The 66,142-nt window shown below is 37.2% G+C and overlaps 1 protein-coding gene across 1 annotated transcript; it reads left to right on the plus strand.

The window, feature by feature from the left end:
* Nucleotides 1-21,840: 21,840 nt before the first annotated feature.
* On the plus strand, nt 21,841-58,309 carry GRXCR1 (glutaredoxin and cysteine rich domain containing 1). The gene is made up of 4 exons (XM_085577840.1): nt 21,841-22,522; nt 48,501-48,740; nt 56,044-56,109; nt 58,011-58,309. The coding sequence occupies exons 1-4, from the start codon at nt 22,076-22,078 to the stop codon at nt 58,188-58,190; spliced, it is 933 nt and encodes a 310-aa protein (XP_085433966.1). The 5' UTR covers nt 21,841-22,075; the 3' UTR covers nt 58,191-58,309.
* Nucleotides 58,310-66,142: the final 7,833 nt, after the last annotated feature.

A 66,142-nucleotide genomic window follows, 5' to 3' on the forward strand; every position in this document is an offset into this window, starting at 1 on the left:
TGTGTTCAAAATCAACTGTATTATTATGCTGTAAATTTGACTGCAGAAGGAATGAAGCAATTTCTCATGTGTATCACTTTTTCCTGTGTGTGTATTTCTTTTTCCTGATTGCAAGAATCCTAAAATATTCCTTTAATCTCTGGAGGACTTCAAAGATTAAGGTAAAGAAATCATGCATGATGTGCTTGAAAACTTGGCTAAGTAAAAGTAGCATTAAGTTATTTATTTTTTACAGTGGTGTTGATGTATTTGCCATACTGGGATTTACAATAAATAGCCTGCTTCTGCAATTTTAATTAAATATGACTGGCTTAAAATGTGAAAGTGGTAAACAGGAATTACAAATTGTTGTTTGCCTGAGGATGGGATTTAGAAGTTGTCACTTAGAGACACTTTTTAAACTTTAGATTGGCTGTTTCAATACATAGAATATGAATTAAACCCAGAAAAGATACTCAGTCACTTGTGGACTCATGGAGCTGAATAAATACTGAAGGACACATAGTAAAAAAAAAAAAAAAAAAAAAAAGCATGACAACCTCAGCAGCCTATAAAGGTCTTGCTTATAAAACCAGAGGTGGCCTCTGTACACCAGTTTCCATTATGCCAGCTCTGTCAGTGGAACATTGACTATCATATTAACATTGTCAGAGAGCTTTGCATTAGAAATGATTCACAAACCTTGTGGTAATGGAGATTGTTTGCAAGAAGTGGGGGTCCATCTTACTGTTAAAACAAGGAGGAGACTGTGCCATGGGTGACTTGCTGCTCAGCACTGTGCCTTTAGTTCATCTGTTAAGCACCTTATTTTTGTAACTGTGGATACAGAGAAGTTTTTATTATATATATTGTCTGCCATACCTTCCTCTGTGTCTCTTTGAGCACAGAGCTATAGTCCTGTGTGGGTCTCAGTCTCATATCCTGTGAGAAAGATCTCAGTTTAATATCCTGTGTTCCACATTGAGCTATGCCCAGGCATTGCAGATGACTGATAGCTTCAGAGATGTGCGAATATATTTGAAACTAAAAAACCTGTGTCCAAGTTGGTGTTTGTGTACAACTACAGATGGCAAAGACGCTCAAGGAAAGAAAGGTGCAATATTTCTTGCAATCTCATGTCTGAGAGCTGTGTGGTACGATTTATCATTTATTCCACCTGCCATATAAGTATTTTTTCTTCTGTATCAAAGACAGATACAATTATGATTTGCTTTCTTAGAGTTGGAAGGACTCCTCATAATGACCAACATCATGCTTGTATTACATGTCTGAGCAAGTAGGCACTTGCATGCTGTTGAGGTGTTTAGTTTCTGCTTCAAATAAACAGCTACGGTTCCGTCAATTCATAGGAGTGAAAAAAAATAATGTGGGCTGTTCAGTATCTTCTATGCCAGTGGCTACTGGAATGCTGTGAAAGTACAAAATAGGTGGATGCACTGTTGGAAAAATGTTGCCATAAAGTCTGAGAATTCTGTTTACAAGTTTGCTCGTTTTGGTTTTTTTTTCTTTTTATGTTTGTTTTTTTGTTTTGCCTTTCTTCCCTTTTTAAAGTTCTGGTTTCTTGGTAGGTATCTACTCAAATTCCTATATTTATAATTGTTGTTATCGTAAGATTTTAAAACCTCATAAAAAATAGGGACTTTTTTCAGGAAATACTGCTATGGTTGCATGATCTTTTTTTTGCTTGTTTGCTTTTGGTTTTGGGCAAACAGTTAATTTTCTAATGTTTTTTCTTCACGATGTTGTGAATTTAAATTTTTTGAATGATCCTTAATATTGTTGCTTCATTTTAAAAATTAATTTTTACATTTGCTGCTATTGCCTTTTCTAATGATGATTTTTCTCTAAGGAGTACAGTATGTAAGTATATTTTTTCCATTTTACTCACTGTGGATGTAACAGTGAAAACCTGCTCTTATTATCTTATATCCCAAGCATACTAAGACCTGGATTCTTAATTGAATTCTAAATATCTAAGCTACTGCAAATGATTCTGTCTCTTGTGGCTTTATATGGCATCTCACTGTATATATTTAGAGAATCTCAACAGATTTCCTTTGTGGGGTTATTCCATATACACCTTTCTGTTATTATTAATAAGATTTAAATTCTCTTTCTCAGAAAAAAAAACCCCAAACCAAACAAAAAAAAACAACCTACCAAACAAAAAAAAAGTAAAATCTGAAACCACAAAAATTCACAAGTCCAGTGCAAAAACTTTAACAGCATTTTACCTCCTGAATTTTTAAGCCAGATGGTCTTATTGCTCAGCATTTATCAAAGAAATAATGACCCAGTCACTGCTTCTCCATGCATTTTCTTGCCCTTAATGTTGTCAGAATCCTTTGTGTACTCTGGTTCTCTTTTTTGTGCATGTGTGAGCACTTGAGTTCAAGAAGAACTTTACCTATTTGTATATGAATATTCAGTCCTTGAGTTACTATGAATTCTATGCAGATATTTATAATTTCTTGTATTATTGTTCTACATGTAATCACAACTATATTTGTTACTCTGATTTTGCCATCAGATACCCCCTAAACAGTTCAGGGGCATCTGGTCCCAGAATAAGGCATAAAATGCCAACTTTATAAATCTGAAAGGTTCAATTATATGTGGTAGATGTAATGAGAGTCCACAGATTGTAAAGGTCTCTAAAATAAGCTTTCTGTATCTATTATATTTGGCTCAGAACTTTCTAGATAATATTTCCTCTTCAGTTTTCTTAATAGAGAAAGTCAATAATTTTCTGTATGTAGCCCATCTTTCTTCTTCTTTTTCTTATTCTTCCTATTGTACTTATTGCTTCACTTCTGTTTTTCAAATAGTGCTGCAGTCAGAATGAGTCATTGGCCAAGGACAACTACTGCAAGAGCAAATAAGGAGAACAAAACCAAGAAAAAAAAATTCAAATTTTTTCCTAGCAGAGACACAAATCTTTAATAATGTTTTCATTGATTACACTTTCTTGCTCAGCATTTACCCTAACAGAAAAAATTATTACAGTCTGTAATGCAGGACTGAAGCACTGATGAACGGTTTACTGCATCTATGAGCTACTTAATTAGAAGCAATTATTCACAGACTTTCCCGATGAAAGACCTCATTATTACAATAATCATATCATGTAGGTTGTCAGTGTTTTCTGAAATACCTTGCCTAATGGGGCTGTGGAAATTCCTTGTGATTTTAGTCTAGGAAAAACAAAGATTAGAATGAAGCCCTGAAATGTGGTCTGGAAGAATTTCTCCATTGCTCTGCATTAAGGCAGTGTAGCAGATTGCACAGCCCAGTGCACAGCCCAGAACAACCCCTCACATGGGGTGAGGACATGCTGCTGCCCAAGGAGGCTGTGACAGATCCTCTGCTCCTAGGGAGGCTGTGGCAGGACCTCAGGAAGCAGAATGCAGGACTGAGACGTGGGAGAAATGGAGCAGGTAAGTGACAGCTCTGCAGACCTCTGCAGACTGCCTGGGGTGTCAGGCTGAAACTTTTCAGGAAGGTAGAGAATGTCAAGTGTTGCTAAATGTCATGAACTCATGATGGCAGATGTTAACTTGTGGGAGGCAGGAGGAAGACAGCAAGGGAAGCAGGCTCTTTGAGGGAGCTGGAGAGCCACGGCTGTCTCATGGAGTGGAAGAGTCCTCACAGTGAAAGCCATGAAAATTCCTGGTGCTGCACACTTTCCTTGCACATCCAGATGTGATGTTGAGTTTGTTAGAGCACCACTATCTCAATCAGCCCAGAACATTTTTCCTTTTTGATGTTACAACTTCTGAGGCACGAAAAGGAGCATCTATCCATCTATTATTAGAAATGAAGCTAAGTGATTCTGTGGATTAACTAAAATCATGGAGAAAGATCTCAACCTGTCTAAGCAGTAAATGATCTGAACTGTTTTCTGCATTGAGATTGATGATGGCTGTCAAGTCAAGCTGCTGAAGTATCTCACTTAGACTTATTATTAGGGGTGAAATCCATTGACTGCTCAGGCTGGGTTTCATCTGGAACTAATGTTAAGTCTCCGGCATGTATCCATAAATGTCTTGTAAGGACAAAGCCCCAGCTGGCTGTGGTGGTGATTGCTAGATTGCTGCTTATAAGCTTAGTGCTACTGGGGATGTGAAGGTAAGAGTTACTGTCACATGAAAATGCATGTCACAGAAATGTGGGGATGGAGGAAGAAAAGGAGAGACTTGGGAAAGAAAGGGAAAGGAGGGGAAATGGATCAATCACCTTCCCTTGTTCTGGAAACAGCATACAATTCTTTGTGCAGTTAGCATTGTTCATCTAATGAAAAATATTTTAAAAATTTCAGTTTTCTGTGAATTTAGTATAAAATAGCAGTGCCTAGAATAGCACGCCATTATTAATTCTGAAATTGTTTCAAAGCCCCCCTTTTCCTCCCACTCCACACATTACATAGACACAGTTACTGTTATTTTTATGCATAATTCCCAGCATATCTGAAAATGAACAATGAAGTACGTTCATATAATAGAATCAGGAAAAAAAATTACATACAGGATTGAATTCTGCTTCAGTTACACAGGTCTAGAGCATGTCCCTTTTAGCTCTGGGTTGAAACTGGCTCAACTGACAGTAATAACAGTCCTTTAGCTTTTTCAGTATTTGAAAATACTGAAGGGAAATAAATGAACAAATTTCCATTGACTTGATTGCATGAAATATTGCGCAATCATCTGCTTTCCACAGGAGTAGACGTAAGGCTATAGAATTTTTTTCCAAGCCTGCCACCATGTAAGTGAGAAGCAGCGGATTTTGCCCGAGGTGGTGCTGCGTGTGCCCTGCTGATATGGAGCTGGTGGCAGGTGTGGAGCTGGAGCCGTGCGCGCTCCCTGGGATGCGAACCCTGGTGCGGTGCCTGAGTAGGTGTTATGACCTGTCTCTTAGGGAAGGGTTGGCTGCCAGAGAAAGGGAAGAAACTGCACAGTCACTCCCACGTTTCTTTCTGTGAGCTGGAATGGAGCTGAGTTCAGCAGAATATGATCTTGTGGGATTTTGTTCTCCCTAGGTATTTGGGAATGGTCGTCTGAGGCAGAGCTAATAACCAGTCAAAACAACTCTTAGCTTCACACAGAGAAAGTATTTGTGCTTATGCCTGTGATTGAAATTGATTTCACTTACCATGAGTCAAATATGAGTCATGATGAATAGAAACATAATTCACAATTGTCTTGTGATTATTTGCTCTTTCTGAAAGTCCCGTGTATATGCTTGGCAACTTTTTTCCCTAGTGTATCAATATATTTTAACCTACTATATTTAAGAGTATATATTTATACTTTTGAATCACTTTTTTTTGTTTTGTTTTTACTGCATGCTATATTATCTTCAGTACCTTTGTTCTACAGCTACTCATAACTCCCCATTTATACTGCCATAAAACAAGCTAGGTCTGTTGTGAGGGATCAAGGTACAGTTTTGGCCTAAGCTAGAATGGGGCTGAATGTTGTAATAATAAGATTATAAAATATTTCAGTTACCACTTTGGATACAAGTGTATTTACTCGCATTGGGTTTCACTGTGTACATTCCTTCTTGAGGAACTGGAAAATCAACACAGTCATATCTGTGTTAGGAAAGTGGGTCAAAGCCAACATGACCAACAGGCCTGGGGGGATTAAGAGAACAAACATGTTGTTTTGTGCCTGTGTTTTACGTAATCATAGAATTCATAGTATGTTAAGAAGTTGGACAGGAGCTTAAAAAACATCCAGTCCCAACCCCATCTGCCACTATGGACAGGGCCACCTCCCAGTAGACCAGGTAGCTCAAGGACTTATCCAACATGTCCTTGACCGCGGCCAGAGCTGGAATGTCCACAGCCTCCCTGGGCACTCTGTTCTAGTGCTTCATCATCAGTAAAGAATTTCCTCTTTAACCTGAATTTCCCTTCTTTCAAATTGCACCTATTACTCCTTGTCCTATTACTGTGAAATGAAATGAATACAATTGCCACTAAGGAGACATCTGTGTTAACAACCCAAATGCATGACAGTGGCACTTAGTTAACTCTCAGTAAGTAACATTCAGTTGGATAAATTCCACTTTTTTCCCTTAGAAATTTCCTTTATTAAGGAACTTAGTTTTTATTGGCAAATATCTGATGTTAAAATGTGTCAGACTAGTTAAATTGAGTCTAAACACAATATTTCCAAATTTTGTATTGTTCTAGGACTGGAGGATCACTGCTGTTTATTCACAGTGTGATAATGTAATGGTAATAAAGCCAGTCTCGGAATGAGGTGACTGTAAATTTTTTTAAAAATCATAGATCAGTGTTCATTGTTTGGGGTCATGTGATCATTTCTTGTCACATCCTCTTTATATCATAGGCCATTATATTACTACCATTTTCTGGACTAAGCCCAGTAATTTGGGTGTTCCTGAAAAGTATTCAACTTGATTTTAGGACAGTAATATGAGCTTGGCTTCAGTTTCCCATATTTCATGGTGTCTGAATGGAGCTAGGCACAGAATTGTCATGTCTAAATACCATGACACTGTGCCTGGTTAGAGATCCCTGGGCTAATTTTGAGCAAGCTGGCCCATACTCACTCTGTAGGGCAGCTTTATGCTGCAGTATGAGCACAGGTTCTTGAAGCAATTGAGGAAGAGATGACACATAGAGCAAATAACCCTTGTCTTTCAGCTGGGCACGTTTGCACTGTGCTGCTGCAGTTGTATGACTTCCCACTGCTAGCTTGGCAAACAAATACTGGCTAATGCCATGGCCAGGGCTGCAGCATGGCCACATTTTTCTGCTGGAGTATTTTCTCCATGAATAATTTCTTTCACTCTTGCTTGCATTGGAAACAAGCATGCAATTTATAAAAGCATGCACCTGAACTTTGTTAACCGTACTCTAAAACCAGGTTTATTGCTGCTGGATCCACTAACCTGTATTCTTTCCCTAATCTAGATGAATTTCTGAATCTCGTGTTACTCAGAGATATTTTTCAGATTCACTACTTTTCTGATTCATATGTTTTGGCCAAATAGGTTGTATTCATTGTTTCTAAATATAAAATACTACATTTTGCAAAGTTGAACTGTGATTTTGAGGTTTGGCTTTCACACAAACCCTGTCATGCCGCCTTGCCCATTTGTTAGTCCTTTCTTGATCTTTTTAATATGCACCTTTTTGATACTGTGTAATACTGATTTCTAGTCATATTTTGTCATGTTGCAGTACATCAAATGCCTTATAGAGCTGTGTGGATTACATCTGCTTAATTATTTTTAATCATCAAAGCTCAGGCTCTTAAGAAATGCAATTAGATTTGTTTGACAAAGCTGATGTATTTCCCATATACCATGACTGATTCCTGCAATTCTTAATCAATTAAATCATGTACCATTTCCTCCTTGAATTTATCTAGAAGTGATGTCATGCAAAAATATGCTCTTTTTGAATCCTTTTATTTTTCTGTTTTGCAAATACTTCTTACCATGACACCCATAATGGTCAGGACGTTTGTACACAGCAGCCAGGCAGTTGAAAATGCATTAATTAGTATATTATAGCAGTGATACTTGTTATTTATTATGCCATCATCAGAAAACACAATTAAGTTATTGTAGAGTTGCTATGGTTTCCAAAGGAAGACAGTGTAGACTAATTACCTCAAGATGCCAGATGGTGCTGAATAATTCCTGAGCAAATGCCTCATCACCTCTGCCTCTCCATGTTTGTATAGTAAACAAAACATGAATAAAATGAAGGCCGAGAATGCAGTGATTTCCCTTTATAGGTCTCCACAGGTTTGTGTTTGCCCTGAGCATATTTACATTCTTCAGACTATATTGTTTAAATTTCTCCCATCTGTGCAAATATCCTAATGAATGAACTGCAAAAAAAATAAACAAAAAACAACCATGTAAGAAAACTGCTGCTGGAAATCTTGACTCAAAATGTTCCATCTGCACAATACCTGCAATTTCAGCATTATCTGTCATGTCTATCCCAAGAATAGCTCAGGTAGAAAGATACTTTATCCTGTCCACAGGGCAAGTAAGCTCTCAGACACACTTTAAGCACTGTCTATACCCAGGGTTTCCATTTTGCCTAAAAACTTTGCAGATCATGAGGACATCCAGCACTGCAGCAATGCAGTGAACATCATTTGGACTGCAAGCCTGTAGGGTGCTCCACATATCAGTGTACATGCAATCATTGGGAATCAAAAGCATTACAAAGCTTAAGGGCATTGGCATTTGAGGCCACTCAGTCTCACAGTCAAGATTTTTTGTAGATCTGTGCCTGATCTCATGACAGCTTTATTTTATCATTCAGTGATCACAGTTTAATTTGGTATCTGCAAAACCTTTCATTATACAACCCGAGAGTCAGATAACTAGTTGAGCTCCAGGTGTGCACATGTAGTAAGTATCAAACTATAACTTTGCCATCAAGGGATGCAAAAAAATATAAGGCCACAAAGAAAGATCTTTGGGATAGTGTGCCAGAGTGTGTCAGAGAGACACATGCTGTAGTCCAAAATTTCTGGCTTTCTGTAATGTCAGTGTGTATAACCTGAACATCGGGTCAATACAATAAATAGGTTAGGCTTTGGGCAAAGGATGTGTGCCCTACTTCTGTTACCAGTATCATAGGATTGCAAATACATGGCCATAAGAAATGGCCTTTTAATTTAGTATATTTGGTTATATTTCAGAGTTTAAATTCAGATTTAAATTCAGAGTTTAAATTCAGTGTGGTTGGTCGAGGAAAACAGTCATAGAAAAACATAACAGCATTCAGAGTTTACCTATACAGAGACTGCTTAGGCTTTTCCAGATACTTCCAGTTATCTGATATTTCAGTTCTACAAAGCTTCATGGGTCTTGGTTTTCTCTGAGCTGATCCAAGCTCTTGGGACTCTGTGTTCTTTTAGCTGCTCTGCATGGTTTCAGTGATTCCTGCTATGGGGACTCTCATGAGCACAGCTAACAGAGACAGCTGCAAATGTGGCAGTTCTGCTTAGGGAGCTTCTGGGCCTTCCTGGGAGAAGATCCAGGATCAGTAATAATGGCTGTGAAACCTCTGAGAAACTTAAGGGTGGCTGCTGCTGTCAGGTGAAGATGAGGTAAGAGGTGATAAAAGGGTGCACAGTGTCCACACCTAGTCCTAAGGTAAGTGCAACTCTGGAGAAGCAAAAGGATTGAAACTGGTGACTTCTAGCACCAAGAGGAAGGATCCTGCCCTATCTAGGGGCTTACAAGTACAAGAAAGGTCCACTACACTCAAAGGTGAAGAGGAGCCAGATACACTTTCAAGCAAAAATCTGGTCCACCTCTGGCTCATAAGGAACAGTTTGGTCAAAGGAAAGGAAATGCAAGAGTGGCAAAAAGGTGATTCTGGAAATAGAATAAATTGGACTAAGGAGTGATATAAGGTAAACAAAACAGGATGGGGTGAAACTTCTGATGGGCAGGAACAAAAACAGTGAAACTGACTTGTAAACTGAGACCTTGGCCCATCTCCTGGGGTGCTGGAGGGAGCTCTTCTAGAAAACCCACGGAGCTTTCCATCACATCTATGTCTGAAAGACTTGTTGTGGGGTATGGTAAAGATAAATGGACTTGCAGCCATACTGGACTGATGATAGCTTAAAAAATTGTATGCAATAATTATTCAAAATTATGTAGCTAAATCAGTAATACTGATATGTCTATTATTTAATTATATTATTAGACAATTAATTACTTAGCAGTATATTGTTAAATAGTAAATGCTTAATCATTATTTCAATATTATATGTTGCAATCCTGCAATTTAGAGAGTGTGAGTTGACCCATAAAGCAATGGTGTCCAAAGGAAAATATATGTAAACCAGCAAAGATGTAAATATCAACTCTTACTTTGCAGTGTTGGACTTTAAGTACAAAATTACTCTCTGCCTTGTCAGATTGATTGAATATTTTAACAAGAAATTAGTTTAATCACTGGGCATTGCAATCATTGCCTCAGTTCAAGCTACATTTGTAAATGTAATTGAATTTCTTATTCCTGCATAACTTTTGTTTTGTTCTTGATTTCAGCAAAGGAAACAATAATTGAAATGCCCAGATCAAATGAAATATTACACTTTTCCCCTTAAAATACTAGGTTCTCAGGAACACTGAAGACAGATAATTTTCTCAGGTCAAACTGTAAAAAAGCACTGCTAAAGTATCAGCCAATTTCAATAGGAATATGTATGTTTCCCAAGAAAGCATATGAAGCTCTACAGTTAGTTTGAGAATAATACATATAATTCTGGTGTAATAAAACTATTTTATTACAGGACCCAGAGAGGTATGAAATCACTTCTTGCATTACACCATCTATTGATCATGAAATAGCAAATTGCATAGTTTGAAAGTTTGGTGGGAAATGACTTGGCTATGATCTATATTGTTCCAGTTAGAGGAACTATGTGTTTCTTTTATATAGCTGATAAATCAGGTCTTTCGGAAAATTAATATGTATATTGCTGAAAGTTTGCAAACTAGACAGTCTAAATAGTAGTTTTATTTTACTGTAAAAAGTAATGTAGAGATTCCAAGGAAAGATCAACAAAAGAGATCAGAAAGAAGCAGACAAAACAGCAAGGCTTGAGTGATGGGGAGGCAGATGAGCAAGAGATCAGAGCAGCGGAGAAAGAAAAGGATTATGAAAACTTTGCTTAATATGCAAATATTTCTGCTTTGACTGCTCCATTTGCCAGAATTTTTGAATTTGATTAAAAGGCTTTCAGAGAATTTGCCATAATAAAATATTTGTTCCTAATGAAATCATGTTCATGAAACTAATGGAAATTATTGCACCAATTAATATCTTTCTCATTCTGCTTTATTTTCTTGTTAACAGTGTCTTTCTAATGTGTTCAGATACAGTGTTTGCTTAAAGCATTCTTTGTATAATTGGGGGCATAAAATGTATAAAAATTGACATCCTTGTCTATCAGGAAAGAAATCAGTCCCTATTACATGAACAAATAATGGTACTACAGAGCTCATAAAAGCATGGAAAGGCATTCTGAGATAATTTCTTTTTTTTTTCCTCCAGATTTGAAAAATAGTATTTTTTAAAAAGTAGTAGTTTAACAAAATCTTTAGGCAAATACATTGTTAAAAATGTAGCTGAGATTTTAAAACTCAAGAACCCTGCCCTTAGTTCCTCTCAGTGTTTCAGACAGGAACTTCATCCCATTTACTTATGCAAATTATAACTTTATTCCCTGCTGTACTCTGTGTTGCTTTAAGATAAGTCAGAAAAAAAAAAAGATATTTAGCATACAAGCCTTTTGGCAAGTCAGTCATTATTTGTAAAAATTTGACCCAGGAGAGAAAATCTATAGATTTTCTATAGAGAAAATCACATGCAACTTAGTATTTAGTGGAGGAAAAATAATTACAATTTTATTTCAGTTTCTTTGCCACTTCTTTCACCTATTGGATCCTATTTTGGGTTGCTGTATAAGAAATCAGACTGATGCTGTACTAGAAGCTTCTGAGATTTTAAGACCCAGAAACCATTCTGACATTGAGAACTCCTGTGGAGATGCACTGTCTTCCCCTTTCATTTGCAGTCTGGTTAATGAGCCTGCAAATTGAATTAACTCAGCTGAAGTGCTCAAAATCCAAGCTGCAATGAAAAGAAAACAAGATAAGAGTGGAGTATGGTGGCTATACTAGGTAAGAAAGACTGAAATAATAATAGTAGTAGTAACAATAATAATAATAATAATAATAACAACAAGAAGAAAGGAATATGTGACCGAAGAGATATAATTCATTATATTGTACAAGGCAATATTAAACATTAAACAGTGTTCAAAAGTCAGAGTGCTGGTTACTCCATCAGTGAATCAGTGTTTCCTAGTTCTAAAGAGCAGTCTCTAAAGACTAGCTAAGTGGGAAGGCTTCATATTTTAATTTTTTCCCTGGTGCTATGCTATGTGCATATCCTTTTGGACAATGTGTGTCATCTCTTTTTTCTAAATAGCAAATGAATGGCCCAGGGAAGTGGCTGCAAATTGGAATCATAAATAACTAGATTTATGATAGCAACAATGCACTCAAGTGTGGGGAAAAAGCTGGCTCTCATTGCATCATTTGTTCCCAATGGTTTTGAAACAATCAGTGCCAGAAGAAAAAAAAGTAATCTGTCCTTCCAAGCTTTTCCTTCCTCTTGATCAAAAAGTACCTGTTTCTCTGCTGGCAAACTGAAAGGGAAGGTCTCTCCCTTTGCTGCTGGTGCCTCTGCAGCCTTCTGCACCTGCCTGGGGCTGCTCTGTGCCAGCATCACCCAGAGCCTGGCTCTGACAGAACCTGACATCCCTGCGCCAGCGGCTGAATCACTGCCCAGGCTGCTCATTTGCACTGACTCTGCTGTGAATTTCTCTTGGTATAAGGCAGTGATTTCACCCAGCTTCAGAGTGGCTTCATCAGTCAGTCCAGACAAGCATTTGCTGACATTGTTTCCCTGCTCACAGTAAGGGTTTCTCTGATTCAGACTGAGTGAGGTGATTCCTCAATTTGTTTGCTGAGAAAACAGAGAGCCTAGGTGATTTAATGATTCATCCCTCTTGCAATTACCTCAGCCATTAAACAGACCAAAACCCTCTGTCTGATCTTTCTCTGTTTGCCTCTAGACTCAGTTATAGTTCACTTTCAGGTGGAAAAGTAAAACCAGTCTCACCTCTTCTGCCTCCAGATGCCGTAATGATTTACCTTTGGGAAGTCATGGCTATTAAACTCTCCCCAGAGGCACATAAGAAAAGGCTGATATGTTTCTGATATCCTGAAGGTTGTATGAAACACCATGTAGGATTGATAACATTTGTATATACAGAAATATTTCTGTAACAAAAAATTATATTCACCTTAAATTAAAAACAGCATAGCAGTTCAGGGATTGGATGGCATTTCTTAACAGCTGATGGCTGTATGGGGAATCACAGTGTATGCAAATCATCTTCTTTATATAGGAATCAGTGTGATATGTTAAACAACAGCACTTGGAAAAAGCCCAACTTCACAGATATTTTTCCTTGTCTCAGCTGAAAAAACTGAAGACATGGAGAACAAATATATACTTATCAAATTTTGAATGAATAAACCTGCAGCAAGAATACTAGAGGTGACATCAGATAGTAACAATAGAACTAAATGAAAGTCCTTTATCTTATTTTCATCACTTTTATTTCTGGGTATGAAATGAGACCTGAACTACATTATAATATATTATTATTGCCACAGTATCTACTGTCTACTATCATAATAATGATGTGGTCTTCTGGGGAGAAGAAAATGATAAGAAGAAAGCACTGAATATATTTTTTTCTCCTATGAAAGCCATAAATGACTAGTAGTCATGTTTTTGGCTCAAAAATAAATGTCAGAAGTAGTACATAGTGGAATGCTTGAGGGAGGCACACCAGATGTGTGCTTCAAGTCAGATTGAGGGTTACGGTAGATGTTTGCTTGATCAGCAGCAGAATTTTCCATCTTGTTAAGAACCAGTAATTAAAATTATTAGAGAGATATCTCTGTCCAAATTAAAGTGCAAATGAGACCATATACCAAAGCCTATAGTATAAATTTTAACAGTAAATGTGAGGTAGAGAGGGAGAAGGAGAAAGAAATAACGAAAAAAAGATGCTGTGTATCCTGTGGATCCTGTCCTCTTTGTCCCCTTCTTCTGGTCTTAGTGGGGAGTGTCTCAGTATTGTCAAAATGTTGGTCTCTGTCTTGATGGGGCGAGGGAAGCTGAAGAAACAAAGAGGCCACCGGGTTTATATTCACTCAGGTTTGGATGGGAATGCTCAGGTACCTCCCCTGAGGAGTCTCACACTGGATGATACCTTGGATCATGGGACACTTCAGGAGTCTCTGATGATTTAGGGCACATTCTAAAACATTACAACCACTTCTCACATCAGTGAAATTAAGTCATGAAGGGGAGTTTTCACACAGTATGTGTGTGTGCATGTATGTATGTTTATATGTAGCTATCTATCTATGGGAGTTTTTAGCCATTATGCAAGGGAGGACATTGGCATGAAGAAAAGCACTATCCCCCTCACAGGATTTGCCTCTTGTCAGAATTTTCTCTTACCTTGTTCAAAATCAGCTGTAGCCTCCAGCCAAGGTGCACATGCCCTCTGCATCTGAGCTGTTAAATGGTCGATTGTTTGCATCATTAAACATTAACAGTCCAGTCTCTCCAAGTCTGCAAGTAGTAACTACCACAGAGGAATAAATCTGACCCAGAAAAGGGCTGTTTACATGTTGTTTGCTTTGATTCCCTCAGCGTGAGAGCCCCAAAATAACTTTTGTGCATCCAAAAAGCCTGGTTGGATATGAACCAACCTAAAACATTTCTATAACCTAAGACTAAAATTTAAGAAAACATAAGCCTACTCATAGTACTTATAAGTATTTTTAATTTCTCTATAAGAATCTCTAAGTAATTAAATTAAAACTATATAATTAAACTTTTCTTGCATCCAAGGAATTTCTGGGACATAAATTTAAATAAGACTACTCAATAATGAAGTTTAGAACTCAGAAATAGGACTCAGAAGCTGTTTAACAGAACAAAACAAGCAACATGTAGGCCTAACATACCTACCTTATAAAAAGAGCTATAAGGATTTTATGCCTGAAATGTGCACATATTTATGAGTCAAAAGATGACAGAAGTTTTACAGAATTTGAAATTTTATTTAGATGATGCTACGCAGACAAGCTATCCATAAACATGGATAACCTGGAAAGCGTACTTGTGGTACTTAATGAATGGTTATGAATCACATGAGAAAGAGCAGCACTAAACTGAATTTCCCTAGAGTGTTAGTTCTTTTCTATGTAACAGAATGCCAGGTCCTTTTACGCCTTATACTTGTCTTATTTATATTTTTCAACTAGCCAAACACAGAAAGATGGCCTGTATCTCCAGCGGGAGCTAGGAGAAATAGATGTATGAGGAATTTCAGGACAGGGTTCAGGAATCTCTGCTGCTGCAGAAACTGTTTCATGTGGAGCTCTGAGAATGGAAATGTCTCTCTGAAGCTTTTGTGCTGACTTTTTCATCTTTGTTTGCAATGAGGAAGGACTGATTGCAATACTTTAAAATGAACCTTGATAGCAGTCATTAGTAATTTTCTTTTACAAGCAAATACTATATCTCTTTTTAAAGTTCCTGGATGTTTCTTAGTCATTGAAACAATGATAAATGCATTATGGACACAGGAGGGAATATTCTTCCTAGTGAATCAGGGCTTCCTGTAGTAGGTTTTTCTTCCAAAGCTTTGGTATTTGGACTGGGACATGTGATGGAGAAGTGGTATCAGATTTTAGGTCAGATTTCAAACAAAAAAATATGGGAAGACATTTTCACATTTAGGAAATTTAAGCAGAATTTACAAGGACTATGTACAAATATTATGCTCTGCTATTATCTTCTAATCTCAATTTTTTTCTTTCTCAGCACAGCCCTACCTATAGTTTCCAGTGTGAATCCAAGCTCAGAGGAGCTTGGGCAGAGCCATTGCAATCATTAGACAGAAAACAACAGTTTGATATTTTTTTCTTTTGAGGGTCTTTAGCTGACCCTCAGATGTGTTGTGTGCTAGATTCTGGCATCCAGACCTCCTTCCCTGGGACTTGCTTGTCAGTAAGGAGGTGGATTGGTGCATTGGCACTTAATCCCACCCCCAAGCAGGATGTCTTGACTACATATGTGGCCCCAGAAACTGATGGTGTTACTCAGGTGGGTGGAACTAAATGTCTATTTTAATATCTGGCCTGTGCATCACGGGAAGGAGCAGTCTAGCTGAGTCCATCTTATGACATGTTTTTTTTTGTTCTCTGCTGAATTTAAGTTTTTTCTCTGTGATGATTCTTACCTACACAACAATTTTTTTAACAACAAAGTTTTCCTTTCCTCTACAAATTGCTGCTCTAATGGAAATATTTTTCTGTCTATTTTTTCCTGTTCAAATAGAACACAGGAGAAGATATAACAGAGCTCTTAATGGATCTTAGCATAGGAATTCAGTTCTAATCTAGATGGTAAAATTTGTATCCACCAAAAACTTTGGCATCTAGCTACAGGCAAGAGCTTCTGGAGAAACAGCTAACATTTACACATCTGTTATGGTAACCACTTACATGACTAAAAAAAGAAAGAGCTAGAGACAATGAATTTTTATACCAGCTAGATAAAAGAAGTAATAAAAAATAGTGCCTGTTATCAGTTATTTGACATGGATCAAAATTTCCAGCCACTGTTCTTACTACTAGAGTCAGTAGGCTATAAGTGTTTTCCAGGTCCTCCTGAATAAAAACTGGTCTTTGCCTTGCATGATTCAGATAAAATATAACATATTTTATAGCCAACCTTTTACTTTGACCAGAGTAAATAAACAAATTAAATCTGAAAGTACCATGTAATGACAGAAGATTTTAATGTACTGCTGCTTCTGTGTTTAGCTCAGCAGCTTGACTTCTATGAAAACCTACTGTGGAAAAAATAGAAATGAATGAACTGTTCAAATGGCTGTGAATTTCAAGTTCAGGATGCTAATTGATTGCATTTCTAAATGCAATGTAGAGCATTCCTCTCTAAAGATTTTGGAAATGGATGCTTTCTGCTCACCCTAGCAAAAAGGACAGCAGAAAGTTTCCCTATGTTGGTGTAGGTCCTTATGCACTTGTGTGCATGGCCTAGACACAGATTTTGATTTCCTCATCCATTTAATTCCGTCATTATATAAACTGAACAAAAAATGGAACCATCCTCTAATGTAAACAGAAATAAAGGCACATAAACCTTGACATTCTGTTTAACAATTGTTTAACAGAAGTTAAAAAAAATAAAATGAAATTACAATGTAAAGCACTTACCAAATGAATAATTAGGCATTACAATAGCAACAGTATGCTTGGTTTGTTCTTGTCTGTATTATTTCCATTTAGCAGCTGCTACACCTGACAAACATTTGCCAGATGCAAGAGTTCCCTGATGAAGACCTGAATGTTCTCTGAGTGTCTTCATGAACTTTACTACAGTCAAAAAGTTATCCTGGACCTCTAGAAAAGTAGACAGATGTTTTGCTGACTTAGCAAATGGGAATATTCCTTCTCTGAACAAGTGGGAAATGCACTAAATCTGTCTCAGATAGAAAAAACCTGGTCAGCATTCACTGTACAAATGATCTGCTTTTGTAATCTCTAAAGCGTGGAGCATGCTGTTCACAAAATTTACTTACTTGTAGCAAAATGAACAAACTCAGCTTACCACATATGCTTTTACCAACCAAAACACCCACTCCCCAACAACAGGAGGGAAATCCAAGTCCTTTGAATATCTGTGTCCTGATGATTACTTTGCTAATTTTGTATTAAGAATTAGAGATGTGCTTTTGATTACTACCAGTGCAATAAAGTTGGAGACAGTTGCAAACAGCCTTTTGTAGAGTGAAAGAAAAAAATTAGTATCACAAGACATGTCACTGTGAATTCATACCATCTGTCTAATGATGAATGACTCCTGTATGGTCGGTATCAAGTCAGCCTACAGCTTGGTTATATATACTTAGTAACCCCCAAATGCATCACACAAGATGGCCCTGCACACACTGTGCATGAAAACAGAGCATATAATGCTTTGTCAGAGGGGAAACTGGTCTATTAAAATAGTCACATATTCAGAAATGAAGAAGGCAGTTGCTGATTTCAGCCCATTTAATTTTTTTTTTTTTTACATTTTCTCTCCTGAAGACTCATTTCGTGATTCAGGTTCCATTTTGCTGCTATTTGAATGCCAGAAAATCTATTTTTTTATACATTTTATTCTCTGATCCATGGGAATGTCACAAGGTACAAAGTATCTTTTAATAGTGATTTTAAACAGCACACTCTAAGCTTCTTCAGCAAAGTGCAAACTATGTTTGCCTCTTAATACATGTCTATATACTCTTTCAACTATTTTGCTACAGTTTAATGTTATTGATTTGTGGTTCTTTCCAGAGTTGAAGCTGGTAGCGCTCCAAACTTAGTGAAATGGAACACCTAGCAGATATTCTCTACTTGTGTAAGCTGTAGAAATTGAAGTATGTATATGTATGATGAACCCTGACAGCAAGATTTACCTATATATTAAAGAAATTACATCAGAATTATAAATGAGATTAAAGTTTCTTTCTATTCTCTTCTGTTTTTTTTTTCCCTTCCTGGTACAGCTCTAATGATCTCACTTGGCATAATGTGATTGCTACTTTAGCTTAGTTTTTCATTATAAGAGTATTAAAGGCTTTGCGTCACTTGACCTAATATGAGTGATTTAAAAGGTAAATATTGGGACTAAATTTATTATCTAGACTTCCCTACTTTGTCATGGATGAACGATGTAATGAGTTGCCTCTGCAGGTACATTCTTTCATGGAGTGTGAATTCTCAGATGTCAGTCTCAGAGTAGATAGTTGTCTTTCAGTTTTCCATGTACAGCATTGTCCCCTGGTCTTCATCTAGTACTGGTGTCTTAGTTTTATGTCAAGCTGAAGCAGCAGAAGTCAACAACTAGCAGAAGCATCATCTTCTTTGATTTTTTCAACTTAGTGATATATTAAACATAATAAATCTGTGGATTTTATTTGCAGCAGTATTATTTTTCACAGCATCAGGGTAATGTGTTGGTCCAGTTCCTTGTGAAATGAAACAGTCACATAAAAAGGAATTGATAAAATAGCTTATTTACAAGTGTTTACTCTTTTTTACAGAGTGCTTCTCTAGTCAGGCAAGGTTTCTCTAGAGACACTTTATTTTCTGTGTGCTTTGACTGTATGGTTGCTGGAACCCCTGTTCTCAAATTAATCCGTGGCAGAACATTAGAACCTAGCTAAGCAGAAACAAAATCTAACAATAGCCAAATGATTCAGGAAGAGTAATAATTATGGACAAGAAATATCTCACTACTGTAAAACCCCTGAGTTTTTAACAGATACTGCTCATTAAATGAGATAAGCCTTGAATGAACAGAAGCATGTGTAAGGAAGCTAAAAATGATAAACAGAAATAATACAGCTGGCAGGCTGCAGCATCAAAATGCACAAATGGAGTTAGTTTAGGCATTAATACAGTTTTAGTCCACAGGAAGAACAGAGATGCTTAGTCAAGTTTTATCCTTTCTGTTGTTGTTGAGAACATGCACCCAGGCAGATGGTACAAATATGTGTATCTCGGGTTTTTGAACTCTAAAATATCTTGTCATGTATACAACCTGTTTAGAGTCTTCATCTGTTTACTACTGGATATGTGCACTTAGCTCCAAAGTCACATATTTGCTCACAGAAGGTCCACAGCTGGAACACCAGGATGAAATCTTATGCATGTAAATGCTTCTGTCAAGAGGCACCCTCCACTTTGCTTAATTATTTTTTTGCAGAGAAAACTGTGCATGCAGTCTCTTATCTGTCATAACCAGACATAAAAATATTTCCCAGTGAATAATAGAATCGCTATGAAACTAAACAATGAGCTATTTTCCTACTAACAGAGTAAAAGATGTGAAAAGTATTGAAAGTGTTTTTAAAATGTGATACTGATTAATTCTTCATTTATTCAATACTACATTAACTTTTTAAGTCACTCAGGTAGCATCAAGTTATTTGTGCTTCAGAAATGCAATAATTGCCTGCAACAGCAGTAAAATGGTTTATGTGAAAGGATATATAGTACCAATTGGAGAAGATAAAAATATTACAAAATTTTTGTGCAAAATATTTGTGTTACAGAAGTTCAGATTTTTTTAATGTGTGGCAATTAATTGAAAAAACAGTTAGTTTGTATTATTTAAATAAAAATGAATATGAACAGAGTTAATTACTGCAGGTTTCCAAGATACTTGACTAATCATGGAAATACTACGATACAGTTAACTTTAGCATAGGTAGCAGGCTAAGTAATTTCTCCAGATATTGTGCAGCCCTGTTTGGATAATTCTGTAAAAGATACTTTGAACTCTTCATTCTTTTACAGAATGTTCTTTGTTCTGAGTCACATTTTACTAATAATGAAATATATTTCTTGTCCAAAACAAAACTTGTCCACAAAAACTCCCGTGGGCAAGTGACTAGGACACAATCAATGTGATTCAGCATCCTCCTCCTCAAAAGAATTTCACAAATATTCTTATAAATTGTATTCAATATTAGTACAGACTTTGATACTCTTTGTATTTTAACTCCTGTAATTTATTATTTTAACCTATTTTTTCTGCATTAATTACAGTAGTTAATACAGTGAATCATCTTATTTTGAAAAAGTGTAGCAAACACTAGTGCTATGAAATGCCACTAATCATTGTGTTTCTATTTTGTGGATGGAAAATATGTAATTTTAGATTTCAGCCTTTAAAATCGTGATTTTATTTGGGTGGAAGAGCAATATTTTCATGCCTCTTGTTCAAAATAAAGTCAAAATATCCCCCACATAATTATTGAAAGATTTGAACCTGCATTTTTTTAAATCTTGACCAGAAAGTCTCAGATGCTTGAAGCTCTGCAGCTGCCTGTGAGTGCAGGCGTTACCATTCTGGGCTGGCTGCGCATCTAGGGACTCATTTCATGCCTGCACCCGTCAGGGGGTCACAGCCTTCAGGAAATAATTCAGTATTCATGAGTCTGGAGACAAAATGAAGCTGGAGAGAGTGTCTAGGGAATGTTTGTCAGGAAAGTGAGAAGGGGATTGAGTTCTTAATGCTGCATTTTTCTTTAAATGAAGAAAACACAGAAATAGCACTGTAAGTAGAAATTATGCAAACTCAGAAGCAGATTGGAGGTTTAAGGTGCTACTACATGATGTTGAGTAGACATAGCTAGAAACCTCAAGTGTGGGTAGGTTATTTTTATGTCTAGAACTGGGTGCTGAACACTGTGGCAACCATTACTTGTGATTTGCTAGGAGAGGGCAATATGATTCCTGGTGGATGAGTCCATGTTATCCTACTTCTTATTGTTGTTCCTTGTTGCCTCAATTATTTAGCTTTCTCCTACTCCTTGTTTGGATTCCCTTGCCCAGTCCCTGACAAAGAAGAACATACACTGTGGTTGTTGTGTTGTACTAGCTACCACTCAGTTTTATTTAATAACATTGTGTTATTAAATAAATGTGCAACAAATTCTGACTAATTGCTTCTCCACTGTTCTGCCAGCCTGTGAAAAGGTCAGCACTGAAAACCATCAAGTATCAGGTCCCTGCCAAATCTACATGAGTTTGTGTAAAAAGCAGACTTTGGTGAATGAGGTTTGACTGGTAGGGAATTTAAATGTTTTGATGAAAGAAATGTGCTCATCCTTGATTCAGGTGCTGAAGTTTTTCATTTTTTCCCCCATGTGCAATGAACATAAACACTTTTGACTTTGTAGGTCTTGTGAAAAACTCGTCCTCTTTGCCTTTTTATAGCAATTCAAACTGCTTTCATATAAACTTGTGTAATTGCTATTATTTGGTTTATTACAAAATCACAAACTCAGAGAATATTATGAGTTGAAAGGGATCTATAAGGATCATCATAGTCCAGCTCCAGGCCGACTTCCCTTCCCTTCCCTTCCCTTCCCTTCCCTTCCCTTCCCTTCCCTTCCCTTCCCTTCCCTTCCCTTCCCTTCCCTTCCCTTCCCTTCCCTTCCCTTCCCTTCCCTTCCCTTCCCTTCCCTTCCCTTCCCTTCCCTTCCCTTCCCTTCCCTTCCCTTCCCTTCCCTTCCCTTCCCTTCCCTTCCCTTCCCTTCCCTTCCCTTCCCTTCCCTTCCCTTCCCTTCCCTTCCCTTCCCTTCCCACTTTCTTCCTTAGTGCTAAAAAGTACACAATGTCTTTTTAATATTTAATTAATGAGATCACTTTACAGGTTTTAGTTTAAAGGTAACCATAGCACAAATGCATCCATTATTAACTGCAGCACCGCAGCAGCTTCTTGGGAACCCTCTTCAGTTTAATATGAGAACCCCTGTCAAGAGAAAACAGCGCTGATATTGTTGTTAAGTGTGACAAACTGGCAGATGCAATGGGCACCACGCTGGAACAATGCAAACTGCTCCTATCGATGGAAGAGGCGATGTTTAAGGGCGAGGTGAAGGCGGACAGCGAGAGGCTGCTGAGGAAGGTTCGGTTCCGCGTCGCGTCCTCGCACAGCGGGCGGGTGCTGAAGGAGGTGTACGCCGATGGGGAGGCTGCCGACTCGCTGGACTCCGAGTACGCCAGCAGCTCAGAGACCGACCAAACCAGCCGGCTGAGCGAGGTGGACGGGCAGCCCAATGGACACGTAGGGTCGGAGTGCGATGAGAATGATAATGAGCAGGATGACTTGCTCATTTTAGTCAGAGCTACTAAAGAGAAGGGGTTTGGTACAAAGCGAGTTAACATCCTCAGCAAAAATGGCACAGTCAGGGGAGTCAAGCATAAAGTCAGCGCTGGTCAAGCCCTTTTTGACAATTTGGCAAAGGTATTTCAGGTAGGTGGTGCAGATCTGCTGGCTGTAAGCTGTGTCTCTGTCCCTTTTAACTCCACACACTATTCTTCCCTCTGTTCAAACGACTCTCATTTAGGATTTCTCAATATTCTGTCTCATTTCCATTGCTATCCACTTGCACAAGGCGGGCTCATTGGTCCTTCTGGTCTAAAACATCTCCACACTCCATATTGACTGTGAACTTTGCTTTTCAAAATTGACCTAATATTTTCTGAGTGGAAATATGTATGTTGTGCTTCCCATGCCTGGATGAGGAAAGAAATGTGTCAGAGGATTTAACTGAGGCTTTGCTGGAGATCTAGACAGGTCTCCTGTACAGGGATGTGTCATGTTTCCACTCCTATTATATTAATTCTAATGAGTTTACGATGTTATCTACTGTCCCCTACATGTAAATATGTATACTTGCAAATTCCATTCCGTTTAATCTGCAGAGTAGGTCAAACTAGATGCAGGGCGGCAGCAATGATGGTTTTCCCACATGAAAATTTCAGGGGAATGAAATCTTAGTTGAAAGTCTCTTTTATTAATGTCTGTTTTCTATCTGTTTTGTAGAAAGAGCAGAATATCTGTATTTGAAACAGTATATGCCACACCAATGCCTTAGTCAGAGAAACACAGGCCTTCAGAAAAATCAAGATAAAAGTTCTAAAATATTTATCTCATATATATAATTTATCTGTATATGCTATTCAAACCTTTCAATCATTTATATTCACACAGATAGCAACAAGTGTACAACCAGATTATTTCTGAAGTTTTTAAAATCCAGAATTATATTTTTCAATTAAATTATCCTGTGATGGCTTCAGGGCATTATTTTAAAACTTTTTATGCAGTTTTAAATCATGGGGAATTTGATATTAATAACTAGTCTTTTTGCATTTTGAAATTACTTTGAAATGAAGTAATTTCTTATTACAGTAATAAATGGCAATAGATTAACATTCTCTTGCTTCAGGATATTAATTTATCCTCTATGTTGTACCAAAATTAACAGTCTTTTTGTCAATATGAGTGTTCCTGTAGAAGTTGAAGTTTCAGAGAAGAATTTCATGTTCATTTTTGTTCTTACATCACACCACATAGCACTCAGGTAGTTTGCTTTCTTTCAAGATACTCATGGAAGAGTTTGTTCTTGCTTCCTTATTCTGATAAAATTTGTAAAAAACTCACTTTTTAAAAGTATATTTGAAGTAGTAAGTATTAACTGAGGCATGTTTGGGTTCTGCTTCAACTTCAGTTCCACTGTTCTGTGCTATTTCACTGTGCAGAGTATCCAATTTTCACCCTACTAGCCCCATTCCCTTCTAAAGCTGGCTTCTACTACATCAGTAACACTAAGCTAAGAAATTTGAATCAGCTAAGTAAACAGACCCATTTGAAGACATATGCACTTTAATTAGTGTCCCTGCCTTATTGCTTTTTCTATCTCCAGTTTTTTTTGGAAGTTCTTTCCCAGGCTGGAAGGTCTTCAAGAAAGGCCCATGGACTGAGATCAACATACTTTGATTGCAAAGCTTCTTGTATTCCTAGCAGAGTTAATAGAGACCAGTGCTATTTTCATGAGCTGTTTTGCCAGAAGAAAGTATTTTCTTGAAAAGAGGCATATCCATCTTATAACTTCAGAAAAGTACATGTATCCAAGTCTACCACAGAATTCCTTAATTAAAACCTGTAAAATAATGATTGGTTTAAAAGGTGTAAGAATTTTTTTTATTGATAACATTTTACTGTGGAAGAAATGGGAAAAATTAAATTATCTGATGAAAACAAACCAAAGAGTTTTTCACACAGCATGTAATTCCAACTGAGAACCCTGCTACAGGCATTGCACAGTCCAAAAGAAAAGCCAGGTTTTCAAAGTGGATGAGGAAAATACATGTGGAACTGAGAAGCTTCTTCCTAAGCAGGACTAGATGAGTGATTTCCAGAAAAAAACTGTATATTCTTACATTAAGCACCTAGTGGGTCAAAGGCATATATGCAACAATACAGAAAATATAATGATTTGAAGTTTCTACAGAAATTCAGATTTCCCCAGAGATAAAGGTCTAAGTCTAGAGAAAAAGAGTGATGGTTTGCATATCTTTTATGTCATACTCTGAGCCAATTTTGTATGTCACATGGTGAGCACAGAGGAGAGCAAAACATAAAGGTTAACTTTTAGATGGATTTGAAACTGCTCAATCCTAATGAGAAGTATGATTGAAATCCATCCAATTACAAATGAAATAATGGCCTTTAGAATGAGATTAGATGATGATTTCTAGTTTCCTGTAAGCATGCTCCAGACAATTAATTGAGCTGTAATACCAGTTAGAGAAAAATGAGAGTTCTTCTTTCAAAGGCTTGGTAAGATGGAAAGATGTCTTTGTTAGCAGGTACAACTCTGTCTGGGCATTTTTCTAAGTTACCCCCTTGATTATGTGAGGTCATCTCCAGTTTCTCTTAGATAAGCAGCAGCAAATGTATAACAAGAGTTAAGAGGAGAGTGCCCCTCCCCAGGGAGAGTCCATCTCTGCCCCTTTGATGATTCAACAGCAGGAACTCATATGAGATGAATCAATTGTACATTTCTCAGTGTTAGTGTCAAGTCAGTATTTTTAATCTCAGAGTATGCACATGAACTCTTGACAATCCTGTATTCTAAGTGCTGATATATTCTTGTATGCAAACACTTCTGATTTAGTATTTACTGTATCACTGCCTAACTAAAATATGCATGTAAGAAGTCAAATACTGTGTGTGTATGAGTGTCCTGTGACCCTGAAACTAGAGCATGGCTTTTTTCTGCAATATCAGCATTCTGATTCTTCAGACTATATCTGCAAACTCCTTTAATACATTATTTCCCCAAATCCCTAGAGGTGTCCTGTGATAGAGGAGAGATCCTTTAAAGCAAATCACTTCAGCTATTCCAGGGATAAGCAGGGATTCATTAACTGGGCTTTGTTATGTTGTGCAGTCAAGTCCTTTAAATTTGTCTGTTCAAATACCTTTGCTAAAAGCACTTGTGTATTTTAATGTTCCATGGAAATATTTGGATTTGTGAATATTTTTTCCACACTTTCTTACTACAATCTTTCTCCAGAATTGGTTCAGACACTTCTCACAACAAACTTATCTGAAAAAAAAAAATCACAACTTCTCAAGCTTTTTTCAAGAGAGCTTTTTTCAAGCTTTTAAGAGTGATGTAAGGCAGGAAGTATTTCTAGATGAAAAGGTTTTTTTGGTTGTTGTTGCTATATGATACAAGCCTGGTTTGAGAATATATATCTAGGTATGTGTCCCCAGCTGCATCTTCCCACAGTCACACACACAGCACTTCCCTCACCCGTTCAATCTGTGACCTCTCATTTCCACTGTTCTCTGGGAAGCTGAGTCCTTCACACATTACTCTGTCCAAGATGAGAACTGCTCCAGCGCTGTGACAGTGAAAAGTCTCCCTTTAGGTCACCCTTGCACACCAGGTCATCCCCTGGTGAAGCTGAAGGTACTGCCAGGTGCGTGGGAGCAGCTGTGGGAGCTGGGGCCAACACGTCCCTGGGGAAGGAATGCAGGACAGAGCAGGACACATCCAGGGGCTGCCTCAGCTTCCAGACAGAGCACGGTGGGGGAAGAAAGGTGGGGAAGAGACCAGCTCTATTGATGCTTTGGGACAGCATGGTTTCCATGGCAACACCTCCAGCTTTTTCCTCCTTGGGGCGGATGCCACAAACAGACTGTAGACATGGCAACCACATCCTGGCAGGGTGAGGGAGTGGTGGGTGGAGTGGTGATGGGTGTTGACAGAACAACCACTCTGCTGGAGAAGGTGGGAGGAGGTCACTGGTGGTCACCTGTGGCGGGCAGGGACAGTCACATGTGTCACCCAGCCTCCACTAGCACCTAACCTGAGCCTGGGGTAGCCTCCTGCAGTGCTGGAAACACAGGCGGCAGACAGCTGGGAACAGTTTATTTGTGAGAAACACACACTACTGAAAATCCTGAAAAGCAGGAGGGAGCTGGAGCTCTCACTCTCCCTGCTCATGCATCTCCTTGGTATAAATTTTATCCTGCTGAGACTCTAAAGCTCACAGTGTTGGCAGCTCTGAAGCTGGGGACATGTCAGTTGTGTCAGAAGCATAAGCTCCTTCTCTGCATATCTGAAGTAATTGTGGTTTTATTTCAGTATACTACAAAAAATTATGTAGTCTAATAGTACAATACTGTTTAAATACAAATGGATATAAATATTTCCTGTAACTTTCTGTAAAAATTAGCATAGAAATAGTTATTTTTTCCTTGAAACATATGTACAATTGTATATATAATTCTCTTCACAACCGATTTTTATGACTAAGCCATTCCTATGGCTATGGCTGAATCACATAGAGCAAAAATCCTTGGGTTGTCTAATATTTTACTAGGTAGTGCAATGATCATTTTATGCCAAACTGGGTTTCCATCTCAATGTATAATGTAATGGAGTTCAGCCAAAGGTTTTACACAGGTCTCTCCTCATTTTCCATGTTTCAGCATGGGTGTTTTTCCTCCATTCCCATACTTACACACTCCACTGGCCTTCCAGCCTCCTCTGAAAGGTCAGGCTCTGCTAAATTAGCCACAGAACTCATTCTCAGGCAGGGCTTCCTGATGTCTTGCAAAAGGGCAGGCCTGGTTAACAAAGCTGAGGAATGACTTTGTGAGTGTTGTGTCAGAGAGGGTACGGGTGAAGAGTCAGACATAACACACTCAGTCTTTGTGAAATTTCCAAACACAGTTTCCCAGGTAGAGCTCACATGTAAGGTGGTGAAGTGCAAGTCACTATTCAGCTTGATGAAGAATGAGCTTATTCATGTTTAGAGTTTTTTAAAAGAAGAGCTTTTAGGGTAGTTAAGAGTACCTTCATCTTTTGTTGCTTGCACTTTTAAACATATTTTTTACTTGTATTGTTTTACCAGAAAAGTGAATACACAGCAGTACATGTAGAGCTTACAAATTGATAGGCCTAGTTAGTACCACAAACAAAATAAAATGAAATACAGCAGCAAAACCAATCATCTTCCAAAGAAGTCAGAGGCTGCAAAGTGCTGTTAAGAAAAGGTTCATGTGTAGTAGTACTAGCAAAGGTTATCAGGGTAGGTGGCATATTGTATACCACTGCAGCCTCTGGAGCATATATCACTGCAATCCTTAAAAGTCTGGGGAGACAAGAAAGAGAGATCTGCTCTTTCACTGGAGAAGTCTTCATAAGACTTGAAGACTTGATAAAAAGAAGTCTCTTTCTCACTGATTAACTGATCACTGCTGACATTCCAGAAATCACTGGACTCTTTGAATTCAAAATCCTTTTCTAGGACTGGATTTACAAAGATTGCAAAAACTCTCCTGAACTTTGCCTTCATATTCTCTTCCATAAACACTACTCTGACTCCCAAATGGACATAACTTACAAACTAAAACAATGGACTGGATTGCTTGTATAGAGCCTTTGATGTAGAAATGTCCCTTATATGGATAGAGATAAATGCCACTGAGATGCAGGTATCTGAGTTACAAACTTCCAGTGTATTTTCCTAGTGTTAGTAAGTCTGGAAAACTAATTATTGAGCAGTGTTGCACTGAAATCTACTGGAGAACAGGAAAAATTATAATAACATGGTGATCAAGTGATTATGAAAAGCAGGTTTTTGCTTGTTACAGAAAATTCAGAGTTAGAAGGACAACTAGGTCACTGCTGGAATGGGCCCCGAATTGCTTCACCACTTGCTCTTGTATCTTCCAAAGGGCTTTGATCTGTGACCACACTGCATTGGACACTGATTCTGCTGATGCTGTTGATCATACCACAGTTATTAGAAGTGTTTTCCAGAGTGGATTTCTGAAAAGACACACTGAATTAAAAAGGAAGATGGTCAGGTCTGTGAGCTTTTAACTGGAACCTGGATTTGGTCAGTACTTAAGATATTGGTTTTTATTGTTCACAGAGAAATCAGTTGTAAAACACTGAGGTCAGGCAAGTCTATTATGAGACTATTCAGGACATTTTAGGATTTGCTTCTGTTGGACTTGAAATGCATATTTGACATACTTGATAGGATCAGTAAATAGATTTTTAACTATCTAAACCTCTGAAAGTGATATACAAGTTTTGAGTTAAAAAACACTTGGCTGTCTCATTTTCAAAAAGCTTAGATATGGGATGTCTTGACTTCTCAATTGGGTAGCTTACCAACAAAACTGTGCTTAAATGTATCAATTTTTAAGACTGAGTCAATAATTTAAGAAAAAAAAATATTATAGGCTTTTATGCTGGCAGTCTGACCAGCATGTACTGGGCATCTGTCTAACGCTCCAGTGCACTGCATGGCCTCAAAATAATTCTTGTCCTGATGAGCCTTGATCCTTGTAAAGGATCCATAAACAAGGTCAGTGTTTTTGAGATGCTAGCTTTGTCCCTTGCATGGGAAAGAGCATAGCAAAGGAGTGGTGTTACTGCAGTAAATATGGATAAAAAGAAGATGTAGTACTACAGTGAATCAAGACTTCAAGTATAGATTCAAAACCTCACAGGCCTCTGAAGAAGAACTCAAACATCAAGCTCCAAAACTAAGATTCTCCAAATCTCACTTGGCACCACCTAGCCTCAAAGGCACCAAAAGCCTCTCCTTAATGAAAATTTAACTAATGCTCTGCCTTAGCCACCTGCCTCAGCATGTCAGGATTGACAGCACCTGACAACTGCTTCCTACTTGTGTCCTATGGGAGCCATAAAATAAGGGTTCCATTGCCTGTCCCAGCTGCATGGCTTCATGCAGTAGGTGTTCCATGAGCATTCCTGGTGGATCAGCTCCTATGCAAACTGCACATAAGCAGATGCTGCTTTGTTACAAATTGCATCTGTACGAGGCAGTGGTGGGATAGACAGTCACAAGATAGTGAGAATATGTTGGAGTTGTGGAGTAGAACACAGGATTGCTGGTTCTCAACTTACCATACCAAATAGGACTGCATTCTTCAGCATCATGCTTGACTTCCACTTCCTTCCTCCCTCCCTCCCTCCCTTCCTTCCTTCCTTTTTCTCTTAAGCACTGTAGTGATCACAGCACTCCAGCATGGAGGTATCCTAAAAAACATGCATGAATTGCTTGTGAGGAAAAAGAGAGAGGAGACTGAATCAGGTATTCAAGATATGAGAGATTGCAAATAATCACGTTCTGCCTTGTTTCATCGTCTCTTTTTAAATCTAAAAATAGATTTTCTTTCTTTTTGAAAGAATGAATGCAACTGCCAAATGTAAGAAAAGGCTTCCTAGCTGTACTAAGTGGGATTCCTAAGTCATATTGGCCTCAGGATATTTTCTGAGCTGAAAATAGTCATAAAATGAAATAGATTTAGTAGGAAATGCCATATATGCTTTCCAGACTCCTAATTATTTGTCTGGTAGATGACCTGGAATACCAGACGACCACTGGGTCTGATCCTATGTACTGTTCTGGGACTCTTACATAATGTCCCTTTGTGGGACTGCTCAATAAGGTGCTCAGCCTTTGAATTAACATGGAAAATGCTTCATCTTACTTCAAACTAACTAGAAAAAGGGTCATGTTACACTAGAAGCCTATCAATAATATCTTAGGATACTAGCACAGAATTTTTTCCACTTATTCTGAGAATAGATTTTTTTTCCTGAATTGGCCACTTACAGCAGAGATGAAAAAGATTAATTGATTAGTCTTAATCATTAATTAGTAGCAATAACTCTTGTCTTTTGCTATCTGTGAAGCTTAACTTGGTAACTCAAATGGAAAAAAAGGAGAAAATATGTTTTTAAGTATTATGACTAAGGCTCTCAAGAAAATTTGGGGCTATTCACTTTTCTTTGACATGTACAGCAGGCTACTGGCTAGTTCATTGACTCTGAACCTTTGCATGCCTTCAACACAGCAAATAAATATTTTACAGAACACATAAAGATGAAATAAATTACTTATGTGCTTAATTCCTAGCCACATACTGCACTCAAGTGTCTTAGGTTAAGTATGTTTTACTTGAAACTTTGCAAACATGGAAGCAAATATTTGGCTATATTGGGCCAATTTGTCACCAAAGTGCACAGCTGTGCAATTGCAAAAATGTGGTAATAATGAAGATGAAAAGCAGCTTCTTTATTAAAAGGTAAAAAAAAGTTCTAACAAGTTAAGTGCATTAACATCCTGTTATTAAGTTTACAGATCTCAAAATTGTTTCAATTCTGAACTCGGATTTGCAAATACACTAAGCTAGAAAATATAAATGTATTTGTGCCACAGGTATTGTGTTGCTAGACTGCTCCAGTCTGTCTACAGCTTGCTGTGATATTTGCCTACTAGGGTTGGCAGTCTATTACATACTGCACCAAAACAAGGTACATGATTAACAGCTTGACAGAAAGAAATGGTCAAAAAGACATTTTTTTTTCCTTGGCTGGAACTTTAGCCTGTAGCTGTAATGTTTGGAACCTTCATAATTTTGTATCTGAAATACAATAAAGCATTCTTGAGAATGGAATTTGCAACTAGAGGGAAAAGGGTTTGGCTTTCATGCATGAAAACCTTTCTAATTGCTGTGACATCCATTGCAAGGTAGTACAAAACATGAAAATGAAACCTCAGTGAATTTTTCCAAAGCTTGTAAGAGGAATAATAGATAGGACAGCATCTCCAGCCTGCTGATTTTGAAAAGAAGCTGTAAAGTTACAGCTCCCCATACAAACAGGCAATCCTGTGGTTTTGCTTGATGCAGTATTTATATTGTGGAGAAGCTGCCACAGGATGACTCTTTATAGCCTCCATCAGAGAAAGCAACAGAAATGGTCACAGATGAGCAGCTGGAGTCACTGAGGTAGAGACTCATTTCACGCATGGCAAGAAAGAAGACAGAAAAACCATCATTCATTGCTAGTACGAATTGTGGAAAGCATTTTAACAACCTTAGTGCTGTTTTGCTTTGGAACTTTATCTAGGGACATCATCCATCAATGTCAGATGAGCATGTCTTCTGTACTGCAGTAAAACCACGCACAGACTCATTCTTCCTCCATTTCTCAAAAAGAAATATAAAAAGCCTTTCTAGCCAATATTTGCACACATTTATAACACCATGCAGTTTTATGAGCTGCATTGACAAATCAGCCAACGCTCGTATGAAGGTAAAGAACAATTTCTTTGGAATTCACCCTTGTTTCGAATACTTCTAATTGTTAATTATCTAACAAGCTTTAAAACTATTAGGAATTGTAAGGAGACATACATTATTATTTAAGAAAAATTTGTTTCTCCTTGAAAATCTGTAACACAGAAGGAACTCAGTCTCTGAAGAACTTACAGCTTTTTAAAGAAAATACAATATTATTCTGCCCAGCTGCTCATATCTTGCTATTTGTTTACTACATCTAAATGCAAAAGACTGTCCCTCCTAGCCCTACAGGAAACTATGAAACATTGCATTGTTCAAGCGGAGAATGTCCTAAGAAGGAGACTGATAGACACAGTGAAAAATAAGAGCTTTAAGCACTATTGCTTCCTTCCACTTGTCACATTATACCTTGAGAACTTCCCTTTCCAGGTGTTGGCTGATGAGGTCTCTGGTGAGACCCCACTGGCAGTGCTGCATCCAGCCTGGGGATTCTCAGCTCAGGAGAGAAATTGACCTGTTGGAGCAAGTCCAGAGGTGGGCAATCAAGTTGATCAGACTCTCTTATGAGGAAAGGTGGAGACAATTTGGTTTGTTCAGCCCAGAAAACAAATGACTTTGGAGAGATCTAATTGTGGACTTCCTGTGCCTGAAGGGCGCTTAGAGAAAAGATGGGGCAAGAGTCTTTACAAGAGCATATAGTGACAGACAAGGGGAATGGAATTCTTGAAATTCAAAGACAGTAGGTTTAATTTAGATATTAGGAAAAGATTGTTTACTCTGTGGGTAGTGAGGCTTTAGAACAGCTTGCCCAGGGAAGTTGTGGATGCCCATTTCCTGGAAATGTTCAAGGCCAGGTTGAATGAGTCTCTGAGAACCTGGTCTAGTTGAAAGTGTCCTGCCAATGCATTCTAAGATCCTATGATGCTTTCTATCAGATTCACTCACACGCAATGGGTAAATCTGGTTGTTCTTTCAAATCCCACAGTGATTCAAAAATATAAGCACCTACTCAGACCCTTCAAGTTCAAATTTACACTGTCATAGGATTTAAAAAGCTCATTTTCTGAAGGACTTGTTCAGGAAATAGATTATCTTCATCTAACTGGAAAATATTGCCATGGCAGCTGTTGTTGTATCTGCTGCATGGTCAAACCTTTTGCAAACCTGTCTGCTTGGTGGAGGATATTCTTTTGCATCCTCATATGGAAGATTGTGGGGTATAAGGACACTTTTACTGGCCAATATTTACAGCTGAATGCAGATAATTAATACTATAGGTTTTTTTGTTTGTTTGTTTGTTTGTTTTTTTTTTTTTTTAGCTGCTCCTGACTGGGAGCAGTCTTGAATCATGTAATTCCTTCAGTCAGGTGGTTTCATCATCAGCTACTCCAGCACATCATGTAAAGACACAATAAATAAGGTAAATAAGAGCAAGAGGTTTCAAAACAGGAGAGCTGTCTAGTGAAATTTCTGATCTGTTTTTTGTGCTGTCTCAATTGTCATTTTGGAAGAAGGTTATTCAGCTGGCAGAAATACAATCAAGAATAGAGTTTCAGCAGTTTTTGAAGACATGATATGAAATTAGAATAAATGTTATTGTTTTTTCTTGCTGCACAGTATTAAATGATATCTATGCAAAGAAGCCATTGAAATGTTATTCCAAAAGAAAAGCACACAGAAGATTTAATAATCTCAGCTTCTTAATTTGTAGTCTTATTCCTGGAACAGAAAACATTTAGATCTATGACATAATATAGATTCTAGCCCCACTGTAAGAACATTATTATATGAAAAGTATGATGGTATGAACATTTTATTTAAAAAATACACATCTCTGAGCAAAGTCCTGAATCAGGCTAGAAAGTAAAGCTGCTTACACTGACCTAGGTAAAATATTGTCCAGCTGCAGATGTGGTATATACAGAATAACTAACTTGGTAGCTCTTTTGACCGACAGGTTTAAGAGCTGATATAAAGCAGACAACCTGCTACATTTTGATTTTCAGATATTACACCTATATGGTTAAAAACAAAAAACAAAAGCATACACCTTAGAGTCTTTTCAGCAATGAAGTCTATATTCTGCTTCATGAAGTTGTCTTGTATTTTATCTCCAAAAAACTGGTGGATGAGTCATCTGTTCATACACCAAGGCCAGCAGCCACAGCATAGGCTATTCTAGGGCAGAGTTGGTTTATGTATGCTGTCGAGGAGTTGTATCTGCATAAAAATCTCAAGCTCTCTGCCTTTTTTGAAAATCTATTGCTTAAGAAAAGAAATGAAACACTTAAATTGTGCAATGTAGATGGATCTTTAATTTAAAAAATGGATATTGAATATGTAAGTAATAATTAACTACTCTGGACTTGAAGATGAAGGTACCAAATTTCTATGTATTATTAAGTAATGAGATAGCTGAGAGCATAGTTCCAATTAGGTTAAGTAATATAGTGGGGAAACAAGGTCGTTCATCACTCAGTGCTAGTGCAGGACAAAGTAGTGCTATAACTATAAGATACCCGTGTGCATCACTTCCATGTATTGAGTGATAGGGTTCTCTGAGAGGTAAGGATTTGAGTCAGCACTTTGGTGCACTAATCACACCATAACTTTGATCTCTGCCTCGTTCAAAGACCTGTGCAGAGTTCATTACTGGTTGAAGAATGTCTTGTGACCCCAGGTGAGACAATGCTCCGTGAACACCTGAGAAATAGTTGTCCTTAACAATTTGTTTTTCCTTAACTTTAAGGATTAAAGGAAAAATAGTTTTTCTTTTAGTGTAGCGCAAATGACAACTCCAACCTTTACACAATAGCCTGTTTTTTATCTCCACCCACACAGGTAATATTTTCAGCTAGACTTCAAGTTATATAAAGTGCCAGGAAAAAAAGTACATAATATGTCAGGTGTTTGGAACTGAAAACTGAGGGAGAGTGGTGGTTTCCCTGATTTGCTCACCATTTACTGTGAGTTTCAGGATTTTAGTGCATCTCATTTCAGCTTCCGTTTGCAGGAATACAGTAAAAGGTATAATAACTTCTGACAAAAAACTTGTTGTCTGCTGAACATGAAAACTCCAGGGTTTGATCCCAAATCAAAACCAGAATTCCTTTAACCCTTTCCTCTCATTTTATTCCTTAGGAAGGTAAACTCTGAAGAATGATAGCAATTTTAGAATTTTCTGCTGATGACTGCAGTTGAGAATGACACCTTATTTCATTTATGCTATTATCTTCAGTTGTTTTTGCATGAACAGTTCTGTTATATATTACAGACTGACTCTAAGCTGTAATTAATCCATTAAAATCTGAAACATTTTTCAATGAAAATGCAATATATTTTTGCCTGAGCTAAGTGTGACTGACTAGGGCTTTCCTGAATACCAGTTTTTACTTGCTGATTCTCTCTAGCACTAGGAAAATCACAAGTTGCAACACTGCTGCAAGTATAAAGAAGCAATGGACTACTGTGTTGTTTCCTGAGATATTCTGGTATACTGCAAGAAAGTATTGGAAAAAACAGCCCACTTACCACACAAAGCATAGCTGACAAAGAAGGCAGAGCCATGTAATATCATGAGCAGGATCTCATCAGCTAACTTTTATTCTCCACTCAGAAATATGATGAATAGGATTGGTAGGCAGCTCATAGACCTCTAATGCCTGTTAATTAACCAGACTAACTGAAACTTGGGAATTTTAAGGGAGATCACTGCATGCATTAATTGCACCTGGCAATGTTTAAACGTAAAATGAGTCAGAGATCCCTGTGTGTATGTGCTACTATTATGTTATTATTAGCATTTATCAGTCTCTACAGCAGTCTAAGTCTATTTTAGAAAGAATGAGTAAGGAATTGGTGAAAGAGAGGAGCAAAGAGAAAGAGGGAAGGGATAGAAATCTGTTTTTTAAACTTCATCTGCCTGCCAGAAAACACTATACAGGGTATTCCAATGCTGCTGCCAAGTTAAAAATAAATGGGCCAGAGCAGACATTGTATTTTTCATGACAGCCATTCGCTGCTGACCACACAAGTCTGTTTCTCTGCAGTATGAAATGTTCTATTGAGTGAAGCAGCAGTGCTTACAGACAGATGGGGTCAGGGTTCACAAACCACTTAGAGCCATGCTGTTTGCTAACATTTCTACATGATCTGAGATATTGAACACTTTCATCTTTATCTGTCCATCTTCACCAAGTCATGTTCTAGTTCACTTCTGACTAAAGCCATCCTTACTTACAGAATATTCTCAAAGAGGATATGAGGTGGCCAATGATTGTCCCCAAATACACAACATACATTAAAACATCTAGAACAGTGTGATAAATAGGAAGAAAAATGAAAAGATGCTCATGATAGGAGAAAATAGGATTTGAGCTCCACAACTGCTGTTTCAGGCAAACGTATGGTGCTTCTTTTTTTAGCAATTCAGGGTGTCATCGTGGGAAATGATACATATGTAAATAGCAGAATTACCACCAAAATCTGAGTATGTAGTAGGATTAAACATTCCCTCCCAAGAGAACTAAACATATTTGAAAAATCTTACACATATTGTTAGACAGAAATCCCCAAAGTAACTGAAAATGCCATCTGACAGTATGGAAAATAACTATGCCACAAACATAATTAGTCATTTATTCAACTATTTCATACATACATCCAAATATAAGCAAGTCTAGAGGTGTTAAAACGTCCTTTTTGGTCAAGCTAAGTACTACTAAGTACAACTAAGTACTAAACAGAGCAATTTCAAGTGGACCTAGATGCTCCCTCCTTCTGTTTCCAACCCCTTGTTTTGAGTAGAACTAGAAAACAGAAGGGTCCAGAAGAAAAAAAAAAAAAAAGGCAAAAATTGAATGATGTTTTTTAAACTAGAGAAAAAGTTCAATTTTATCAAAGTTCAATTTTCATTTCACTCTGTATTTATTCTTGTTGCTAGCGATAAAAGAAGTGAAATAAACACTGATCAGCTGTTGAATAATAATTATTTCCATACTCCTACATATAACTGTTATCCCCAAGTGGTAACTCATAACTGTTAAGCAGTAGGTAATTAAATGATGTAACCTAGGACAAATCTTCTAAGAATGGAGACTTATTCTCAGATTTCTGGGGACTGTAGTTTTTTTAGAATTGTGTAATTAATACTAACATTCTTCTCATGACCCATCTGGGATCCATTGTTTCAGTTCTCTGGTCTTCCACACTATTTACAGGCACAGCTTCAGGTAGGCAGATGCTATGCAGCTCAAGCCATGCATTTTTAATTTACTGATAGCAGCATTTCCTTAGGTGACATGCTGTAGACTTTTTTCCCCCTCTTTTACATTAATTAGTTTCTGTTTGCAATGTACACTGAAATAACAATGACGTTCCAGTTTGCCTGTTCTCTATGTGTTGTCTGTTAGTAGACACAGAAAACATATAGAAATGATAAACTGTGAATGATTTTTACTTTCACATTTAGTTTGGCTTCCCAATTTCCAGACATTTTAAAATGCCTGTATCTTACTCATATGTGAGGCGCATTGCATAAATTGTTATGCTGCTGTTCTGTGAACAAAGTCTTCAGTAAACTGTCTCCAGATAAACAGTTGAAAATAGTCAAAGCAGAAATTAATCTCTTTTGTTGTCCTTTCTCATTGATGTAAAAAGTCATAAACCCTCCCTGGGATAATTTGAAACTGGGTCCCCTTAATTTCACACATATCAGACATGCTACTATAGCCAAAATTAGTCTAATATGTTGAAAATTCAAGGCAAAATTTATTCCTAAATGAACATATCTCCAAATGCTCACAGGATTCATGCAACAACATAATGTTTGTGTAGACATCACAACTGTGTGCAATTGTGTCACAACATCAGCCATATCTGCCAGAAATAATATTTTTCTTGCAGAAGAGGGAACTTTCTGTTTGACCACAGATATGCAATGCTTCATAGCAGGTTTCTTTGGACTGGTTGGGAATCTTATTGCAAATTGTTTACACATAATCAAGTACTTCACAACTTTTGTAAATTTTGTATCTGATGATTTTTAAAGGAATTAAGTTACATCAAGCAGTAGAGGAGATGAGATAGAAAACAATGATGAGTGGGTATTGGGATTTAATGGGTAAAACACAATGTGTTATTACTGGTGGAAGCAAAGGTCCTCCCCTCCCATCCTCTCCCTTTGTCTCATTATTCTGTAGACATATTTGAAAAGATAAAGCTAACCAAGAGCCAGAACTAGTGGAAACCAAGGTCATGGCAAATGATGCTGGCTGGGCTATAGATACTGAGTTAAAGTAATTAGTTTTCAGAAAATCTTGAGTGGTAATTATACAAGGTCTGTGACTGTGAATACAGGGAATTGGCTGGAGGGAAATAGAAACACCTATATTGTTGAGGGAATTCAGGAGATAAATCAAATTCTTGTGGAGAAAACTGAGTTTGCCTGTGAGATGCTGGAGAAAGCTCTCTGGTATTTGGAGTCATAGAGATATATTGGAGGGAAATTGAAAAGCTGTGATTCTAGTTTTAGAAATAATGTTTTGGAGCTTGAAAAGCTGATGTGTTGGCTGTGGAGACACTAAAATAATTTTAAGTGCTCTGTATTTTCATTGTTAAGATGTTTAGGTAAACGTGTTCACTTGGATTCAGAGAATTCCTCAACAAACCTATCAGAGATGGAAGCAATACTTTGAATTCAACATATTTCAGTCATAAACTGCAACTGACAGAACACGCCAGAAGGGCGGAGTTCATCTGAAATGATGGCATTTTACATGCTCCATGGAAATGCATGGTGATGATCTCATACAAAAGAGGAAGATATTTGTGACACTTTCAGTGACTATAGCTGTCCAAAACCCAGGAAATTGTGCTCACTACAAATGCCCCGGGTTCCATCTGGGGACATCTATCTGCTTAGTGGTGTGAGACCTCTGGTGGCTTCTGTCCCATTTTGGTTGACTCATTACATGCTCAGCCCTGCTGAAACAAAACAAGGAGGTGCCATCTACTTCTCAGCTGGCACCATGGAAATGAGCTCCCAGCCACTCCCGCAGCCCACCTGCAGCACAGACTTATCATTTTGACCTTCTGTTAATCTCATGGAAAGGTAAGGGACTTACTTAAATCAGTTCCCTAATAGATGTCAGGAACCTCAACTGTGGCAGTGAAGTACTCTGTCTTAAGAGAATGAAGCCAAAAGTGAGAGGCAGCAGAAGAAAGGGTTCCACATGCCGGCAGTGTCAGAGGAAATAAAATCACTCCTGGAGGCCTGGCAAAATTGGGTGTTCATTTTAAAATTTATTTTAAAATAAATTGCTTTGACATGGAAGAAAGATGAAGAGCAATCAGGCTTTCTGGGGGGGGGGAAAGGGAAGCTTACTCTGCTATCTGGTCAGATCTTTGAAGTAAAGAAAGAAAAAGGGATGAGGGAAACATGAGTTTTCAATTATGACTTGAATTCAGGAGTTTTAGCAAAGACAGATGAATGGGAGTACATAGGAAGTTTTTTTAACACTATACTTCAACCACACTTCCTGGTGACCAACACTGAGTTTAATCCTTTCGTTCATTCTTTTGATGACAGCTTAAAAATACTTATATTTTAACTGCATTTTATGGTAAATTTTATTTGTAACTTTTTTTAGCTGAAAGACAAACTGTAGTGTAATTTTCACCAGAATTCAGTTCTGTCCAAAAGGTAATTTGAAGTTTTGCAAAATTTGTGCTGTTTTTACCATTTAATTTTCCTGAATTTCACTCTTCATCTGTGCCTGACTGACACAGTCTAGTTCTTAAGAGGTGGTAATAAAATTTAATAAGCACTTCCAATCAGTGTTTATTTTGTGCAAAGACCCAAGAAGAAAATCAGAGGGCTAAGATATCCTATAACACTGTTACACAATTGTGCAGAAGTATGGGTTTCAATTTCCTGATCCAATGATTACACCAAACAAAGAAAAAATGTTTATATTGCCACTCAGATTGTTCAGCTGAAAGCCATTTATCAAACATAGCAGATAATCAAACATCAGGAACACTAACATATAAATCTCCTACTAGCACTGCACCTGTGGAAAACAAATGTTTCCCTGGTTGGATGCCAGGTTGCAGCACACTACAATCAACCTTCCAATACAAAGTAGGCACAGAGGGGAAATATGGCATAAACCAGTTCCAAAGAAAGTTCCTTTTTAGGACATATTTTGACTGGAGTTTGCACAATGTGGAATCACAGAATCATAGAATGGTTTACATTGGAAGTGACCTTAAAGATAATCTAGTTCCAACCCCCTTGTCATGGGCAGGGATGCCACTTGCTAGATGAGGTTGCTCAGAGCCCCACATTCACAACTTCTCTGGGCAATGTCATGTTTTATATAGGTTAAAGTAGATATTAAGCATGCTCATATTAAATATACTGTAAAACAGCCATAAAAAGAAAAAAGTATTTATCAGAAACAGCAGCTTTTTCCCACTGAAAAACTGAACTTGTTTTGCTGGAAATAAAAAAGTTTTGTGGTCTAGTGTTGTTTCCTGTCTCAAAGGAGCCATTTTGAAAATACTGCAGTTATAAGTAAAGTGATCCCAACACCTTGTCTCTTGTATAATAAGCCTTGTTAGTCCTAAATTAATTGATGAAGGAAGAAGAGGATAGTATAAGAACAGGCTGTTTGATCAACAGCATCAGAGCAACAACTAACTTTACTGTTTCCTATTCCAACGAGTTTGTTTCAGAGATGACAAAATAGAGTTACTAAACTAACAGATGAAAAAAAAAGGCCAGAATGTGCCATGGCCCTGTCACTGAAGGCTGAGAAACCCTCAAGCTCTCAGTGAAAATGAAAATCAATGTCAGAAAAAGCAAGCGTACTTCTCATGTGGTCTGAGCCCATTTTGCTCACCTGACAAGAAACCACCGTATTTGGTAAAATGCATCCACTAACTCCCATGGAACTTTATCCAGGTGAATAGTAACTAATGTGTACTCAAAGAATTCTGCTCCAAGAGATAGACACTAATTTTATGAATTATACCTCCAGTCAACCTTCTTAATGACAAATACATTCCCTTTGCCTAGTGTAAATACTACGAAATACTAGGAAATACTACTGTTTCATTCACTTTATCTAGTGAATGCCTTGTGAAAGACAGAGCAGTCTCTCTGTCATATTGAGTTTTACAAGGCTGAATCTTGGTTACCAATTAGAACTGGTTAAAGGCCTTGAAATGTATGTGTACTGTTAGCCAAACAAACAGATATAAAATAATCATCCTAGAGTAATTCTTTCCATTGCTTAGAATGACTGATAAACTCAAAAGAGCCAAAGCAATGGGACAAGACCCAATTCCTGATTTGAAGTGCTACTTAATTCAGGAAATATTTGGCTACAGAGACACATTTTGTAGGAGAGATCATAATGAGGCTGAAAGGTTGTGTATGAGGTTTCATTTGTCTATTTTGGTGTGAGATCCCACAGCACACTTTGAAAATGAAAGGGAATGTTATCATATGCCTTGCTGAAACTTGGCTTGGATATTTTCTGACTGCTGCCTTAATGTTGCACTGCTGTAAATGGCAAGGAACTGAACCTGTCTGTCCTCAGAAAATTATTGCCTATTATTTTTCATGGTGATTGTGATGGTTGATGAAAATTTTTTAAAATACTTTTCTCATGTTAAGGCTGTTAAGAAAATTGTACTATCTGAATTTTCTGTTGAATTTTTCTGATGTGAAGGAAGTCATAAAGATGTAGTGATAGGATTATGGGGAATAACTTCCAACAGAAGGAGAGTAGGTCTAGATTAGATATTAGGAAGAAACTCTTACTTTTAGCAGTGATGAACAGGTTACCCAGAAAAGATGTGGCTGCCCCATCCCTGGAAATGTTCAAGGCCAGGCTGGGTGAGGCTTTGAGTGACCTGGTTTAATGGAAGGAGCCCCTGTCCATAATATGGGGATAGATTTCGAGGTCTACTTCTGACTCAACCCACTTTATGATTCTATGATTTTCTTTGGTAGTGGAAATTTCAAGGTTATTGGCTGTCCATCTTTTTACAAGCAGAAAGATTACTCGTAGGACCATGTGGCTGGCTCTAATATTGTATTCATATTTGTTTTGTGCTCCATAGTACTGTGTTTTCTTGGTGCCTTTATAAGGATAATGTGAGGGGAAGAGGGCACTGGCAAATTGAATCACAGATCTGCAACAATTAAGAGGCAGGCTTACACAGGAGTCTCTACCTGTATGGGCTTCATACAAAGGTCACAGGATAGTCTAGGTACGTCTTGTTTGGCTTCTGTTGAATGCAAGAATGGTTCAAAGAACTGCACAATGTGAAAGGAGTTGTTGGATCCTCCTTTTTTTGGCTTCTAGTGTCTCATGTAAACTGCTGAGAACAAACTATTTTCAGTAGCTCCTGCCTCTTCCCCTTCAATCTTTGTGAGGACTGTCCTTGCAGAACAGAGAAATGCTTCTTCTCTCTTAGCAACCAGAGAAATATTTCCAAGGGTCTTCCCAGAGGCTCTCTCTTTATTTTTTTTAAGAAGAATTTCTTGGAGATGTCAAATTGGTAAATATGAGGTGAGAGAGAAAGAAGGACCGAGCAAGCAAAAGAGAAACCAGCATTATATTACAGTATTTCTTTCCAGGAGAGGTGTAGACTAGGTAAGAGTTAATTATAGATTTGCTTCTGATTTTCAAATGTTTCATTTTGTCCTGTCATAGCTGAATGGCATAAATACATTAAGAAGAAAATACTGATAGAACTTTCAGCACTTGATAAATAAAATCCAATTAGATGGGAACAGATAGTGATTTTCTTTCAACTAATTTGAACATATTTTTCATTTATTTGAAATAAATTTTGCCCTGGCTGAACTTCACAGCATTGCTGTGCCCTGTTGAACAGGAGCTCCTTTTACCCCAGAGTCAGAGCTAGATGTGCATCACACGGTTTGGCTCTGGAGGCTGCGGAGACAGAGGGAACAGAGACCACGAGCTCTGGGGAGATAACTTGCCCTCTTTCAGAGTTCAGGTCACCTGAGAGCAGGATGTAACCTGGTTGTGTGGATGTGCTGGATGAGCAGCAGTAAGGACACTGAGGGTGAGGACTGTTTAGATGTGCAGGTTTGTAGATATGCAAGTGTACATACAAAATATGTATGTATGCATATGTAACTTTTTTTCTTCTGCTCAACATTTTTGTTGGATCATGAGTGTTGCATTTATTCACCGAAGCATCTCTGGCACAAGGTTTGTAATGTGGTCTAGATTCCTGCCTCAGCCTACTTAGTGAAGCAGATACTTCTGCCAGTCTGATAGTATCTAATTACAGAGCCAAGGGGTGCATAATTCAGCAGAACGCCCTGAGATGTTGAAAGATGATATTGTGAGACAGAGAAGGGTGTATCAACCCTTGATTTAGGTCACCCAGGCAATTCAGTACTGCATAAATAGCGTGTTGAGTGTTACACCTGAATATGGTAAAAACCTTTAAAAATGTCATATGTGATAAAGCATTTCAGCTTTTATCAAAGTACTATAACAGCTATTTTTTTCATTTATTATTTTGTTCTTTAAAAGAATCAAATGTAAATTTGTGGGTGATGCTTCCATTGAAATTAATGATAATACATGCATGTAAATAGCTGTTCTTTTTAACTGATGGGGTTAAAACACATTTATACTTTCTTTCTAGAGAGAGGATTAAAAAAAAATGCCATTACTACTACTTTGGTAGTGTTGCTCTCCTGGTTTTCATTTACAACCAAATAAAAATGAAGCTAACATCATGAGTACATTATTCCTCTCACTGATGCACTTGTCTGTTTAGTTATTTGCAGACATAGTTATATACAAAGGTTTTCAAAAAGTAGATTTCACCACTGTTTTAGGAACAGTCACTTTATGCCCCAAGGCATAGCAGTGGTTCTTACACTACAAGCAGAAAAGCATTGGCTTGGACCACTAATAGCTATTAGTCATGCTGCAAAAATATCCATGTTAAGGCTATTGGTTCAAAGATAAAAAGCCACTCAAAGTCACCAAGGCAGACAAAAATGTTGTAAAATATATTAAATAAAATCTATAGTGTTTAGAGAGTAATTCTTGGCAAATATGATGAAGAATTAATTAGATATTGCTATTCAATTTTTAATTTTTTTATTTTGCCTCCCAAAGAGAATAGAAATATCTGCTCAGTCTGGCAGGACTGGTCGGGGCTCAGGTAACTATGAGACCAATAGGAAAACATGGACACTTCTGCTGCTGCTTCAGTTGCAGCTGGACCCAAAAATCAGGAATAAGATATAGTGGAGAAAGTCTGAACCTAAAAATATTCATGAGAGATTAATGGTGTTTATTTTGCTTTCAGAAGCATCATGGAAACACCTGACTATTGTACAGTTTTTTCAGAGCTACTGAGAAGTCTGTTATTGTTGAAGCAAGTGTTATAGGGAAAAGGTAAATTCTCAAAGACAAATTTTAGGAGTATGATTCTCAAATATTTCACATTTCTAAAGCTCTAGTAATACAAACCAGATTTTTTTTAAAGACTCAAAATTTTCAAACAACTTGGAGATTCACATATTCTGTAATGTATTTGTTGTACAGTTACATTGACTACTGGGATTTCCTTTAAAAAAGGGTCAGTATTTCAGTGACCTTCTCTCTGTTTTATAATTTACTTTGTTTTGTTTTACTACCTGTCTTTTTTTTGTAATATTTTTCATATTTTTATATCTACATTTAGTGTCTTCTGCTCTTGTTCTCTGTGTCCTGACATTTTAGGTTTTGTTTTATCATCTGGTTTTAGTTCTGTATTTTCAACCTTTTTCAGTCCCCAGAATCCCTGCATTTTGTTCCTTATCTGCTTGTTCTATTAAACCTTCTTTTTTTTTCATCAGCAATTTCTTCCTTTCTTTTGTGATGCCACTTGATAATGAGCCCACAAATTTACCCTCATGGATGACATCACTCAAGATTTCCCCAGTTAAGGATTATATTTAGTCAGCCATGTCAGATGGATGCCAGTGGGAAGGCAGAGGGAGAGATTTCCCCCAGGTGTACATCAGTACAGGGCTTTGAACAAACTGGTCTAGTGGGAGGTGTCCCTGCTCCTGGCAGAGGTGCTGGAAGCAGCTGATCCTTAAGGTCCCTTACATCCCAAACTATTCAATGATGTTATGATTCTTTTATTTTCAAAAACCCTGACTGACCTGATAAAGAAGTCTGGAAAAAGACTGAATCAGGCACAAAGTAAGTAACGTGTTTTTTTAATGTTCAATCATGAATAGGATTGAACTGGTGAAGCAATTACTTCTTCTCTCTAGACAGAAAAAAAGGGCAGCTCTTTCTTAGGCTGGAAGTGGCAGCTCTGCTGTGAAGTGATGCAGGTCATGCTGCTGCTGTTGCTGGCTACTTGATTCTCCCAAGGAAAATGCAAGCTCTTCAGGCTGAGGCAGTAAAGCAGAATGTGCCCTTAGACTCTTGGGGAGATGGTAACATTGGGCTGCTAAACTAAGAGCTGTAAATCATGTACAAGACTACTACTAAAGCAACATTATTTCCTCCTGAAAACTTAAATCTCTTCCTTGGCAATCTTCTCATATAGGCACTTTCTCTGAAGCACAACCTTGGCCCACAGGGTTTTCCTGAATATATTACACAGTAGTTGCCACCTTAGGCCAAATGGTATCCACAAGTGTTGCTTACAATCAGAAGAGAAAAAAAAAACCCAATAGTAAAGTAAAAAGCAGATCTTTATTTAGGAGCTTCCAGGTGTCCCAGTGGTGAAGGGCACACCTGGCTAGATTTCTACAATTTTTACAAGGGTAATTATTTAGGATATCTAATGGATATGCCCGATTGGAGATTAAGTTGCCCCAGTAACCCAGCCTTGGGTCAACCCCTTGGAGTTGGTCCAAGAGCTTCTTTGCCCCACTTCTTGTTATGATATCTTAGATTACAGTTGGAAAACAAAATGTTCTTGTAGGCCATCTTCCTGACAATAAGACTAAACAGTATTTCAGGAATTTATTGCAAGGTTAGCTTATTGTTCTAATATCTAGAGGAAAACAGTAGGAAAAGTACTGGAGCTACAGCCATGCATTAGCTATCTAAAAAACTACAAATATATGAAAAATATATAGAAATCTTAGGGATCATAAGCTTCTTGCTTCAATAAGAATTCCACCTACAAGAAGTGCAAATAAGTGGTTAATATAAGTTCCTCCAAATCTTTTGATATATTCATCTGTCCAACTTCCACAGCTTTATTGAAGTTTTGTCATGCCCATTAACCAGAGAATAGCCTTCTGTTTAATTTCACCTAGAGTTTTATGTGCATTTGTGAGTTATATGAGGTGATTTGAATTTCAAGTTTGCAAAGCAAAATTGTAAAAGTTCATTTTCAGAAGTGTCTTAATTTGTTTACATTGCTTGTTATTTATTATGGCTTTGCCACAGTTCCAGCCTAGGAAGGAAAACCACAGTGTTTACTGGTTTACTTCAAGAGTGTATTCCGGCAATTAAATATTACAGTTTTCAGCCTCTATGTTGCTTAGAAAAATAAGAATTAATATAGTGTTAATATACTGTTGTTCATTAGCAAGGTGGTTTTCAGCCAGGTGGTAAGAAGGATATCTTTCCATGGTAAAAGTCCTCGCAAGGACAAGCTGTGTACATTTGTAGTACAGAAAACAAGGGTTCTTATGAAAATTTCCCTGAAGAATTGTTTAATCAATGTTCTTAAGACTTTGTAGGGAAAACAATGGTATTTCTTCACTGCCACATTAGGAAACAAGAAAGGATTAAGCATAAAAGTGTCTCTTTGTACATACCTTCCACTTGATATCTGTCTGGATCACTTTACAACTTTCCATTTTTCCATCTCTTCAGCTGCTTATTTGTATGCTGTAGGGACACCACAGTCCTGATGCTTTACCAGATAATGACTGTCTGTACCTATGCTGCCAGCCTCTGGTGTCTGGGAACAAGCAGCATTAGAGATTAGAGCTATGGAGGAACAAGAGCTTCCATCCTGTTGAATAGTTTCTCGTTCAAAATGTATTGTCACTCCAAAGAGGAAGAAATGAGGAATATGTGAAATTTTCTATTTAAGTAATATTTTAAGAAGTTCTTTTGGTTACTTATGAAAACAACAGACTCCTCTTCCTTCAGGCAACCCATGTGTGGTTCCTAAAATATTTTGCGGTATTTATATAGAGTGCTTGTCTTTTATGGAGAGAACGAGCTAATTCTCTCACTTGGAATGTGTGAATGATATGCTGGAGGAGAGTCAATGCTGCACTAGCAGTGTAACAGATTTTCAACCTAGAAAATCGCTGCAGAAAAGTAGCCCATTTTTATAAAACTTGTTCTTAAAATTGAATTTATGACATCCATTCTAAGAGAAAAAATATTGACCTATCACAACATGGTTCCTTTCCTGTATGGGAGATGAAGCAATGGCTACATATGTTGGCAATTACACCTCCAGTATTCTGTAAGTGATCTGTGAAATGCAAATATTTTTCCTGAGAACTCTTTACTATATGAAGAACATTGTAAACACCTCTCTAAGCAGAGTATACTTTTTCAAGGACTTTTTTTTTGTATTCAAGTAGTAAGTTAAATCATGACTGGTTATATTACAAAATCTGCAATGGCATCTGCACAATTAAACAACTATGTTTTTATTGTTCATTCATGAGATAGGTAAAAAATTATCTTTTCACCCATCAAGGTTCATTTTGCATACAGCGCTACAGTGTAGTAGAGATATCCTTGCTTTTTATTTTCTAACTTGTGTTTTGACTCCAGGAATACTGATAAAATTATTAAATATAATTTGCTGAATACAATGGATACTTTAGAAAGCTTGTTAATGCATTACCATCCTTTCAGAAAGCTGGGATTTTAGTTATATGTTTGAACATAGAATCTTTATTTAGAGGAATGATTCTCAGGCTTCTTGAAAATCTATCACACTCTCTTGGGGAAATTAATCCCTGTAGTATTTACACTATCTAACTGTTGTCATCCTAGAAAGGAAAGAAACAGCATAAATTTTTACATATTGAAAAGTGGGGTAAAAAGTAAAATCTGAATTGTAGTGTGAAACTTTTTTCCAGCTAGCTGCAGTAGGTTTTTGATTGGACATTGAATACACAATAAATATACTTTTTTACTGTTGTTTGGATGTTAGAGTAATTTGTTGTGGAAATACATTAAAAATTAGAGAAACAACTCTACCTTGTGCAGCAATAATCTAATTCAGCATGGAGACCTAAAGTATTCTAAGTTAATGTTTGGTCATGGACATGCTGAGGCTTAGCTTAGGCTCTCTTGAAGCAGATTGTCAATAACATCTAAGCTAGCAAGTTTAGTCTTAGTCTGGGTACTGCCAAACTGTGCAAACAGAAGTGACTGTATTAAGAGAATCAGACATCAGCAGAACAGTGTCAATTTATTCCCATTTGGAAGTCCCTCAGGATCTAAAATATATCTATTTCTTGAAAATATATGTTGACTTACCATCTCTAAGACTTTCTAAATAAGTCAAGTTGCACCTTACTTAAACAACTTAAATTGCTTTAAATTGCTGTTTTCAAGAACTTCCTTCTTCCAGTTCCATCTTCACATTTGAATAAAACTTGAATGTTGGATTGTGTTTTTAAGATGCTGGGGTTTTTTTTAATAATATTTTAACTAGAATTACTCTATACTTGGAACTTATTTACTTAAAGTAATGGGAACTTTGCTTAATGTAATGGGAACTATTTTTTTTCCAGGTCTCTACAGTCCCAGAGTTTGGCCGCATAGTAATTTATACTACCAGTCTTCGTGTGGTGAGAACCACTTTTGAAAGATGCGAACTGGTTAGAAAGATATTTCAAAATCATAGAGTTAAGTTTGAAGAAAAAAACATTGCTCTGAATAGTGATTATGGAAAAGAACTAGATGAAAGATGCAGAAGTGTCTGCGAACTTCCCTCACTCCCTGTTGTGTTTATTGATGGCCATTATCTTGGGGTAAGTAAAGCATGAACCTGTATTTTATTCTACAATTGGGAGGAGCAAATGAAAATCTTGATGAATGAAAAGCAGGATTTTAAGAAAATTAGCTACAATGCTGCAGTGATGGTAACAAGATAAGACAGAAATCCTTTCGTAGTATGCACTGCACAGACCCTCACTGATAAATTTGATCTGAAGATGCAAAAGATAACCAGGGAGTAAGAGGCAATAATACATGTAAGATATCATCTACTTCTTAAAAAAAGTCTTATTTTGTAGTTGAAACCATGAAAATCTAGAGAAATAGATATTTTTCCATATGAGAACCTGTATGTATGATAGACCCAGGAAAATGGACACACACAGCATAAACCTGTCATTTATTAATATCTGTGTTGAATAAGAGACTAACACTTTGGGGTATCAGACTTTAAATATACATTGAATTTTAGATGATGTAGTCTGTATCAAGATCTGTAATCAATTGAACATATTTTAGATACAAAATTGATTAATACTTGCTTTTAAAAAAGCCTAGCTGTAGAAGAGATAGAAGAAGAGCCCAACACTGCCCTACTGTAAGACATAAACTTCAAATGGAAAATCCTAATTTGCACACTAGTATTCTAGGACTAGAAGCCTACGTACATTCAAAATCACCTTTTCATTGAACCTGTATAATTGAAATTTATTTCTCATAAACAGAAAAAAAATTAAAACAAAAAGATTCTGGAATGTGGCACAAAGAAAACAGCTTGAAAACTCAGAGAAGGTATTTGTCTTGAGTGGTGAAAAGCTAGCAATTAGCATCAACTGCGAGGCTGTGATTTGTGAAGGCAAACTATATTTAAACACTGTGAGGTTACTGTGTTTGTACCACTTAATGCTTTCATTTTCACAAAACATTTAAGTAACAAAATGCAGTGTAACCAACAATCAGGGATAAAAGATATTGAGGCTGTAGGAACACTTTCTCCTCTTTTCCTCATCCCTTCCAAGATTTCCATGTGTTCTGCATGAGTTAGGCTTCCCTGAGCATTATAACAAATGCCTTTGCAGTCAAAGGCCTTGCCAGAGCAGCTGTAAAACCACTTGTGTGCAGAATATTAGCAGACAGTGATTTTTACGTCATTGTAGAATATGCTTTTATCAAAACTCTGATTTGAAGAGTTCTCCAGCAAAGCCACAAATAAAAGTGTTACATTCAAAAGCAGTTTAAAATTCAACAGGATTCAGATGAAGATTTGTTCATCTAATTATTATGTTAAAAGTGTAAATAGTGAGTTATGATTGACTCCAAGAAAATCTCAGTCCACATATGGTCAATTTGTCAAAAGAATTCAGATACGATTAAAATAGATTAAATAAATTATGTGCTTAACTGTAGGAAATGCCCGGATATGGTCATTTTGGTATGATGGATAGCCCATTAAGTCACTGCTAGTTGGGGGATTTTTTTGTTTGTTTGTTTGTTTGTTTGTTTGTTTTAACAGACTGTGAGAAAATTGTTTTCTAAAATAGGAATGAGAGTGTAAAACCCAATAAAGTCTCATTAAAACTCTCTAAGTATTGTATGACATTCTTTAGAGAGGTGTAGAAAAGAAGGTAAGTGAATTAGGAAGATAGCTTACTATGGAAAAGACAAATCTACCTTATACAGGTAATGAAAAATTAAATAATTTAGTGCTCTGATCTAGACACATTTATTACAGCAAGGAAATGACACTTACGTTGTTTAGCACAAGAAAACTAAAAGCATTGGGCAACTAAAAACTAGGAAAACCCCCAGATATGGGGTGTGTTTTCCTGCTTCTTTTCTTTTCTCTTTTTTTTTCCCCTTAACTTGGTGAGGTATACTGTAGTTATCTGGAAAAAACCCTTTAGTTTAATGTGTTAATTAAAGTTATTCCATGTAAGAGTGACATTATTTGTGGAAAAGCAGCTTTGCAGGCAGGGAACAATGCATGAGACAGCTCCTCTGCTCACAGAGAGCTCGTGGCAGCATGTGCCTCACTGCTCCTCCTGCACAAGGTTTGTGCCCTCCATGCTCTCCACTAATTATCATCATGGGAGGCACTGCTGCTTGCTGCAACACCATTCTGGTGTGCTTCAGCTGAGAGGAGATGTGCTTTAGCATGATGAGAAAGCCAAGTTCAGCGTGAGCAAGGCTGACATGGGCAGCACTCTGTGCTGCGAGCAGAGCGCCGGTGGCTGGCAGGGCACTGGGGAAGGAGAGCCCCAGGATGAGCCTGTCACTTGGACAGGCTCAAGGGACCTGTGTGCCCTCATTCTGTTTGGTAAATGTGGCAAGCCCCACTCTTTTAGGCAGTTATTTCTCTGTCTTAATATGTCTTCACAAGAGAATGTTAAATTCATTCATTTAGAGAAATAAGGAGGGGTGCATGTTGAGAAGGTCTGGCAATCAAGTATTTCCCCCCCAGCTCTGTCAATTCACCTTCAGAAGACAGTGCATTGTGACCCCAAAGGGTGTATGTTGGCTGGAACCTGTGCCAGGCTTGTGTTTCATTAAAATGCAATGAGAACTAATTACAGAATTTGGTCTTGTTGGTAATATGGATATTTCTATAATGGTTTTTATAGTAATTAACTTCTGATATACAAATGAAACACAGAAATCCCAAAGCCTGGTGTGTCAGTAAATAAATCATGCAATATTTTCCCCTTTTTTTATTTTGTTTTTATTTTGAGTATTTGTTTCCTGAGAAAACCTTTCCTGAAGGAGATTGCATGGAGCAGTACAAAGGAGAATCTATATTGAGCTATGCAGCTTTCAATGAGTCATAATGAGAAAAAACCCCAAGCCTGAAATAAAATATGAACAGTTTTGAAAGGTGAAAGATTATTCTTAATGAGATAAAAGTTACAAAAGCACCAAAACCCAGCATATGTACATCTGATAGAGTATATTGTGTCCAAGCTATTCAGAAGCATGGACAAAGTTGTTTGAGCATTGCAGGCTGTGGGGATAAATATTCACTGTGCTGTGGAATTTATCATTGCCTGCACAGGGACAATGAAACAAATCCATGACTTGGGCAGAAGCAATAAAAAAAATCATATTTAGCCCCTGTCAAGGAAAGTACTGCATGCTTCAGTACAGCGGGGCTTTTAATCTTCTCTTTTTTTCAGGATTGACCCATTGTATTTCTTGACATACACTGTCTAAATATGGAAATTGCTGTTTCTTTCTGCTGCTCTTTACCGGCTCATCTAATCCTTCTTTTTACCTGATGTTGTCTCCATCTGAAATGGAATTATGCCATCTGCTGGGATACCAATGCAGAATAAAAAATTACTTCCAGATAACAGAAAGCCACACAGAAAAAAAATAATGGAGCATCCATTTACTCATATATATACTCTTATTTAGAATTGTTAAAAGTTTATGTATATATACATATATACATATACATATACAAATATGTATTTATGCTCCTGGAAAAGGGATGAAAATAAAACAGACAAATAAGTAATTCTTTGTAAATATGTTAACTCACAGCATAATATTTAAAAAATACATGTATTTTTTTCACTTGCAATATGATTGAATTCCAGCATTCATTTGCCATACAAGTGAACCTTGATTTTTTTCAGATATGTGAATTTAAGACTGTTTTTTCTGAAGAAAATATCTCCAGTTTAGTTTTCCCAGCTAGAATGAATGCAAAACAGCATTAGATTTATAGTAAAATTATTTTATTTGACACACTGGTTATGATCCTTTCCAAAGAATAATGCGACTGTTTTTGTAACTGACTTTTAGAAAACACATGTGTAAAATATGTTTTTGTGAAAAAGGAATTAGCAGTTTCCTTATAGCTGATTTCCAGTGGTCATATATATATTTAGTTGTTCTCTGCATTTTGTTAAATACATTCTTCTGGTATTCACTTAATGGGAGGATATGAATGGTTCTGTGCCTGTAAAACTATTATTTAATTATTGCATTCAGTCACCTAGGCTTTTCCCACTTGTTTCCTCCATTCTTCAGTTTAGGAAACAAAGGGTTCAATCGCTTTTTACACATCAATCTTTCCCATTCTTTGCATACCAAATCCAGAATTTCTGGTGCTGGTGCTGTATTGCAGCATCGATTGTCTCAGTTGATGAGCAGATTTGCAGGCAGTTATTTGTAACCCCTGTGTACCTGCGCCAGGGGGCCCCAGGCTGTGAGAGCTGTGATGCTGTGGGCAGGGACAGGACATGCACAGCCCTTGGAATGTCCCAGTGAAGAACGTGGGCCAGTGATGGTGAAGTGTGTGAGTGCATTTTTACTGCCTTAACAAGAAGCCTTGCTTATGTGCTTAGCAAAATAAGAAACAGGGCATGCAATTTATCTGCACTGCAAATGTGTCCACCAGAGGGATGTTGTGGGACCTTGCTAATTTTTCTCAGTATATAAGGAATGATGTGGAAGAGAGGCTGCTTTCTAAAACCTGAAGGTATTCTAGTAAAGCCAAATGCAGAGTCATATATCTGTGTTTATTCCTTGATGAAGAATTACACTGTGGAAATGGTTTATATCCAAGATAGGCAGCAACAGACAGGTTAATTGGCCAGACAGAGTTGGGGCAGTAGAAAACTTAGTGGACCTTGTCCTAAATCTACAGTTAATGTGAATTTAATATTTGAAATATGATGTTAATTTCTGGATGTTCTCAAGGGAAAACTGGGAAAATAATTTCATTAATTAAAAGGGTCTGGACAAAATGCTGAGTGATTTAGCCTAGTCTGTGTCATTTCCTTGCCAACGGAATATCTGGCTATAATCCCTGGACTCCTCCAGCATGGTAGAGATTCAGCAAAGTTAGTAGACAAAGGATTCACAGGCTTGTGCTTTGAGATTTGAAAAAATGGGTAAAAAACTTGAAAATTCACCTCAGTGAAGATTATGCCCATTGTCCCTCATACTCCTTATGTTACTCTCTGGAGGGACAGACTATTTAAGGCTTCACATACCTTTCTGAGTAGTTGTGGACTGAGCATAACCTAGGAAGAAAAAGAAAGGCATCTCTTTCTGGTCAGAAAGCATTTATTGGACTTAACAGCTGTGTTAATTACTTTATTAATTATGGATTCTGTGTGCTAAGACTCAAAGATCCAGAGGGAAGGTTAACCTCTTCAGGCTTTTGCTTATATTTCACCTGGGGCAGCCATTAATCAGAGAAGACAAAGTGGCACTTAAAAACATCAAAAGCCACTCTGATGTTTGGGTTTTAATTTAAAAATCATAGCTTTCTACTTTGAAAGGAATCCAGCTGACTGACTGAATGTCATCAGAAATACAAATCCTTAAAAATATAAATCTATAATGGGAAACCTGTCAAGCTTTTAATTACTGTATTGGAAAAGCCAATTAGCATTATACAACATCATGGAAACATAGGGCAGAAGTTACAGGAATGCTTTTCCTTGTGGCAACAGAGAAGAGACCTTTTCCTAAAGGGTGAAAATTGAGGCTTGTCCAGCTTAAGAAATTTGGAGTGCTGCAATCCTATCATCAATAAAATTGCAAATCCTTAATGTCTCTACTTCAGATGAGCAGCAAAAGGTTTGGCTTAAGCTGCTGCAGTGTATTCAAACCAATACTCTGTGGGCTGCCTTGGCCACATTGCTCCCATTGCCTGCTTCCCTGTGTGAAAGCAAAGATGAGAGGACAAGCATGAAAGGGGCCAACAGCCTGCTCAAACCTGCTCTTCTGGGGACACAGACAGCCTCATGCACATGCTGGAGCTGGTGCACTCAGTGCCCATGATCTGTAATGGATTTCAGTAGAAAAGTCAGCACAATAAGGCTAGCTCATCAGTCCCCTGTCATCTTCCGTGACTAATTAACTGCAACTAATTACTTTGTGTGAAACTTCTTTTTTTTAAATCTTTCTTTGAAAGTATAACACTGTAAGAGTAATGTTCACTGAAAATGTGGCTTTCCACATCCACTAAAATATTAGCATTTTCCTTATTAACTAAAATCATCAAACACAGGGCCAAAAGTGTTTGCAAACCTAGAGCAAAAAGAATCTATAGGGAAAATAACCTTAGTAGGGTGTCATGAGAAGAGCTTTGAAAGGTTTAGTTGCCTTTAGTTGGCTTTTGGGCTACACACTTTTAGCCCCAGTAGTTCCCAGCAAGGTTCTGTGAAAAGCTGGACACTTAGAGGTACATTAGAGTCACACATATATTCCCTGTTCTCACCAGCAGCTTTTTCTGTACCTCCCAGAAGCCAGGAGAGGTGCTGGGGCTGACCATGGGCAGTTCAAACTAATGGCACTTCTGAGATGCGTGCCAGCATCCCACTGCAGCTCAGCCCTGTGCCAGTGTCCCAGCACACCTTTTAGCTAAGGCTGGAAGCAAACCCAAAGACAAAACTTAACAATGTGGAAATGCAGGGTCCAGCAAACTGAGGCAGCACAGCAGCATGTAATCACCATGGGGTGAAGATGTGGCCAATTGCCCCAGCAACAAGCAAGGCCTGTGTATCTGTGCCTCAGTTTCCTCACCTTTTGTTGGTTTCTGGTTAAAATGTGTCTGCAAATATTTCACAATAATTAATACTCAACGAAATTGGTTCCCTAAGTGAAGTATAGATGTTCAAATATGGTGCTCTAATTAGAAGAGACGGGAACAAAGAGTTCCATATCCTCCCTAACACTTTAATTTTTTCTGCAGGTCTCTTAGCAATTACTTACAGGAGGAAAAGGTCCCCAGCACTTCAGTAGAGCTTTGGCTCAGGACACAGAAACCCTAAAAGGCCTAATGTAGTCAGACTAAATTATTATTACTTATCATTGTGTCTGACTGTAATGTTGTAAGAGTGTTTTCATTAGTCTTTTTCTCCTTGTGTTGTGCATTAGGTTCATTATGTCTTAATTCAATGCTCAGCTGCCAGAATATTTGAAATACAATCTCCTCTTCTCATTTTGCTGCACTCTCTGATGTGTTGTATATTTATTAAATTGTAATTTTTAAAAAATAAAAACTAGAAATAGTTCTTATTCTGTCAGGAAATATACTCTATAAAATAAGGGGAAGAAAATCAGAATTTCTAAGCTGTGGCACATTTTACAGAAAAGGCAATGTCATACATCACCTGCTAACAAACTTTAGGCATTACTATCAGACCTGTGATTAAATTCTCCTCTCCTTCTAGCTTTACTAAGGTTGACCTAATTGCAATATAATTAATGTGAGTCAAATTTGTCCTCAGTCTGTTTAAAATTTCAAGTCTAAATCTTCTAATCATCTCTGTTTTTTTGCACTGTAAAATGCCTGATATTTTCATCTTCTTTTCCTAATAGGGTGCTGAGAAAATTTTACTAATGAATGAATCTGGGGAACTGCAGGATCTCTTAACCAAAATTGAGGTAATTGTATTTCTGCAAATAATTAAAGGGGATATACATTTACTACTTGTAATCAAGTAGATTTTCTTTTTTTTACCATTTCCTTTTCTTCTATTATAAACTGATGAACCCAAATGCTTTTTTTGTTTTACTCTTTGTTGCACCCTGTTTTGGGAATGAGGCCCTAAATTGTTATTACCTAGCCAAATGTGTGTCCTAATGTTGGGACAAAAAAGTACATATATAGGACAAACAATGTCAGACTACAGGAAACTGATAACTTCTCACTGAATACAACCACTGCTTCACTGCCTTTTGGGGGTGTTTTGGTCTGTTTGGTTGGTTTGGGTTTTCTCTTTCTCTCATTTATTTTTTTTCTCAAAAATGAGTTCATTGCAGTTGCAAGGGGCAGTCTGTTTTCTTCTTTGCTGGAGATGCAGAAAGTGGTTCCACAAACTGCCATCTGTTCAAGAAGGAAACGGTCATTGTTCAAGAAGCTGAGCTAAAGCAATTTTGCTTTGTTTTAATAACTTTTGTTAGTTCTTTTAACTACATTTAACGTATCTGTACATTTACAAGCCCAACAAGCAATAATGAATATAAAGATTAAAAATATTATTCTCCTAAAATTTTGAGATTATTTGCAATGATGTTCAATGAAGTAAACAATCATCAAAAATTATGAAAGATTGGAGCACACCTGAGATAAAAAGAATGTTAATTTTACATTAAATATTTCCAATCGTTGTCCCTGGAAGAGCTAATAGTAATAGGAGCTGTTTGCCTTGTGAAGAAGAACAGCAAGTTTATAAGCTACAGAGCAAAAAGAATAAGATGCCTTGTTTGCATGTTCATCTGAGTTTTCAATAGATTAATGCAATTATTAATGGATTTGCAGAAATATTTTCATTTTTTCTTGATGATGGTCCAGATACTACATTTTCTGTGGGTATTTTACTGTACTCTGGTAATAATTTGTCACTAATTTTAGTAGTACATAACTCCTCAGACTAACAGTAGCAGGAATTTTATGGATTTTTATTCTTTGTGAACAAACCTGCAAAGTCCTTACTCAGCAGTGCAATGCTAAAAGATGTGGTGGTAAGTACACAAAGTGGCATACCTTTCCTTTCTCTGATTTGAACTTTAAGGCAATCATTAAATAAACTAGCTGCATTTTCAGCCAGTGAAATTTAAAAGTGTCTTCAAAATCTCTTCTTCTATGCTCCACTGTCTTTAATCCAATAAAAAAATAGAGGAAATTTATTGTTTTACTTGGGAATTGGGGCAATTGAGAGGCCTCAAACCTTCCTTCTGGGTATAACTGTTGGACACTGATGATCTTTCTTCTTTACTCTTAAAGCTTTAGCATTCTACACCCATAAATTTGAATACACCACTTATTTCCTTGACTACCACTTGTCAGAAGCTATGAATGGCTTTTTGATATCATCAGCTTTAACTGTAATAGGTATAATATGTTCAGCATGAGCATGCAAATGCTGGAAGTCATAATATCTTAATGTACAGCATAGAAAACATAGCATCAGCATAAACTGCCTGGAGTTTGAAGTCAATCATTTCAATACCTCTAGATTTAATCTAGATCTAAACAACAGCCAAGTAATGCATGCAAGCTATCCTTTCACTTGCTATTTTGGCAAGCATAAATGCAGGCTACAGAGGTATTAAGTGACCAAGGAACCTGCAGGGAGCTTCTCTGACACTGCATGTGGATCTGGCCAAAGGAAAAGGCAGACTTACTGCTCTTCCATGGTGGCTTGCCATGGGATAGAGTGGTGGGTCTTGCCCAAAATGGGAACCAGGATGTGTATTTTCAGCTGTCCTGGAGTCCTCGTTGTTCTAGACCTTATGGTGGTTGATGAGGTAACAGTTTTGTCTTTCTTTCATTCTTTGAGCAGAGAGTCCAGCACCCTCAAGAGTGCCCCTCTTGTGGGGGCTTTGGTTTCCTGCCGTGCTCAGCGTGCCATGGGAGCAAGATGTCCGTGTTCCGGAACTGCTTCACAGACTCCTTCAAAGCCCTCAAGTGTACTGCTTGCAATGAGAACGGGCTCCAGCGCTGCAGGAGCTGTGCAGGCTAAAAACGGCATCTCCGCATGTTCAAACACATTTTATGGTACTGCACCCTTTGTAATATGTTGGTTTTTTTTTAATTAATCAATTTATCCAAAACAGTCAATAAAAATCCATTTGTTGTATACTTCTGGTTTGAGTATTTCAGCTTTTTAATCTTCAATTGTTGACCATATCATGAGCTCTAAAATACATCTTTCTATTTTCCTTAGCGATTTATAGTCTGGAATACTTATCACATATATGAATTCTTTCTTTTTCTATATGGGATCATCAGCAATCATATGTGGTTTTGAGTAATGCACTGAAAATTACAGCAAAATGAAGGCTAAACTTCTGATTAATGAGCAGTGCTGTTTTCAAATTCAGTAAGAATAAAGGTACAAAATTATTGTTGTTAGACAAAGTTACATTTAATGTAGATGTTCAGAAGCACTGTAGTATCTCAGAGCTTCAGGCATCTGTTCCCCAGGAGGGCCCAAGTCTATGCCCAGACAACTCCAGTACTGTAAATGCCTTTGCCAATGTTAGTGGGTTTCCCTAGCACAAACACAAGAGAATTAGTCAGCAATTAGCCTCAATGGACTGTGGGCTCTCCACACTGAATACATTCCAATTTGGGAATGCATTACCACAGAATACTTTTTAACAGGGTAACTTTAGTGAGACATCACCAGCTGGTCATTCTGACATTGCACATCTGCCTCATGTTCCTGCTGTCAGTCTGTACTGGCACAAGTAGTAGAAAGGTATTAGAAAGCACCTTGCTGAAATTAGTGTTGGCTAGAAAAGGCTTCCCTGGTAGTCATTTCACCCTGCTCAAGCTGCATTAGCAAGTGTTGAGTATGTAATTTATGCTTCATTCCTCATTCTTTGTAAAGTTGCGCTGACTGGGGTTTAGATAAATCGGTTTGCTTTACTATATGTTGTTTATTCTGGTTTGGTACCCCATTTCCCTTCCCTCTTTCCCATATAACCTTCCTTAATTTCTCTGTGATGAAAAACTCAGGTATGCTTTCAGTCTTTTTGGCACAGCACAGCTATGGTATAAACCAGAATAGCCACAGCTGCACAAAACACGGCTTGCAAAAAAAAAAAAAAAGAAACCTTCTGAAAACCTTTGTTTTTCTGATGCCTTATTTTCCTCACTGAATCATTAGATATCTTTCCTCCATCTCCCTTCCACTTGCTATGTCTAGAGGTGGTAGCTGGTGCTGAAGAGCTGGACAAGTTGAGCTTACTTATGTCTTCCAACATTTGAATCTAAGGGACATATGCATATTCTATTACACGTTGAATGTGCAGCCCTGAAAGTGCTTGTACAATCCTACTGCTCCTACAGATTCTGCCTTAAGGCTCAGAGGGAACACCTGGCTCATCAGCATAACATGAGAGGGATTAAATTTTATACAAAGGCCATTCATAATTCTTAGCAGCACCTCAGCTATGAAATTCTGAATTGCAGATGTGCTTACTTTTTTACAGCATGTGTAAGAAAAAAAGAAAGAAAATACATTGCCCTTCTTTTATTTAATAGTCATGTGCTTTCTATTTCTGGCTTGTATTGCAGTCCAGACAGGCATGATACAGAATTAAAGGGAGCATAAAGCAGAATACTTATGATTAGAAAGTCATCATTTCTGATGCATGAAAACAAACTTTTTTTAGTTTTTAACTTGGTTTGGATATAAAGAATGAGAACATTCACAGTAGTAAATACTGAACTCAAGATGGCATACTCAGATTCATCCTTGAGGGAAATTACTAGTGAAGAAAATGCCAGTGCATTTGTGATACTGTAATTCCACAGCCTTCACCCCTGAGAGGACATATTGCCTGATGAGATGGTTCATATCACCATTCACCCCCCATTTGACCAAATTACTATGACTTGACAAAGTATGCTAAACATTTTCAGTTTCACTGAAAACAAAATTTCTTCATTGACCTGGAAGAAGGGTTTGAAGTTGATCTTGTTGCTATTCAGGCAATCAGAAAATTACTTCTCTTCAGAGTGAAAGAAATCCTACTTCTTTCCTAATTTATCTCTAGGGGCTGTGAAAGTAATCTGGAGAGACTGTCCTAGCCAAGGCTCTAACCCTTCAGAGGCACCTAATGCCAATGGGCAAAGATAAGGCAAAACCTCCTTGGTTGTCTTTTTAGAAGAAAACATTATGAAAGCAAAAGGTCAAGTTTTGCAGAATCTCTCCTTTTCCCCCACAGGGAGACACAGGACACCTAATGCTGACAATAGCGTTCTTTAGGCACTGAGTATTTGCCAGTGTACTAGAAAAGGATTTTACCCCTCCTTTCTCACCAATTTGAATTATTAGCTTTTTCTCTTCAGCTTTATTTTTCTTGTAACAACCTTCATGAAAAACAAAACTTTTTTTTTTTTTTTAAGGAGATATTTTTTCATGTATTGTATACAATCTCTTCTAGGGTTTTGGGTCTGGCTTCTCAGCTCTCCCCAGCCATTCTAGAAACACTAAGTGTGGTAGAATGACAGCATTACAAAGGCAAGCCCAGGGGCCAGTTGAGAAATATGATGGTTTCTAGTATAAGAGATGCATCAGGCACCTAGCAATACAGCTTTTAAGTCATTCTGAAATAAAATGAGGTATGTAGGTCTGATTTATACCAGTAGCACATCTTTACTTCCAAGGAGTTAGCAGCCATCTCCTCTGCTCTAAAAAATAAGACTCATTCAATCTTTGTACAGGAGATTTTCTATTTCTAAATGCATTAAGCTCTGCTTCTCTTGTTTCTGGCCCTCATGACAAGGCTGAAATAAGGATCCAAGTAAATGTTCTCTACCTGGCAGCTCAGCATATTGACCTATATGAGAGCTAGTATCAGAGAGCAAGGTAATCCTTTGACTGTTTCCTTGCAAAAGTTTTTATGAACTTAAGAAAGAAGCTCTAATGTTTGGAGTTTCAGTCCAGTAGCTTGCAGTACTGTTTCCAGTGGACTACATATCTGAGCATTAGACCGTTCTTTCAAATTTAACTCTGTAGAGAATTTTGCTGTCACAGGAGCAGTGTAGGTACACAATTTGTGGTAATTGGGAGAGGGACTCTGGCTGAGCCTCATCCCCAGTGGGTGCAGCTGTGAAAAGCAGGTGAGCAGCATTGACAGCAATGAGCCATGGAGTGCCCAGGTTAGTGACCAGTCACCCAAGGGAACAGAGGGCACAGAGGTGCAGTGCATGAACACGAGGGGTATAAAAGGTTGGGCTAAAGAAAGGCAGACACTTGAAGCCCTCTGATGTAGTGTGGTGTTGCTCTGTATGGGCTGAAGTTTTTGGAAGTTATGTGATGGTTCTCTATGTGTTTTGCCTGTCTCAACTGCAACGTGTGCTGTGGCATACACCATGACAGAGCATATGCTCTGTCACAGAAAGAAATTTTCTTACTCTAAATAATGAGGACCACATAAACCAGGGTGTTCATCCTCCTCCTGGTTTCTTTCTTTGTAATGGGTTATTTCAGAGTAAATTTCTTCTCACTTACACTAAAGACTAGGAATTATAAATTTTATTTAATATTACACTATTAAATAAACATTTGGTTTTTTCCTGTTGGAGAGTAGTTTGCTCTTTTACTGGACATTAATTTTCTGGGGGAAAAAAAAATCTGGGGATTTTCAATAAGAAATAGTGCATCTGTTGATTTCCATCCAAACTCTTTGTTTCCATGTGATATTCTTTCTAAAGATACCTAAAAGAGACAGACTGTCTTATGTGTCAACAGCCTACTGTAATAAAATTTTTTATATAAATTTGGAATGGTGAGAGTTTCTGCAGGCAGCAATGCAAAAACAAGCTTAGCCTTTTATTTAAAGCTAAAAACTACATAAGGCATAGATCATACTGACCTCTGCACTTAATTCTGAAGTTTTTTGACCTCAGACATGGTCCTGTCAAATCAATGACAACCATCCTACTGATTTAAATTCCTGGTCTAGCCTATCTTCCTTTTACAAGTCAAGTGCTGTGAAATATAGAATTATGTAATTAATGCTTCACTGCATAAATTTACAATGTATAGTATAAATTCCTCTTCAAAAGTAAGAATGAGATGTCTTGAAGCTCTCCAAGATGTTCACTCACTCCATGGTTCATTTCTCCTCTGTGAACTCACAATAATGAATGAAATGGATCTGATAGGTCTTGAAATAAAACAAATTAACTAAGCTGCAAGTAAACATGTATTGTAAGAAAGCTTTCTGCTTTTGACTTCAGTGTCCTGTGAAAAAAGTATCAAGAATTCCTCAAGAATTTTGGAATTTTATTAATGAAAATAAGGAATGACTCTTACTGACATGAGTTTCATAATTTTCATGAGTGAATAACTAATGGAAGACACTTCAGGTACTGTTCCTAGCTATTGCCATTGTATAATTGCATTAAAATGAAGTGTATTCTCTTAGCTTGAGATACATTATTTGGCCACAAAAGCATTCAACAGGAAATATTTATGCTCTAAATAATTTAGTAAGGAGAATTAAGATTGCTTATCTTACTTTAAATAATTTAGAGATGATAGAATAGACATTGTAATCCAACAATAACTTAAAAAGTAAAAATTATTAGAAGTAAATATTTGTTTAATCCAATTTCTTCTAGCATTAATTTGCTTAGGGATAGTGAATCAGGAGATAATTGCTTTAGAGGGAAATGACTGTATAAAGAGCACTTGCTGTTTGAGCTTCTAGCTTATCAGCTCTACTTTGAAGAATTGGTTTCAAATGAGTTAAAAGGTTTATGAAAACCAGTAAGTTTTCCATTCAAGGAAAACCACACTGCAATAAGATATATACTGATGTTGTCTCTTTGTTGTCTCATATTTTTGCTGCTGATGGGAAAAACCTCTTTTTGTAAACAAAGGTTTATTTAAAAGACTCCTCAATGTCCCAATAATCAGAATTTATTTCAACAAAAATAATTTTATTTTAATGACCTGAAATTTTGAAGTTTATATAAAAGAAATATGCTATAGGGTAATGCCCTTTGGCAGCTGACAGTTATATTTTGATCTGGAGAAAAAGCCTGTTGTGACAACACAAAACAAGCAACAGTTATATGACCAGTCAGAAGAGTTGACTACAAGTTGCTATTTTCAATATTTATTGTGATCTGTTCAAAGTAGGCAAATAATAATCAATAAAAATTCATCAAGCATCACCATATGAATGTGAGCACTCATCAACTTACTACTTAGAAGTGGCTATTTTACTTTATAAATATTTAATCTAGTGGATGCATTCTTGTCTGTCAGATACAGGCAAAATTCTTTCTAATTTCAAGTCAGGTAAATTATAAATGAGTGAGGATGACAAATACATAAAACATCATCTAAATGTGAACCCTCTCTGAGCTAACTCCCAGTACCAGCATTCTACTATTATTTTGGAGCTCTGCCCCTAATTTGAGCCAATATCTGAGACTTTGAAGAGCATCCAGATACTGTCTTGCCCTCAAACTTTATTTGCACAATAACTTTCCTCATATTGCATATGGAACTAGGACAGAGTAGGACAGGAATGTTGTGCTCCAGTAGAAATCCTCCAAACCTGTGGGATGATATATTTAATCCTTGTGTATCAATAGAGCTGCACAGGCAATGAATGCTTTATACTGCCTCAGGGATCCAACCAGGCAGAGTGAACATCAGATCAATACTTCAGCCTGCAAAATTAAAGGACTCAGTAAAAACTTTTTTTTAATGTATAAGCACGAAGATAATAAACAGTCATCATCATTACTCTTATATTTGAGATAGCGCAATCATTGCTTTTAGCATTATAAGAAAATCATCCTGCCTCTCATTACAGCTTGATGGTAATAGCTGATGCTGATAAGTTTTCCTTTCCAGCATAATCACTGAGTAAAATTTACTAGAATATTATCAAGCATCAGGACCATACTTTTAAACATAACTAGAATATTATCATTATTATTTCCTCCATCATTTAGGCTCTCTCTCAGAAAAAGCCAGAATAACCAAAGCAAGATAGCAGACAAACCTATCAGAAAGTTTAGTCTGTAATCCTGTTCCTCAGTGTTTTAGAGAGATGCATTAATGTGTTTTCTGTGGGATGCAGAGTTTCCCAGTGAGGCTGTTTGCTATTTGATGTTGTACTCTTGTGATACCCCCAAGAGTACACACAGTGCTCCTAGACAGGTGGTGCTGTGCTGCCTTTTTCCTCATCCCATGTTCTTTTACCAGTTTGGAACATGATGATCCTAAATTTTCCAGTCTTTATTTTGTGTTTTAAACTAAATATGCACATCCTGTATCAAAGAAAAGTTAACAATTAAACCATCTCCTTTCTTTATAGCCACCAAATCTCATCTTGTAAGACGTACTTCATGAACAATATGGTTTCAAAACCCTGGAATATTTTTCCATATTTATTCTCCACTCCTTTATCATGGCTATAATGGCAATAAGTCTTTCCAATTGCAGTTTATACTTCTTGCAGTGCATCTAATGTTCAATAATGCCAAATTTGTCATGCCATACCTTATGCCTACCTTCAGACAACTTGGTATATCTGCTTACAGTATGATTTATAGCCTCAGGGCCTATTCACAAATCCTATTGTCCTCCCTTGGATGTTTTCTAATTTCTGTCTTTGCTGTACCATGAATTATGGTCCACAACACCTTGCTATACCATAACTTGGTTTTAGAATTTGATCCCAGATCACTTGCTGCATCCCCTCTTCTTCAAAATGTTTATCTGTCCTGCTTAACAGAGGTCATTTTCCCCACCTTTCTCTCCTAAATCCTCAACTGGTGTCACCTTTGTCTTTCATATCTCCTGACAGCCACCTCAGAAGGGCTATAAACTTCCTGTAAAGTGCTGTCTTCATCCAGTACACCTACAGAGAAGCAGGATAAAGCCAGACAGTATCTTTTCAGCTTAACTTGAGATTTGTTTTTTTTTTCAAGTTATACTAAATGCCTGAAGCACTTTTTTCCTAACACAGCATTTCATATTGACAATGAAACAGATAGAGGACTTGGCTGTGAATCTGAAAGTATTTAATAAACAGAGAAGATCAGCACAACAATTCTGAATAGTAAATCAGATTTAACATACCTGTTTTAGAATCCCAGCTTGCCTCAGAGGCAGAGAATCTACATCTCCAGATAAAAACAATTTTTATTGATGCCCAGAGCGATGTAGATGCTATCAGGCAGAAATTCGAATACACTAAGTCTTCAACACCTTAAAAAAAAAAAAAAAATTATTTTAAGTATTTATCTTTCTTAAGTATAAAGTTTTTCCAAAAGCTTTATTCCTGAGAACCTAAGCCTCCATCTTTCCTTCCTCTATTGATGTTATTAGATACCTAGAAATAATTAAATGTTAAACATAGATATAAAATCTGCTTTAAGTTTAAAAATCTAAGTGTGTATTAAAATAAATGTGTTGCAAAGAACATTAAGACTATCTTTTTGTCACAAATTTGTTCCTAATTTGCAGCAGGTTCTCCATGTCATCACCGCTTATTAGGGTTAGATGTCCACAGTGACATGATAGTAGGAAGTTTGGTAATATTTTTTATCTTTATCAGTATTTGATTCTATGACATGAAATAACTATTAATATCTTCAGCCTTTACATTCTGAGTGGTTTTATTTTGTGATAGTACAAAAGGATCAGACTATGCCTACAGAAGCAAAGATTTGCATTTCATAATAATAAAGGCTGTCACGGTGTTTTGGAAAATTTTTCAATTTTGAACATTGCACTTGTTACAGGTTTTTTCTTCTGTAAGCTGGAATTGAAACTAACTGTCAGTATTTTGTCACTTCACACAGAAATATGAGAATATTTCAGCGCTTTTTCTACTGACCAAATACTAGAAAATGCATCTTATCTGTGAAGGACAACTGTTACCTTTATTGCAAGACAACACAATATTAGCCAGATATTTTATCTAGTTG

The sequence above is a fragment of the Lonchura striata genome, chromosome 4 (genome assembly GCF_050655825.1).
Source record: "Lonchura striata isolate lonStrDom1 chromosome 4, ASM5065582v1, whole genome shotgun sequence".
Classification (NCBI taxonomy): Eukaryota; Metazoa; Chordata; class Aves; order Passeriformes; family Estrildidae; genus Lonchura; species Lonchura striata.

What these genes read in the sequence shown, in the direction of transcription:
- GRXCR1 (XM_085577840.1), top strand. Translation starts at nt 22,076, where the DNA reads ATGGGCACCACGCTGGAACAATGCAAACTGCTCCTATCGATGGAAGAG. An exon ending in ATTTGGCAAAGGTATTTCAG is followed by an intron (nt 22,523 to 48,500) that starts GTAGGTGGTGCA and finishes TTTTTTTTCCAG; the next exon opens with GTCTCTACAGTCCCAGAGTT. An exon ending in TTGATGGCCATTATCTTGGG is followed by an intron (nt 48,741 to 56,043) that starts GTAAGTAAAGCA and finishes TTTTCCTAATAG; the next exon opens with GGTGCTGAGAAAATTTTACT.